Genomic DNA, 72,089 nt, shown 5'->3' with positions numbered 1-72,089 from the left:
AAGCAGGACGCATCTTTTAAGTTTCATTTGCATTGTTAACATTTTCTCCGTCATTTTCTTAAGTCTAGACAATCAACAACATCATAAATCGAGTGCTGACTTGTGTTATTGGCTGATTTCTGAGGTGTGAATGCTCACACTGAAAATTTAACAATTGGCTCCAGCTGGTGAAGCCAGCTGGTAGCATAGTAGCATGGGAGCTGATAGTAAGCCTCTGATAACACGCTTCATTATCAAGTGACCAAGTGATTGCAAGAAGGGAAGACACAAAGCAACTAGATGAACTGGAGAGAATGTGAGAATAAGTAAGGCAGTTAGGTGGTGCAGTAGATAGAGCACCAGGCCTGGAGTCAGGAAGACCTGAATTCAAATGTGGCCTCAGACACTTACTAGCTGTGTGACCCTAGGCAAGTCACTTAACCCTGTTTGCCTCAGTTTCCTCATCTGTAAAATGAGCTGGAGAAGGAAATGGCAAACCACTCTGGTATCTCTGCCAAGAAAACCCCAAATGGGGTCATGAAGAGTCAGACATGACTGAAAACAGCTGAACATCAACAACAGTAACTTAGACAAGATCACCTCTAAGGAGCAATGAGAAGCGATGTGGTACAGTGGAAAAAATACTGGCTTTAGACTCAAAAGACCTGGATTTGACTTCTGCCATTGTCATTTACTACTTGTATGACCTTGGGCAGATCACTTAACCTCTAGTGGTCTCAGTTTCCTCAGCTGAAAAATGAGGGGGGCTCAGAGTAGGTGGCATCTAACCACTCTTTTAGCTCTAATGCATCTCTGGTCTGTTGTTGTGAGATTTTCTTACCAAAGGTTGCCTCGCCTTCTTCTTCTGCTCCTCAACTTAGGTCAATGACAACAACTTGATTCTTTCTGTGGTCTCACAGAGGCAAAGACAATAGCACTTGAAAAAGACTCAGGAGTTCTGGTTGGGCCACAAGCTCAAGTAGTGATCTTAGGCTACCTCAAGGGAAAGAAGTCTAGGGTCCAGAGGGAGGGAGGTGACAGTCTCCCTATGAAGCAATGGAAAGAGCACTGAACTAGAAATCAGAAGACCTGAGTTTGAACCCTAGCTCTGCCACTTACTACATGGCAAATTCTCTAAGCCAGCCTTAGTAGTAAGCCAAGTTCTCTGAGCCTCAGTTTCCTCATCTGTAAAATAGGGATCACATAATATAATTACTACCTACCTGTTGTGAGAATCAAATGAGGAAAATATACTAGGACTGGTTGAAAGAATTGTGGATACTTACATTAAAGAAGGTGGAGGAGGGGGAGAACTTGATGGTCCTTCCCGTCCCCCCTCTTCCCTTCCCTTCCCTAGGAGAAACAACATGTACACAGATAAATAAATTAGCAATTTATGCAAAAGTAAGTACAAAATAATTTCAGCATGGGGGTGGAAGCACTAATAACTGAGGGGATTGAGAAAAGCTAGCACTTAAGCTGAGCTTTGAAGGAACTAAGGATTCTAAAATGTGGAAAAGGAGGGAGGAGAGCATTTTGGGCATAGCAGGGAGGGGGCACAGCCTATGCAAAGGCCTAGAAGCAAGAGATGGAAAGTCACATACAAACAGAATCGAATAGGCCATTTAGGGGAGATATAGAGTATATCAGGAGTAACATGAAATCAATCTGGAAGGATAAGTTGGAGCTGATTGTGAAGAAGTACAAACAGAGAAGGTTCTATTTTATCCCCAAAGCATCCAGGAGCTATTGAAGCTTCTTCAGCAGGGGAGTGACATGGTCAAATCTGCCCTTTAGCAGCACTGGCTCGGCAGCTGTTTAGCAGATGGATTGGAGAAGGGAGACACTGGATTCAGAAAGACTGACTGGGAGGCTATTTCAATAGTCTGAGAGATGGCGGGCTTTGATTTTCTTTTGTGTATCCTCAGTGCTTAGCCCAGTGCCTTAATAGGTTCTTCATCCATGCTAGTTGACTGGCTGAACCAGGGTAGTGGTGTTATGAGTGGAGAGAATGGGACAGATGGGAGAGATGTTGCAAAGACAGAATAGCCCAGACTGCAGCTGTGGAAAGAGAGTGAAGTATTAAGGAATGATGTCAATGTTTTGAACCTATGAGACCTAGAGGGCGGGGATGCCCATGAGAGAGAAGTGAAGTTAGGAAGATGAGCAGGCTTAGGGGGAAAGACAATGAATTCTGTTTTGGACTTGTTGAGTTTAAGGGACATCCAGTTGGAGATTTCCAATAGGCAGCTGGTAATGTGGGACTAGCTGCAGCCTGCAGAAATGAAGAATGATTGGGCCGTTGAACTGAGTGTTCTGTACAAGGAAGATGGTAATCCCACTGCTTGCTGCCCTGATTGGGCCATTTTGGGAGGCTGTGGTCAGTTTTAGTAGGGACATTGGCAAACCAGAGCATATCCAAAGAGGGGCAGCCAGGATAGTGAAGGTAATGGAAGCCATGTCCTATAAGAACTGGATGAAGGAGTTTGAGGTGTTGTTTTCCTGGAAAGAGAAGATTGAGTAGAAGAAGAGACATGACTGCTGCCTTCAAGTATTTGAAGGGCTATCTGGTGGAAGCAAGATTAGATTTGTTCTGCCTGGTCTCAGAGGGCAAAACATGGAGCAATAAGAAAGAGTTATTAAGAGGAAGATTTTAGTGGATGTAAGGAAAAATCTTGGGGCAGCTAGGTGGCACAGTGAATAGAGCACCAGCCCTGAAGTCAGGAGGACCTGAGTTCAAATCCAACCTCAGACCAAACACTTGTCACTAGCTGTGTGACCCTGGGCAAGTCGCTTAACCCCAATTGCCTAACCAAAAAAAAAAAAAGTAAGGAAAAACCTTTTAACCATTAGAGCTAACAAAACTTGGAATGGAGATAAGTAAGCATCCCATATCACTAGAGGTTATCAATGAAGCTTGGTTTTTTTTTCCAATTTATTTATTTTTAGTTTTCAACATTCGCTTTTATAAGATTTTGAGTTCCACTCCCCATTCCTCAAGGCAGCATGCAATCTGATATAGGCTATACATGTATGATCATATTAAACATATCAAATGAAGCTTGTTGAGAATAAGTATTGTAGAGGGGATTACTATTCAGGTTCGGTGGTCCCAATTCCCTCTAAAGTCCCATCTAGTTCTGGAAATCTGTGATTCTATGATTTAAAAAAAATTATTTTATTGATATGTAATAGAGTTGACTCTGGGCCATGGTTGTTACATCCCTTACTTCCTCCGTCCCCTCAGTGTTTTCAGGCCCTGAGAGGGTGGAGGTTGTCTCTTTCTCTGACATTGGCCCAAGCCCCAACTGGCCATGCTAACTTCCACTTTTAGCTGCCCAATGACTAGCATCCAGTTCTATTTAACTACTTGATATAAGATTAGCTTTTACAAAATGATATTTACTTCAAAAATATAGTAAGAACATACAAATATTTTCCCCAACACCTTCTCAAGGAGCCATAGTCTGTCCCTTTGGCCATCTCAGTCTACAGAGGAAGGATTAGCTAGGGGTGGGGAACCTGGGGCCTCAAGGCCACATGTGGCCTTCTAGGTCCTTGGGTGCGGCCTTTTGACTGAGTCCAAGTTTTGTAAAACAAATCCTTTTATCAAGGGATTAGTTCTGTGAAGTTTGGATTCAGTCAAAGGGCTGCACCTGAGGACCTAGAGGGCCACATGTGGCCTCCAGGCTGCAGGTTCCCCACCCCTGGATTAGGCTAACAGTTTAGCTCCTTTTCTACATTACACTAGTCCCACCATGTTCGGCATTGCTGCCAGTTTCTGCTGGTCCAGAGTCCCAGCACTCTTGTTCTCAGATGCGCTGGCTACAGTACGTCACATTTTTGGATTCTTGGATCCCTATGGCTCTAACTCTTGGGCCAGATTGAAGACTCCACTTCCTGCACCTAGAATGGAAAAGAATAAATGAAAAGACCAAAGCCCCTAGGGCTACATGGCCTGGAGGGGAAGGAGAAGGAAGCCTTAGGGTCCTCCCCCTTACCCTGTGATCTCACTGGCAGAAATCAGAAAAGTTCTGCAAATGAAAATATACGAGACAGTGTAACAGCGTGAATGAGCTCTCCAAGTGGAAACAAGATATCTCAGCTTATCTGAGAGAGATACTCTAATCTTACACAAAGGTGAATTCACCAAAGTCTGTAGGAAGGCAATCTGGAAATCAGGGGCGTGTTCAGCAGCCAGCTTTTCCCTATGTGTTTGCCTTCCAAAGTCGAGCAGACTCTTATCTCTTCAGTTCTCTCCAATGTCTAGAACCGTATGTCCTCTTCCAAAGCAATAAGGAAGAAGTCTCTCTTGGAGGTAGATGGGTAATATTCCCAAGCTATCTGTCAAAGCCTCTCTAAAGTCTCTTTTGGATAGCTCAAAGATATTCACACGATCGACATGGTAAAAACAGACACCTTAAAAATAAATCTATATCATACGTCTGTATCTATAGATATGAGGCAGCTAGGTGGCTCAGTGGCTGGAGGGATGGATCTGGAGTCAGGAAGACCTGAATTCAAGTCTGGATTCAGAGACTTACTAGCTGTGTGACCCTGGGCAAATCACTTAACCTCTGTTTACCTTAATCCACTGGAGAAGGAAATGGCAAACCACTTCAGTATCTTTGCCAAGAAAACCTCATGAGGGCAGCTAGGTAGCACAGTGGATAGAGCTCTGGCCTTGGAGTCAGGAGAACCTGAGTTTAAATCCAGCCTCAGACACTTGATACTTACTAGTTGTGTGACCTTGGGCAAATCACTTAAGCCCTATTGCCTCACCAAAAAAACAAAAAAAAACCAAAAAAAATCTCACGGACAGTATTGGCTATGATCCATAAGGTTACGAAGAGTAGGACACAACCAAATGGCTGAACAACAGCAAAAATTTAAAAAATATGTGTATGTGTGTGTGTGTATATATATATGTATATATATATATATATACACATACATATTTATTAAAACAACAAGGTAGTTATTATATATATAAAACAACAAAATAGCAAAATACACACATACATATATAGTAGTTGGGGAAGGAGGACTCTATGATACCGTGATTTCATTTGCAGCCAGAAGGGCCAAGTTTTCAAATTCAGATGTAAAATCATCAGGTACGTTGACTGTGGCATTGGGGGATCTCAATGCCCTCCCTGATTTGACTATACTGTTATGACATGCATCAAACAATAGTAATGCAACACTTAACCCATTCTCCCTAGCACTTTCTATTCACTAAGACACATAGCTAGGGATTAACAAATGATTGTTGAATTGAGTTCATTTCCACAAAAAGTTCAAGAATAATCCAGCAGAATGTTAGGACTGAAGAGAATCCTAGAACCATGAATATTATGTCAGACATCAGAAGGTCAGAGCTGAGAACAACCTTAGAACATAAAATGTCAAAGCTGGAAGGGACCTTAGGACATAAAATACCAGATGACCTAAATGTAAAAGGTCATGCCATAAAGAAATTGAGGAAAATGGAAAGTACCTTGCACAATGATGTCTAGGGATAGAATTCTTAACTGAATAAGAGATCAAGATGATCATAGAAGATAAAATGGACAATTTTGATTACATAAAATAAAAAGCTTTTGCAAGAATAAAATTAATGCATCTATAGTTGAAAGAGAAGCAGTTAATTGGGAAAAATCTTTGCAATAAACACCTGGGAAAATCTGATGTCTTAACTGTACAAGGAATTGATATAAATATATAAGAAGAGTCATTCCTCAACAAATAAGTGGTCAGAGGATGTGAATAGGCAGTTTTCAAAAGAAAAATGAAATCTATCAACTTCCATATGAAAAAAATATTTCAAATTGGTGATAAAATAGATGCAAGTTAAAACAATTCTGAGGTTTTACCTCATATCCATCAGATTGGTGAAGGTGACAAAAGATACAAGTAACCAGTGTTGGAGAGTCTATGGAAAGCCAGGTACACTAATACCCTGTTGGTAGACCTGTGAATTAGTCCACCCTTCTGGAAAGCAGTTTGGAATTATGAAATGAAAATGGCTAAAATATCTGTACCCTTTGAGCCAGAGATTACATTGCTAGGTGTAAACTCCCAACAGTCTAAAAACAGAGGGAAAGGTCTCACTTATCCAAAAATATTTATAGCAGAAATTGTAGCAGCAAAGAACTGGAAGGAAAGTGAGTGCACACTGAATGGGGAATGGTTGAACAAACTATGGTATACAAGTACAATGGAATGTTATTACATCCTAAAAAATGATGATGATGAAGAATTCAGAGAAATTGGGGGAAACTTGTATGAATTATAAAATGAAAGGACTGGACTAGATGGCCTTTAAGTTCTCTTCCAACTTTAAATCTATAATCAGTCCTAAAAATTGAGCCAGATTAAACATGGACATGATGATTAAAATAATAGAAAGACAAACATCTTGGGAAGACTTCAGAACTGTAATCAATATGGTGAACCATTATAACATCAGAAGATTGATGGTGAAGCATGACAGAGGGGTAAAATGAAACCTACATTTCCAGGCATGTCCAATGTATTGATTAGTTTTGCTTGACTATATTTATTTGTTACAAAGGAGGGTTTTCTTTCGAGAGGTGCATCAATGAGATGTGGCAGTGATGTTAAAAACAGAAAAGAGTATCAAGAAAACAGTTTTTAAAATAGGCCTTAAGAGCTAGACACAATCTTGGATCTTAGGACACAAAACATCAGAGATCTAGAAAAAGTCTAGAGTTTTTATCTAGTATAACCCCATTATTTTATAGATAAGGAAACTGAGGCCCAAAGAGGTCAAATGAATCACCAAAGGTCATGCAGCTAATTAGCAGCAAAGTTGAGGCTCAAATCCAGTGTTTCTTGCCTGTGCATTTCATTGTATTTCTCTAAATCTCCCCCCTTGAAACAAGGTAATTTTAGCTCTTGCTTTTGGGCCCTCAAGGTTATAGGCTTTTGGAGCATGATGCCAGCTGATGGTAGGTCCAATCTTTATTTGGCCTCCCCACTGATGTTTGTTATTCCCTTTGGCCTATTCTGTTTTGAAATGACTTCATCCTACTCACAATTAAAGAAAAGGTCCGAGAGTCAAGAAGGAACAGAATCTATTTATCTCCATTACACCATCATTGAAAGCCATAATGCATGATTTTGTTGCTCTGGTTTCAATTATGCTCCAAGGTTAATTTGCTTTCAAGCATCCCTTACTACGAAGGCAAGCTCTTGAGATAGATGCATATTTGGACTCAGCAGCTGTGGTTTAAATAGGCCCTGTGGCCTTCCTGAGATTGAAAAAGTGACCATACTTGAGAAAATAGCATAGATGAATCTGAAAGATCTTGGTTCCTGTTGACATAGAATAGTCAAATTCATTAGTTCACCAATCTCCTTAGTGGACGTTTGAATGTCTAACTCTTTGTTCTAAATCATAACACAAGGTATCCATGAACTTATTCCCTTCTCTCCCCATCTCTACCACACCCAACCTGAATTCTCTGATTTGCATTATACAGTGTAGTTCTGTTTATTCTTCCCCCACATATCTCTTCCATCCATTCCTTCCTGTCCAAGGCTACCTCTTTCCTAGACTGTAGCAATAGCTTTCTGATGAGGCCCCCCATCACCAATCTCTGTGCTCTCTACTCCTAATGCAAAAGATTGCACTGTGTTACCCTGAAAAACTTTCAATGACTCTTTAGTGTCTGTAAGAAGGAGTCCAAACTCCTCAACCAGGCCATTTTCCTCATTGCAATTGGGAATATGCCACCCTCATTGCTGACTCTATCCAACCTTACACTCATATGCTTTCCCTCTGCCTGGAATACTCTAACCTCTCTCCATCTTCTCCTACCCAAATTCTACCAGTCCTTCAAGGCTCATGTCAACTCCCATCTCCTTTAAGACTTCCCCAACTACCTCCATCCTACCCTGAGTTCTTAAGGTACTTACTGTCTGTGTTAATTGTTCCAGAAGCCCATTCTCTACTCTTGTGCATTATTCTTTAATTGTTTCAATTTCAGTATTAATCTCTTTTCTAACCAGACCTTAAGCTCCCTGAGAGCCAGGGACAAACCTTCTTTTATATCCCTTGTACAAGAGATATGGGTTGGGAACAGAGTTAATATTGGAATTAGCCTTGTGGTTGGCTTTTGATTGATAGCCATGACTGGTAAGACATAGTTTCAGAGGATGAACCATTGGTCATATCATTCTATGGATCATAGATACTCCCTGATCTTACTGCTAGATTAGTCATCTGAGGTAAGGGAACAGGAGATGGAGAAGGAAAAATGTAACTCTTTCTTTGCAGTTTCCCAAATACTAAAATGGCCATTGTTAGAGCATTTTAAATGTCAGAGGGGATCGAAAAAAATCTTAGAGTTGGAAGAGAAAAAAGAAACTGAAATGATTCTATTTCTACTGTATAGTTGAGACAGTAAGATATAAATGATATAGAACAATAGCTAGCATTTACAGTGTGCTTTAAGGATTTGCAAAGTACTTTATATATGCTATCTCGTTTGCTACTCACACAACAATTCTGTGAGATAGATGCTATTATTATCCCTATTTTTAACAATTGAAGCACAAGGAGGTTAAGTGATTTACCCAGGGTCACACAGCTAGAAAATGTCTGAGGCAGAATTTGATCTTCCTGATTCCAAGTTCCATCCTCTATCTACTATGCTACCTAGCTGCATAGGTGTTACATGTGCTGGGACCTAGGTTCAAATCTTACCTCTGATATTTTCTAGTTATATGACTGTGGACAGGTCAATTATCTTCTTTCACTCCCAATTTCCTCATCTGTAAAACGAGGACAAGTGTACCTGTACTTCCCTCACAGAGTCTCTATGAGGATCAAATGAGGTTATTTATCTAGAGTTTCATGGATAATTATGGAACACTAGAGCTGGAAAGGACCCTAAAGATTAGCTAGCTCAATTCCATCATTTGCAAATGAGGAAGCAAAGACTCAGAGAAAGGGAAGGGACTTATCCAAGGTCACATGGCCACCTCTGGTTCCCATTCTACAGCATTTTCCCATTAGACTATTTTCTCAGCAGTACCACGCTGCTCTAATATCTGCTACATACTAAACCTGTTCTAGGTTTTGAAGGGTTATATAAAGAAGGCACATTCATTCCCTTCTCCTCCCTCATCCAATTTAGCTAGGGAAATAAGCCAAAACAAAACAGGTAACAGTAAGAAGCTGCGTATACTAAGTGTTTAGTGAGTGGTTCTGGCCATAAGTCATGGATGATTTCTGAAGGTGAACACCACATTTTAGGAGAGAGTAGTAATGAAAAGCTTGGTGCGTGTGTATGAGGCAAGGAAGAGGACCTGAGCTGGGCCTCCAAAGCAGAGAGGCAGAAGGGTCGATTCAAAGCTCCTCATTTCTTCAGTCCTCTTAAACATTACACCCCCAATGTATTCTATTTTTATTTTTTATTTATTTTTATTTCCCCCCTCGACATATTCTTGTTCCATTTCCCAACTCCCAGTGAACTGGCTGTCTTCCCCCAATGCCTGGAACCCTCTCCTCTCATCTCTGCCTCCTGGCTTCCCTGGCTCCCTCCAAGTCGCAGCTAAACTCCCACCTCAGGCAAGAAGCTTCTACCAGTGCCCCTTAATACTGATGCCTTCCCTGTGTTAATTAACTCCAATTTATCTTGTACATATCTTGTTAGTACATAAGTTGTTTGCATTCTCTGCAGTCTCACATTAGACTGTGAGCCCCTTGACAGAAGGGACTGTCTTTTCCCTTTCTCTGTAAACTTAGCACAGTGCCTGGCACTCCCTAGTCAGTTAATGAATGCTAGTTGACTTCCATATGTATGGTCATCAAATTCTGGTGCTAGAATTCCATTTGGCCTGCCGTTGGCTTGGGTAGAATAAGGGTTATCCTCTCTACCTTCATCTACCCGGTCTTCTGTGTGGGCAGAGTGGAGCTGGGGAGGAAGGGCAGGGCTAACCTTTAAGGAAGGGCCAGGAAGTGGTCAGGTGCAGCTGGATCCCTAAGGATCTACCTGTCTTTCTTTGTACTGAGGATCTGTTGCTTATATTTTACTTCTTTGCTTCTCCCATTCCTTTGTTGAGTAAAAAAAATCTGTGTTTAATAGAGTTGACATTTACATATATGCAGCAAAAGAGAAAATTTTTCCATAAAACTGCAGGTCTCTTTTACGGACAGTTTGCTTTTCTTACTCCCAATTTTTGTGTTTTTAGTGTTGATTCTTATACTGAACTTGATACATGTTTATTTCCTCTGCTCTGTATTTGGTCTTTGAATCCTGTGTCCCTGATTTGGGATGTCACTCTGATCCAGGAGAAATTAAGCTCGTGAGTACAGGGACTCTTTCCTTTTTGTCTATATTTCTGGCACCCAGTAAAGTCCCTGGCACATAGTAGGTACTTAATAAATGCTTGTTGCATTGAATTGAATAGAGAGTAGGCCCTCTTCAGCTGCTTTGTGAGAAGGATCTTCCCTTATTCTCCCCCACACAAATTTCGTGAGTCAGGGAGGGCTCTGAGGCTACCAGAAAGAATGGCCCTTTGGAGTCACATTAGTTTAGGCAGCATTTCGAATGCTAGGCTAGGCTGTATGACTGTGGGCAAACGTCTTTCCCTCTCTGAGCCGCAGTTTCTCCTATGAAATATGGGGGTTTGACTAGATCATCTCTACTGTGGTTCTATGCCTCTATGATTCTCTCCTCTCCTACTAACTTCTCCCTAGGCTTTCTGACTGACACCCCCTAGTTCCCGTCCCTTGAATCATAATAAAGCAGCCAGTGTGTTCTGGCCTGTGTGGTTCTACTTAGAAACGCATGTTGGAGAGATGCTGGCACAGCAGCCACGCAGACCCCAGTGGCACCCTTTGTGGTAATAAAGGGATAAGAAAATGACCCCCCAAAGCCCCATCACTGGCTTCTTGAATAGAAACAGACAGAAAAACGAAGCCCCTGGTGAGAGTTACTGAGCTCTCGAACCCGAGCCCAAGGTAATGAGGCAGTGCAGCTGTGTGGGGGAGTATGCTGGCAGAAATGCTCCCTGATGCTTGTTAATTTCGAGTGGCATCAACAAAGTGTTACCAGGCCTGCCTGGCGTAGGAGCTGAGCCAGGGGAAACGAAGACTGCACTTCAAGTAAATGCTAAGAGTGGTAAATTCTGCTGCGGAAATGGGACTAGTGTGTAATTTTTGCATTTCAGAGCAAACCCAGAACAATACAAGAGTTTGGGATGCACAGAGGATAGGGATGGGGAGTGCTGCATTAAGTAGGGAGAGGGCCCCATTACAGAAATCTAATTGGGCAGGGAAGAAGAAGTTTCAAGGCTCCAGTTCGACACAGCAACGCTTAGAGACTTGCAGCCCTTGGAGCAGGTAAGATAAAGGGGAAAACAAAATATGACAGAGTATGTGTTCACACTCCAGGTGTGAAACCAGACAAAGATTTTTCCATTTTAAGAAGACCAAAAAAAAAGGTTTGGTTTAAGGGTTGGGTTGGGGGGGGATGGATTTTGATGGGGGTTTTTTGTTTGTTTTTTGGGTTTTTTTGAGCTGAGGTAGGTTTTCAAAAAGGTGACTAAGGAAGCCAGTTGTTAGACAAAAAGCATGTGTAGGACTGTGTCTTTGACACCAAAGTGAATAAGCTAACAATGGAAAAATATACATGTTAGTTCCATGCTGTATCACCATCTCCAAAACTCAGTATGTCTGTGAATGCCAAGGACAGCCGAATGAGACTGGGAGAAAAGTGTAGGGATGGGCAACCCCAAAGAGCCCTCCCTAACATGAAAACAGAGTAACTCAAACAGAATCTCTCTCTCTCTCTCTCTCTCTCTCTCTCTCTCTCTCTCTGTCTGTCTCTCTCTCTCATCTCTCTATTTTCTTTCTTTCTCTCTTCTCTTCCTCTCTATTCTCTTTTTCTCTCATCTCTCTCTTTTTCTCTCTTTTTCTCTTTCTTTCTCTCTTCTCCCTTTCTCTTTCTCTCTATTCTCTCTTGTCTCTTTTTCTCATCTCTTTCTTTTTCTCTTTTCTTTCTCATTTTTTCTTTTTCTCTCTCCTCTCTCTTCTCTCTCATTTTATCTCTTTCTTTCTCTTTCTCTCTTGCTTTATCTTTCTCCTACCCTCTTTCCCCATCTTCCCTCCAATCTTCCTCCTATCTTTCCTGTTCTCTCTTTCCTTTACTCCCTTATCCCATAGCAAAAGTTACATTTATAGATGATGGTCCCACAGAGAGATAATTAAGAGAATATGAAGTTGTTGAGGGGAACACCCCTGACCTTTAAAAATTATTTGTGGGAAAATAATGGTTGCTCTTACTGACCTATTCCTAAGGGTCTCTGTGAGAGACAGGCTTCTAGGCCTAAGTAGCCATGAAGTAGACTTTCCAGTGCATGGTAAAGGAGGGTTCCTAAGATCTCTTCAAAGACATAATCCCTTTTTATTCCTGAATGATAAAGGAATGCTGCAAGAAATATCTGACTACAAACCTTAGTAAGATTTCTCTCATACCCTAGGTGAACAGCTTTAATTGTTGTTGGTTCAAACGCTCTCAAGTGATATATGATATAGTAATGCAACTATTTGGGAATAAGAGAAACCCATTGACCCTACTCTAAGGAGATAATGTGCTTCTTAAAAACAAGCACCCAATGTAGGCTAAGAATACCACTACTGAGTCTTCTGAAATTTCATAGCACCTTGTGCCCCTCTCATGTACCTCTATGTTTATATTCTACTGTATAGTTGTTGGTGTGTTTTTCTTACCTTCTTACTTGGACTGTAAACTCCCTAAGGGCAAGAACTGTATCTCGTTCATCTATCTCTCTCTCTGAGGTTGGTGTTCAATAGGTATTTGTTGAATGGAATAGGACAGAGATGAGGAACCTGTGGCCTTGAGACCATATGATCCTCTAGGTCCTCAAGCGTGGCCCCTTGATTTAATCCAAACAGATTTGTTCTGTGAAGTTTGGATTCAGTCAAAGGGCCTCACTTGAGGACCTAGAGGGCCACACATGGGCTTCGAGACCCGTAGGTTCCCCACCCCTGGAATTGGAGAATGATACACTACTGACAGCTGAGACTCCCACCAAAAAGCACAAGGTGGGGTAAGGTTGGGAGGGGAGAGGGGGGAAGGGAAGGGAATAAGCATTTATTAAGTACCTTTTGTGTGCCAGGCACTGTGCTAAGCACTTTTCATTCAATCTGATGAATCACATCACTCCCTTTTCCCAGTTGCTCTGACCTATGGAGAAGGGAGCGATAATTGCCCATGAGAGAAGCCGGGGTGTGTTAACGCTTCTCCTTTGGTTTTATGCTATCTAGATAACTGGGACCCTCTGTCTTTCTAAAGCAGTTGATGCCATGGGAGTCTTAGGATCATCAATTCAGAGCTGTAATGGGCTTCAGAGGTCATTTAATCCAATCCCCTCGGTTTATGGATGGGGAGACTGAGGCCCGGGCGGGGGGTGGGGAACAAATGATTCATGTAAGGTTACTAAGGTGTTCGGGTCTACTGACTCAGTGCCCCATTCCTCCATGAGGCTTTCGCTGATCACCATAGCCCACAGGGATCTTACCCTTCTCTGAACTCCTCCATCATGGATTATGTGATCCTTCTGTTTGGTTGACAAGTGCTCATACGCTTATCTGGGAATATTATTTACCTGTCTGGTAGTGAGAGTTTGGTTTCCCCAGCTAGACTGTAAACTCCATGAGGATAGGAATGTAGCTTCTATTTTTATAGCTCCCCCAAATTGACATAGAACCTCCAACAGCCATAATAAGTTGAATAAATGCATAACTTTTCAGAAAAAAACAAAACAAAATAAAAAAGAAAACCTGGAGATAGAGAGAAATCTGGTCTTCTGGACCTAGCTTCAGAGCAGAAGGCAGAAGAGAGGTTCATTCCCACTTACCTCCCTCCCCTTCCTTACACCATATCATGGGGACCAGGCTCCTACTTTTTTCCCTCCAGTTCCTTTTCTCTTCCTTCTTCTCTTTCTTTCTCACATCTTCTCCCTTCACCTCTGTCTAGGAAATTCACCTTCAAGAGAAGAATCAATAGGTATCTTCAGGAATATGCCCAGGACAGGGCATCATCACTAATGACCATCCCCAGAGTACTTCACAGCGATTTTTTAAAATAACGGCTCAGATATACTTACTTTATAGTATTGTTGCAATACTTACCTATGTTTTTATCATCCTCTTATAGATTGCCTTCCTCATGAGGGCAAGGATTGGGTCTTACCTAAACTTTGTGTGACTGCAGGCCTAACACAGTACTCTGCATACAGTAGTTATTTAGTGTTTATTAGGCAGGCAGTTTTCAAGGAAAGAAATTCAAGGTGTTGATAGTTATATTAAAAAATGCTATGAATCACTATTAGAGAAATGCAAATTAAGGCAAATGAGAGGTTCTATCTCATAGCTATCATATTGTCAAAGTTGGCAAAAAGGGAAGATGGCAAATGCTGGAGAGGCTATGGAAAATGGTATATTGATGCACTATTGATGGAGCGATAAAATACCGTAGGGCTAGGCATACTGTAAAGCAATTTGGAACTATGCCCCCGAAGTTGCACTTTGACCTAGCCTGTAACTCAAGAAGGTCAAAGAAAGAAGAAAAGGTCCTTTATATACAAACATAATTATGGTAGTTCTTTTTTGTGGTGGCAAAGAAGTAGAAAATAAGGGTGAGGTGGAGGGGTGCCTATCAATTGAGAATTGGCTAAACAAATTAAGATATTTTAATATAATGGAATACCGTTGTGTTACTTGTTGTTAAGTCGTTTTTTCAGATGACTGCATTTGGGGTTTTCTTGGCAAAGATACTGGAGTGGTTTGCCATTTCCTTCTCCGACTCATTTTGCAGATGAGGACACTGAGGCAAACAGGGTTAAATAACATGCCCAGAGCTAGTAAGTGTCTGAGGCCAGATTTGAACTCAGGAAGAGGGGTCTTCCTAACTCCAGGCCCAGCACCTATCCACGGTGCCAACTCACTGCCCCTATTGTGTTATAAGAAATGATAAAGGGAGCAACTTCAGGGAAACTTGAGAAGACTTAAAAATAACATAACTGGCATTTACATAGCACTTTAAAGTTTGCAAAGCACTTTACAAATATCTCATTTTATCCTCACAACCACCCTGGGAAGTAGTTGCTATTATTATCTCCATTTTATAGATGAGGAAATTGAAGCAGCTAGAGGTTAAAACACTTGCTCCAGAATCAGACAGCTAGTAGATGTCTGAGACTGGATTCGAACTAAGGTCCCCTTGACTTCAAATCTAGGATTCTATTCACCTAGCTACTAGTATGAACTGAAGCCAGATGAAGTAAGTGGAACCAGGAGAACAATTTATACAATAACAACATCGTGGTAAAGACAATTTTGAAAGACTTAAATACTCTGATTAATGAATGCATCAATCTATCTTAAATCCAAGGAACAATGATGAGGAATGCTATCCACTTCCTGTCAGAGAGGAGATAGACTAATGCGAAATGAGACACATTTTTGAACATGGCCAATGTGGGAATTAGTTTTGCTTGACTACACTTGTTTGTTTATAAGGGTTTTAATTTATTTTTCACCTGAGGTGAGGTGGAGGAGGATGCATATCTAGTTAACAAGCATTTATTAAGCAATTATTATGTGTCAGGTACTGTCCTAACTACTGGGGAAACAGAGAAGGAAAAAGGAAGACAATTCCTGCTTTTGAGGAACTTACATTCTTTTTTTATTTTATTTTTTTTGTATTTATACATTAGTCATATTGCAAAGAAGAATTAGAACCAAAGGGAAAAGCCAGGAGAAAGAAGAAACAACAACAAAAAAAGAGAGTGAGAAAATAGTACGCTTTGATCTACATTCAGACTCCATAGTGCTTTCTCTGGATGTGGATAGCATTTTCCAACATGAGTCTTTTGGAGATGTCGTAGATCCTTGAATTGCTGAGAAGAGCTAAGTCTATCAAAGTTGGTCATAGCACAATGCGGCTGTTACTGTGCACAATGTTCTCCTGGTTCTGCTCACTTCACTCAGCATCAGTTCATGTGAATCTTTCCAGGTTTTTCTAAAGTCCATCTGCTCATCATTTCTTATGGAATAATAGTATTCCATTACATTCATATACCATAACTTGTTCAGCCATCCGCCGGTTGATGGGCATCCCCTCAATTTCCAATTCTTTGCCACCACAAAAAGAACTACTATAAATATTTTTGTACATGTGGGCCCTTTTTTCCCATTTTTATGATCTCTTTGGGATACAGACCTAGGAATGGTGTTGCTGGGTCAAAGGATATGCACAGTTTTATAGCCCTTTGGGCATAGTTCCAAATTGCTCTCTAGAATGGCTGGATCAGTTCACAATTCCACCAACAATGAATTAGTATTCTGATTTTCCCACATCTTATTTTTCTGTTTTGTCATGTTAGCCAATCTGACAGGTGTGATGTGGTACCTCAGAGTTGTTTTAATTTGCATTTCTCTAATCAATAGTGATTTAGTACCTTTTTTCATATGACTTTAGACAGCTTTAATTTCTTTATCTGAAAACTGGCTGTTCATTTATCTGTTGGGGAATGACTTGTATTCTTATAAATTTGACTCAGTTCTCTATATATTTGAGAAATGAGGCCTTTATCGAAGACACTGGCTATAAAAATTGTTTCCCAGCTTTCTGCTTCTCTTCTAATGTTGGTTGCATTGGTTTTGTTTGTGCAAAACTTTTAAATTTAATATAATCAAAATATCTATTTTGCATTTCATAATGTTTTCTATCTCTTGTTTTGTCACAAATTTTTCCATTTGAGGAGCTTACATTCTAATGGAGGAAGACACCACATAAAAGGAAGCCGAAAAGGGGAGGGAGATGAAGGAATATGAGAAAGTCAAGAGTAGGACCCAGAAAGGAATGAAGATGTGAAGATGGCTGCCATGGGCCCTGCCTTAAAATGAAATTTCCTGGAAAAAAAATCAATCAGAGGACAGGTCCACAGGGGCAGAGAGATCTTCCCATGTGAGAAGGCTTCAGGGATGGAAAGATCATCGAGGATGAGAGGGCTGCTGGAGCATGGTGAAGAAAGAAGTCCAGAGAGTTAGGACTGAGGCCCAGAGAGGAATGAAAGAATGAACAAGGAGAGAGGGAAGAAAAAAAATGCTGGATAATTGGGAAAAAAATTAAAAAGTAATATTTGTTGGGGTTAGAATAGTCAAGATGGGATTGGGGATTATAGTTGTATTCAGAATCAGAGTCAATAGTCTGAGTAATAGTTTGAGGTCAAGGATCCTAGTTAAGCTTCTTTTTAAATAAAATTTTAAGAAGTTTTATGTTTTTATATCTGTATTTTCTACTATATCCTTCACCCCATCTATTCCCAGACAGCAAAATCAAGAAATACGCAGAAAACTCTGATGTTATAGCAATGTTCTGGGTCCATGGTTCCCTACTTCTACAGAGAAATGGAGAAAATATCTTCTCAAAGTTCTCCTTTGATCCTGGCTTAATGATTATACTTTTTCAGTATTCAATCCTTTGATTTTTTTTGGTTAGTTATTCTTTAAATTTATGCTGTTGTAGTCACTATGCATATTGTTTTCCTGGTTCTGCCTGTCTCACTTTGCATAGTTTATATATTTTTCCATGCTCCTCTGTATTTATCATATTTATCATTTCTTACAGCACAGTGATATTCTATTACATTAATATACCACAATTTGTTTGGCCATCCTCCAATTGATGGGCACTTACTTCGTTTCCAGTTCTTTGTTACTACAAAAAGTGCTACTATTAATATTTTAGTATATGCAGGCCTTTTCTTTTTATCGTAGACCTCCTCAGGATATGTTCTTAACAGAGATCTTTGGGTCAAAGAGTATACCTATTTTAGTTATTTTCTTCACATAATTCTATATTGGGGACAGCTAGGTGGCTCCAGGCTTGGAATCAGGAAAACCCAAATGGAAGTCTAGCTTCAGTCACTTACTAGCTGTATGACCCTGGGCAAGTCACTTAACCCTATTTGTCTTAGTTTCTTCATCCGAAAAATGAGCTAGAGAAAGAAATGGCCAACCACTTCAGTATCTTTGCTAAGAAAATCCCAAATGGAGTCATGAAGAGTCAGACACGACTGAAAAATAATTGCACAATTCTAAATTGCTTTCCAAAATGACTGGACCGCTTTACGGCTTTACCAACAATGCACCAATGTGCTCATCTTCCTACAATTCCTCCAACATCGTAGTCATGATGTGAGGTGTAGTCGACATTGAAGAGTTAAAAAAATTCTGTCGCACACTTGTAACAGAATGGATGAATTAAAGACAGTAGCATCTATGCCAGGCTTTCTGCAGAAGGAATCATGTGCCTCTCCACAACTCCCTGACACACACAGCCCACTGACTTGCTTCACTCTTGAGCTCCGGCTTTACTTAGCTTATTTCAAGGGTCCACGTCCCTGGGGATTGTTGGTCTCTAATAATAAGCTAACTGCTGGAGAGATGAACTGCCCTCATCTGCTGAGAGCTCAGTTTGCCAGAAGGGGGATCTGGGAAGACCACCCAGGCTGTGGCATCTTTCTTGTTCAAGACTCGGAGAGTACAGCAATTGGATGTAGTCAGTCTTCTTGCTCCTTCCCAGGGGCTGTGTTTAGAGCTGGGTCCCCAGCTTACAGAACTGTTGCCATTAGTGATGCAGATGATTTCTCTAATTCATAACTCCCCTGAATGGAACATCTACAACACAGATGAGATTTCAGGGAAAGTCTTCCTGTTGTCAGTTTTCACCTTTGAAGAGAGATTTTCAGAGTGATTAGAATCATAGGATTTTAGAGCTGAAAGGGAGACTTTGGAGGTCCTCTGTCCCAGCTCGCTCATTAGGCGACAGCAAGGTACAACAGGAAGGACACTATTTTTAGAGGAGAAATTCTGATCCTTCCCTTAGCTATTGTTGTCCTTTGTTCTCGAAGAAGACCATGACATCAGGAAGATGATGCCATGGCTTGCAAGTGAATTGGATTTAAGTGAGGGAGGGCTGTGCAAAGACACCAGCCTCACTTTCTCCTCTGGAGCCGTCTGAATCCCATGGCCAGATATCAGTCAGGATGACTAGAGATGCTCCTACCCCCGACCCCTTCCCTCAGCAGGCTACAGAGGAAAGCACTGGATTTGGAGTCAGGGGCTTTGTTATTCAGTTGTTCCAGACCCTTTGTGACCCATTTAGTGTTTTTCATGGTAAAGATACTGGAATGGTTTGCCATTTCCTTCTCCAACTCATTGGATAGGTGAGAAAACTGAGGCAAACGGGGTTAAGTGACTCAGCCAGGGTCACCCAGCTAGTGTCTGAAGCCAGATTTGAACTCTGGTCTTCCTGACTGTGGGTCTGGCACGCCATTGACTATGCCACCTAGCTGCCCTGGGTCTGGATTCCAGCTTTGCCCCTTAGTTCTTGTGTGACGTTGGGTGAGTCATTTCATATCATTTTTTAAAATGAGGGGGGTTGAACTAGATACCTTCTGGGGTTCCCTTCCATTCTAAGTTTATGATCCTATGATCCTCACGAGCAAACTGAGAAGTAGGAAGATAAGGATTTGGCCAAGGTCACACACCAAGTCAGTGGCAGAAGACAGATTTTCTGATTTCAAACCGGGAGTTCTTCACCCCATGCCATGCTGCCTCCTATCATTATCCATCAGATCAAAAGTGATTTTATCAAGATAGACAGTAAAAACCCTAATAACCAACAAAGAAAACTCTTTAGTTATCGAGATGCTGCCCTAGCTTGGAGCAAAAAAGATAGACTTTAGCCTATGGGATTTATTTTTCCCATTTATATTCTGTTTGTGTTTTGCCCTCAGTTCAGTAAGCAATGAGTGAACATTGGTTTCTCTTATTCTCTCTCTTTTGTGGGCTGGCAAAATTCCTGCTTTGGCTTCCTAAGGCAGGGAAGTTTTCCATTCCCTAATAAATCCTGGTCCTACAGCTTTTGACCATATGCAATCATTTGCATTGTAAACTTTTATACTCCTCCAGCCCCCACCTTAAAGGGAAAGAAAAGCGAGCTCAAATTCAGATTTGATGTTGCCAAGAGTGTCTTTTTAAGAGGTTCAGACTGGTTTACTGTTTAAAGACCTTCTGGATTTATGGAATGTTGGAAACATCTCTGTTAATAAAGGCAAAGTGAACGTTTGATTTTCAAAGTCCAGAAACTATGGGGGAAAGAATATTCTTCAGCTTCAGCTTCCTTCTCCAGACAGATAAGAAAACACCATTCAAAACCACTGGGCTCTGCCTTCTTTAGCAGTTTAATTCTACTCAGTTTGGTCTGACCAACATTTATTGATCACCCACTATGTGTAAGACCCTACTTGTCAGAGAAATCAGACAACTAATGACTGCAATGGCTCTGGATCTTTCAAAAGAATCAGGTTCCATGAAGGCAACACTTCATAGTTATTAGTATACCAGGCTCTGGGAACTCTGCCTCATACAATAGGTACTTGCCTATTACTGAGGTAGGGAAATCAGGGGCCAGAATGGCAGGATGATGGCAAAACTATGCTGTCCTATGCTGTCATCTGTCTGTACACATGTAAAAAGTCAGTTTCTTCACTGGGTGGGAGGTGGGGAACAGGGGAGACAGGGGGAAAGAAAGTCATATGTTTAAAGCCATTCTCTTTACCTTGAACCGCTGAGCCCAGCAGACACATTATTTAGGGACTGGAATAAAAAGCCATTCACTTTACTTCAATTGACCATTTAGTTCAATTTGTGTGTTACTGCAGGTAATTACTACGGTAATAACGCCCTGTAATCTGTGTTGATTGGGAACTGGCCCCGTTTCTGTATTAATAACAAATGCCGTCTATACTAATTACCAGTTTGTTACCATGGTTATTTGCATGGACGCCATGTTAATGATACCCTGGAAACAGAAAGCAATAGCGGGTTTTTGAATTAAATCTTTGTGTTCTCTCAGTGCTAAAAGCACATTTCACATAAAATAATCATGAATAAAATGAGATCATCTTAACTGAGTTGCCAGGAAGCTGATTAACTGAACTGCATAAATGTGATTTTGCCACACTCAAAAATTAGAACCTCCAAAACATTTTCCATGGTTGCTAGGCAACGCCCCGAAGATTACATCACTTACACAAATATGCTCTGCCAGCAATGTCATATATACATATTTATAGTGCAGACGTGGAACGTATATGCATTGTAGAAACGACATGATTTTTCTCTGGAATGATGGGGATAAATTGCTGGCTGCCCTCCAAGGGATACAGAAAAGAAAACTAGAGAACACCTGTATGGCACTTTCTCGGGTGCTGATCTATGATTTATTTCCATCAGGTTACTCTAAGGAGTCCAAATAAAAGTTGTGTGCCATGACTGACATATTTTATTAGAACTTGTCTGGTGGAGGCTGTCAAACACACTCACATGTGGGTGGCTAGAGTGTGCTTCAGCTTAGTACCAACACCATGGAGGAAAGGCAAAATCAGAAGAGTCTTGAAGGTAGGGGATGGTATGTATTCCTCAACCCCTAAAAAGGCCCCCATCTCTCTACTCCAGGCTACAACCAGGTCCAGTGAGTTGAACTAGATCCAGGGAGGCAGTTCAATGCAAGGAAGTATAAGAAATGTCTTTCTAAAGATGAGAGTGGACCAACTATGGCATAGTCTACCTTGGAATGTAGTGAGTTCCTTGTCACTGAATGAGTTCCAGATAATGAATGACCCCATTTGTCATGGGTACTGAACAGAGTAGGGAGTAGTACTCGATAACTTCTGATTTCTCAAATTCTGGGATTCTGCCTGATTTCACCACAGTCTAGGACGCTTAGACTGGTTTGAACATTTCCATTGGTACAATGCCAACTGCCACATACAGGGCAAGCAAGCCAATGTAGCTGAGGAGGCAAGGGAGCCTGAAGGAGAGATGGAAGTGGGCAAGTTCCAGGCAAGTCAAACCACCGCCATCACCTTGACCACCATCTCCCCTCAGACACTGAAGAAGACAACCCAGGATCCTGAGCCGAAGAGCCTTGGGAATTGCAGTGCCTTACAAACCACTAGACCTACCTCTAGCCCAGCCCCTACAGCCACAATTGAGGGGAGAAATTATGACGGAGACAAGGCCCACCTTCTTCATTACCACTGGCAGCAACTGTTGACCAACTTCCATCAACAGACAAGCACAGGAGTGCTAGAAGTGGCAGCATTCCCCATCCCCCAACCCACACCATAAGTCCCACTTCCATTCCAACCCTCAAACCCATCATCCAAGAGGTAACTCCTATGCCACATTCAGGACATGCAAGCCAACTGAAATGAGGCAGCAACACACTTTGAGGGAGAGACAGGAGGCAGTATGTGCCTGGCAAGTCAAACCACCACTGTCTCCCCTAAGAACTTCATGGAGACAGTCTAGAACCATGAGCTCAAGAGCCTTGGGAATGGAATTGCTTCCACCTCAATGCACAGACATCATACTAGGAAGTAACACCTGTAAAGATGCAACCTGACAACTGCTCCTGCAGGTGCTGCAGCCACAGTTATTGAAACCAGGCCAGAGAACTATATAGGGCACTGGGAAAGTGGAGTTACTGGGAAAGTGGAGCTACCAGAAGAGAGGGTAGCTTGACTCTAGCAAGCCTGAGTGTTTTCCTTTTCTGAGAGATTTTAACCCTTGGTTAGAACTAGAAGTCCAGAGGACTACACAGGTTCCTTGAAAGGAGGGCTCACCTTCAAGAGAGGGAAGGAGAATTTTCTTCTCTGTTTATGGAGTTAGGTGAGAGTCTTTTGTGCTCTGCTTTTTTCTGTCTGATGAAATAAAGTCTATCCTTTAATGCATACTTATCTGAAAGCAGGGGGTGCTTTTAGCTTTTCTGTAGAGCTCTAGACTGAGCCAAATGATGATGTCCTCAAGGAAATTCAAGGTGTATTGGGAGGCAGAGGGAGATGAGTCCAAAAGAGTAATTTGTAAGTATTCCCTAATATTGAACCTAGTTCCTGTGAACTCAAAGCCTTTGGTTCTGGGATATGGGCTTAATGGAAAATGCAGCAGTTGAATGAGATGATCTCTAAAGTCTCTTTTGGCTCTAAAGTCTGTGACTTTATCTATCTGAAAATAATATAAATTTAATATTAATATAGTATAAATATACTAAAACAAATTAATATATTAATATAGTATAAATATAGTTAACATTAATAATTCCAGGCTAAGGAGTTTGAATTTTATCAAGTAAGCAATAGATGCATAAGCAAGGAAATAACATAAAAGTCTTGTTTTAGGAAGAGTATTTTGATGGTAGTTCAATTCAATAGGTATTTATTAGGTATCTATTATGTGGTAGGCACAGAGCAAGGTCCCTTCTGGCCTAAATCTACGACTCTATAAAAATAATCCCTGCTTTCAAGGAGTTCATATTCACTAAGAAGACAATGTGTACATATGTTCAGTCGTGTCCAACTCTTTATGATCACATTTTGAGTTTTCTTGGCAAAGATACTGCTGTGTTTTGCTATTTCCTTCTCCAACTCATTTTACAGATGAGGAAACTGAGGCAAACAGGGTTAAGTGACTTACCCAGGGTCACACAGCTAGTAAGTGTCTGAGGCCAAAACTGAATTCAGGTCTTCCTAACTCTAAGCCCAGCACTCTATCCACTGCACCATCTAGCTGCACATATATGTGCACATATAAATAAATGAAAAATAAATAGAAAGTTAATACAAGGTAATCCGAAGGACAGGGAGTGGTACCGGCTGCTGGAGGGACAGGAAAAGCTTCATATAGGAGTGATGTTTCACCTTTGAAAGAAGCTGGGGATGTCAAGAGATGGAAGAGAGAGTGGACTGTGTTCCATGGTTGGGCAACAAAGTGGCAGATGAAATGTTGTATATGAGGAACAGGAAGCGGGACCATTTAAAGGGGACACAGAGTGTAGGAAGAAGAGTAAATAAGTCTAGAGTGGCAGGCTGGAGTCAAATTACTCAGGACTTTAACACCAAACAGAGGGGTTTCTATTTGACCCTTGAGGCAATAAAGGAGCCAGTGAAGGTTTTAAGGTAATGGAGTGACATGATCAGCCTTTTGCCTTAGGAATATCTCTTTGGCAGCTGTGTGAAGGGTGGATTGAAGAAGGGAGAGATCTGAAGCAAGGAGACCAATAAAGAAGCTATTTTGATAATCCAGGAGAGAGGTGATGAAGACCAGAACTAGGATAGGGACCCATCGGACAAAGAGAAGGGAATGGATGTGAGAGATGTCATGGAAGTAGAGATGGAGATGGAAAAGTAGAAATGGAGCAAGGTCATGGAAGTAGAAAACTCAAAGAGGAGATTTGGCAAGTGCTGGAATGTATAAGGTAAGGGAAGAACCGAGGAAAACTCTGAGGATGAGAACCTGGATGCCTAGAAAGATGGCAGTGCTCTTCTAAAGAAACAGGTAGGTTTGGAGAAGAGCTGAATATCAGGGTGGGGTGGGAGGGAAGATAATGAATTTCCTCTTGGACATGTTCAGTTTCAGATGACATCAAGGTGATGTTCAACAGACAGTTTGTGAAGTGGGACAGGAGCTTAGGAGAGAATTGGGACTGGATATATACATCTAAGAGTCATATGTATGCATGGTGACTGAAGTGATGAGAGTTGATTAAGTCACTGAAAGCGAAGGTGTAAAACAGAAGAGGGCTCAGGACAGAGCCTCTATGATTAGAAGTACAGCGCGGATGATGATCTAGCAAAAGGGCATGAGGAGCTGGCAGATAGAAAAGAGGAAAACCGGAGGAGAGCGGTGTCATGAAGACAAGAGGAGAGCGCATCTAAGATAAGTCAGTGGTTAACAATGTCAATTGCTATGGAGAAATCGAGCAGGGTAAGGACTGAGTAAAAGCCATCATATTTATCCAATTAGATACTATGGGTAACTCGGGAGAGGGAAGTTCTGTTGAGTGCCTAAATCAGAAGCCAGATTGGAGCTGGTTTTGAATTGAGTGAACTATTTTGGGAGGGGGAGAGATTTGAGATAGGCAAGCCAGGTAGGAATAGTACAGGACTGAAATTTCTGAGGGTCTGAAATATAATGAGAGCAGTAGGAATAGAAAGGATGGGATGGATCTAAGATAAATGGCAGGGGAAGACTTGATAGGACTTGGTAAATGATTGGATATGGAAGTATAGGAGATGGAGAAGTCAGCAGTGACTCTGACATTTCAAACCTGGGGGTCTGGGACAACCGTAGTGCTTTTAATGAAATGGGGAATTCAGGAGGAATAAATACTCTTGAGGTTGGGCAGTGGAGTTTATTGTTATATTATTCATGTGGAACTTGAGGGAAGAACGCAATAGCCACATGTCTCTAGCAGGCAGCCCTAAATCACACACATAGAAGCCCACCACAAAAATATTCTTTTGTCCTGGAGAACATCGTCATTGCCATATGTCATTTAAAATGTGTTTGACCAAAAGGTGACTCTGTGGAGATAGCCTGTGAGGTTCAGGATAAGCTCAGCGGAGAACTGAAAACTACTTTGTAAGGATAAGGGATACTCTCTTGTTATGCGGAACATGTCTATAATCACATTGATCAATTTCTCCACAAGTGTGTTTCTGTAGGGACAAGGTCTTCTCTATTTTTCTTTGGCAAGTAAAATCAACATTCCCATAGGTATTAGAAATTTTGCTATGAGACCCTCCCTGATTTCATCATACCACAACTGATAGATGCAACTCTCTAAACAGACCATATTAACCAAGTAATTGCCAGTTCTCCAGTTCATCTTATATAAATACAGCTCAACTCAACTCAACAAACATTTCAATGCCTGTTCTGTGAAAGAAACTGTGCTATACATTGAGGATAAAACAGACAAATATGGAACAATCTGTGATCTCAAGGAGCTTGCTTCTTACCAGGACATGTATACAGATGAGTAAATACAAGGCAATTTGAGTTGGGGAATGACCACTAACAGGAAGGACTTCCCAGAGGATGTGGCACCAGAGCTGAACCTTAAAAGAAGCAAAGGATTCAAAAAGGAGAGTACATTGAGGAGAGAGTACATTGCCGATATGGGGAATTGTGCCTGCAATAGCACAGAGACAGGGGATTAGATATTGAGTCTGGAGGATGGCATGTACCAGTAAGATATATGAAGAGGAATAATGAGCCATAGCTGGAAATTTTGGCATCTGGGACAAATTCATTTGAACAGAAGTGACTCAAGGGTGTATGTGTGTGTGTGTGTGTGTGTGTGTGTGTGCGCGTGTGTGCGTGTGTGTGTAGTTCATGTCGGGTACTGGAAGGTCTTGGGATCCTAACTTGACCACTGTTGATATAGGGCATCCCCCTTGAGGGGTATGGTGAAGATCCCCAGATCCAACTGGATGTGAGCCCAGTTGGATGCAGTCATACAGGAAGCAGAGGGTGGCTCTCCACGGGAGAATCTGGCCCGAACTCATGCTGAACAGCCAAAGGTTCCCCAGTCTTTAACCATTTAACACCAAAGAAGGGGAAGGAGAGGGACATGCAGGTAGACTCTGGGAAAAGGGGTACTGAGTCCTGGGGGTAGTAACTAGGCTGAATGGGAGGCGAGAGGGGAGGGCAGCGCAGTTGCATGGGTTCGGTTCAGAGGAAGTAGGCCAAGGAGAAAGTGAACCCTCACCATCACCCAGGATATTGATGTCCAAATCTCACTTGCGCTGCCCTCTTTATAGTTCTGAATAGAAAACAAGGCTGGAAAGGGTGGACCTCACATATTCTTTTGTAACCTTCTCTCTGAACCTATTGGGAATCACAGGTATAAACAGAGCATGGAAGAAATAATTATTCTACCTGCTCTGTTTCTGAGCCCAATTTCTCAGCCTATTTGAGAGATTCCAAGTTCCCCCTTTGGGGCTTACACTTGGCTTATTAGTCCACACAGGATTTTTAAAGCTAATTCAGACATAGTGATACATTTGACTGTTTACAGGCTCTCCCTCAGCAGACTCAGGGGCCCTTCTGCCTCAGTCTCTGAGAGTGGTGTGTCTCCCCTGCGGAAAGGTACTCAAATAAGTTAACCCTTTGAAGCAGCCTTGTTAATCACAAGTTTCAAAGAGAACAGCCATGTCTTGAGTCATACTCACAAACACTACACTAATTCTGCACACTACATTATCTGCTGTTGATGGCAAATTTTTACTGTCTGTTCCTAGTTTAAGCATTCTTCCTAAGGCTTAACTATGCCTGCTTCTCAACTCAGACCCTTACTAAAGCAGCCTGGCCTGGGGAATCACTAACGTTCTTATGAACCTCAAGAATTCTGAAGAATCTAGGGTTTGGGCTTTGTTTTGATTTTTACTAATTACCCTGTTGTCTAAAGCTTAGAGATGCTATGTCTTTGAAGGGATTGCCCAGTTGAAGAGGACACAGTGCATATTGCTCTCTGTAGAACAAGGGGAAAGACAAAGTCTTTGATGGTTGATTTTGGCATGGGATAGTAAAACATTCACAGGCAATTCATTCTGGACTAAATATATGGCCCCTGTGGATGTTGCCAAAGTTGTATGTCAATCTGAGTGGAGGCAAAGATATACAAGAGTCACTTTATAAAACAGTCCTGAGCTCAGTGTGGGGAATGATTTAAAAATCAAGCCAGAATTTGCATGGCCAGAATAGAGAAGAGGCCTTGCCATTCTCTCAATGCCTCTCTCAGTGTTAGAAGAATGAGGGGAAGCAGCATGAGACAATGATACAAGTCAAAGGACTTGGGTTTCAGTTCTAGCTCTGCCACTTGTCCTGCGTATGACTTTGGGTAGATGACTTAACCTCTCCTCTCTTCACTTTCTTTATCTGTAAAATGAAAGGTTTGGACTTCACGACCTCTAAAGCATCCTCCTATTTTCAATCTGTGAGTGTAAGGCTTTCTTGTTTGGGTACAGGATTAGAAATAGGTAGAGTCCATGCACTGTGTCCAAGGTTGTAGGTTTGATCCTTGGGGCTACAGAGGATGCTCCCGAGTTGTTTTGTAAATATATAGCATTAGGGTGGAGGGAGAAGAAGACCAGAAGGACTGAGTGGGAGAACGTGTATTGTTCAGCGCATACCTTTTCTACCAGTAGGAACAGAGCTTGGAGTCCATGCAGTGATGTTCTGGTAAATGTTTAACAAGTGTATCTCCAAAAAAACCCCAAAAGAATGTTAAGAAGATAAACTTTTAATTTTAATCTGAAGGATTAATATTTTCTCCATCATTTTCTCACATCTAGAAAATCAAGCAATAAATCAAACTTTGATTTGTAGCTTTTGCGTATTTCCAAGGTATAAATGTATATATTGAAAATTTTAAAACTGGCTCTCCAGACAGTTACAGGCTGGTTTCAGCATGTCCCTGAGTCTACATCTTTCTGCTGGTAGATCACTAGATTTACCTTTCTTAAAAATGAAATTTCTTTTTTTTAAATTAACAAACATGAATTTTTGCCTCCCATTAGAAAAAAAAAGAAAACCTTTGTAACAAATATTCATCATCAGGCCAAACTAATTCACATGTTGGTCATGACCAAAATAATACATGTCTCAGTCTGCACCTTGAATCCATCACCTCTCTGTCAGCAGGTGGATAGCATGTTTCACCATGCGTCGTCTGGAATGGGGGTTAGTCATTACATCAGAGTTCTTAGGTCTTTCAAAGTTGTTTGTTTTTACAATATTTTTTTTAATAGAGTTGTTCTCCTGGTTCTGCTCATTTCACTCTGCATCAGTTCATCCAAATCTTCCTAGGTTCCTATGAAATGGAATTCTTCATCATTTCTCACAGCACCATAGCATTCCCTTATATTAATATATCTTCATTATTCAGTCATCCCCAACTGATGGGCACCCATGTAGTTTCCAGTTCTTTAATGCCCCAAAAAGTTGCCATAAATATTTTTGTACATATAGATCATTTTTCTCTTTCTTTGATCTTTTTGGTACTATGGTATCAAAAGGTATGTACAGTTTAGTAACTTTTGGGCCACATTTACAAATTGCTTTCCAGAATGGCTGGATCATTCACAGCTCCACCAAAAAGTTCATTAATGTACCTGTTTTCCCACAGTCTCTCCAACATTTTCCTTTTTTGTTAACTTTGCCAAACTGATGGACATAAGATGGAATCTCACAATTTCTTTAATTTACACTTCTATAGTTATTAGTAATTTGGAGCATTTTTTTTCTTATAGTCATATAGATTGGATTCTTTAGTTATATTTTTAAAGGAAAAGATGGCAAATTATTAACAAAAAGAGGAAAGAAAGAACAGGATACACTGAGATTATGAAGCAAGTCTGGCTGTTGGACAGTAAGAAAGATAAAATTCAAGGGTTAACAATGAAAAAGAATTGGGGAAATCTAGTTCCACATTGAAAAGAGATTTGGTACCTTATGAAAAGCATGTGTCCTATGAATATACATATTTTTGCTAAGACTTATTCATTCAACTTGTAGTTTTAGAAGTTACTTAAGAATTTATTAAGCTAGCTGTATAATGAAGACTTGACTCCAAATCCTTTTATTTCATCCTCATTCTCCTCATCTGTAAAATGGGGATAATAACAGTACCTACCTCCCAGGGTTGTGAGAATCAAATGGGGATAATATATGTAAAGTACTTTGCAAACCTTTAAGAACTGTACAAATACTATTTATTATCATTACCTACTATAGGTACAGTATTGTACTAAGTGCAGTGCAGAGAGGAGGTGACAGAGTAGAATGAGAAAAATGTGACTTAAGGAATTTATAACCCAGCTGAAGGAGATAAAACTTAGAAGCATTTAAGAATAACTATAACCAAAATGCAAACTGAAGAGTATTTACTTAGCAGAGTTGAAGGAAGTGTCATTAATTTAGAAAAACTCCTTGAATGAGATGAGAATGATTTATACACTTCAGGCCTCAATACTCCAATCTGAAAAATGGGTATTCTCTGAGACTCTCTCAGGAAGGGGCGGGAAAATTTAGAAAGGGATTAAGTAGAGGAGAATTGTTTATCTGCCCTGTTATCCCTCATAGCTCTGGTTATAGTGTATTGTTCTCTCCGTCCTCAGGTGCATTTCAGCTCTGAGAAGGAGTAGGGGAAGATGGAGGGGGCACGGGCTCACGGGCATTTAAATGGGGAATTCGCACTGAACCCTTTATTGTCGGTTCAAATTCCACTGCAGTCTGAGATACGCCGGGAGTAAATCAGCAGAGAAAGGGGCCCTTTTGAGCTGTCATTCGGAGCAGGTAAAGATAATAAAAGGATTTTCATTAGGGGCAGAGAAAGGGAACGAGAAGACAAAAGAAAGAAAAATACCACTCGTTTTGGACCCAGTCAATGTTTTTTAAAGCTAAATTTTCCACATGACTCACACCCAAAGCGCCAGGTTTGATTATTAATCACGGACAGACCATCCATCCAGCCCTCTGGGCCCGTTGGCCGGGAAGCCCGACAGACGCGCTAATTCCACATTTGTCTTGTTCAGATCAAGTCGATTCGATCTGGGAGACTTAAAGTGGTTGCGAGGAAGCGGGCGGGGGCTGGGCGGGAAAGGAGGCCGACAGACAAACCCCCAGCGTTCAAAGAGGTTGCCCAGTGTTCCTAGTCTCCGGATCAGAATAAGAGGGTGTAGTAGCTCTAGGCTTCCCTTGCCCAAAAGACCGGCTTCGGACGGGCCCGGGACATCTGGTTAATGACCTCTACTGTGAGAAGCTCCTGGGGAAAGAGCCAGTGAGGGCACGTTTTGCCTCCCTTGGGCTGCCTGGGGGAGCCACTAATTATAAAGGGGAAACCAATGCCCTCCCGGGAGAATCAGCTATCCCGGCGGGGAAAGAGAAAGAGAGAAGGGAGAGGTTTCTACTCCAGACCCAGCCTCTACCCCTAGGATCCATGCCCTCATCTCCCTTCGTGATGATGCTGGTTGGTTAGGAGTGTGCGTTTTCTGCAGAGAGCGTTCCTCCTCTCTTCCCTCTTTCCCAAGCCATGCCTGAAAAAAAGAAAAGAGAAAAAAAACCCAACCCTGCCAAGGCCGCCTGAGCTGGGGGAAAGACTGATGGGCTCGGCTGAAAAGGAATTGGAGAGGCACAGCTGATTTCCAGCAAATCTTTATTCTTTCCTGGCATGGGGAGCCCCCGGATTCATAAATTCATCAAGGCTTCCCAGGATGTCAGTTTTGGCAAATGAGCGGGAGGCGCCTCTCGTTAATAGCTGGGTGGGGGCTGCCTGACCCGAGGAAACCATGGGGCCAAAGGCAGAATCACCAAGCTAGGTTCAAGGCGGGGGCTGTGAACCCCATATTCGAGGGTGAGGTCAGGGAGGGGTCAAGAAAGCATTGTGTGTGTGTGTGTAAAGAGAAGCGGTGGTTTCCATTCCAGGTCTTTCATGCAGCTCAGAGACTTTGGGGGCCCTTTGAGCTCCTATTGTGTGCTGTTGGGAACTGTCCTGGGAGAGGCCTGCCTGGAGGAAAGAAAAAATTGGAAACAGTCACACTTAAGCATTACCAGCCAGGACTCAGGCAGTCCACTTGAAGGAAAAAACCAAAGCCAAAGGGAGATAAGCTAGGCAGCTTGCATTGAGCAAGGCAGAGGGACTATTTATCTATCTATCTATCTATCTATCTATCTATCTATCTATCTATCTATCCATCATTTATTTATTTATTTATTTGCGGGTCCATTTATTTTTATATTTATCTATCTATTTATTCACTCATATATTTATTTATTCATTTATTCATCTATTCATTCATTTATTTGTCCATTTATGGCATTTTAATATGAAGTTATTCATTTGGTTGAAATGCCCAATGTGGTGCTTTTCATTAGGCATGATTTGTTAAAGTGGGTTTTGTGTCCTGCTCCATCAGGAGGCGTTGGCTCTGCTGTATCCCAGTGATTGGTGCACTTAATCATTTTCAAGGATCAGAAAGCATTGAGCAGCCTTGGAAGGAAAGACTGTCTCACCCTCTCTGGGTGATGGGAGCACAGAAAAAAACAAACTGAAATATTGGATGTCTCTGTGGGACCTTTTCCAGAAACTCTCATGGGGGCTTTTGAGACATCTTCAGAATGGACCGGTATTGGAAGGAGGGAGGGAACAATTAAGGTTGGAATCTGGGATCTAAGTTTGAATCTGATATTTTCTCCCTTTCTCTGAATGATGGAATCTGAGTGCTCTGAGCATGAAGAAGCAAGAAAACTTTGAGATCATCTAGTCTAACCCCATCTTCTTGAAGATGGGAAAACTAAAACCCAGACAGGAACTCATGGTCACACAGTAAGTTAATGGCAGAGTTGAGACTAGAATCCAGAGCTTTTTTATTTTATTTTTTGGGGATATGAATTTTGAGAAAAATTTTATTTTGAACTTAACACACACAAAACAAAATGAACATTTCCATATGTATAGTGGAACAGAAAAAGCAGATTATACATGAAACCGTGAGTTTCTATTTAGATGTACTGCTTTTTTTTTTTAAGTATAAAATAAATTCAACACATAACTTGCAAACTGCTTGTCTAGGATTCCTTCTAGCCTTTCTTCTAGAATCCAGGACTTTTGATTCTTACCACCACTGTGCTGTTGGGCAAATCATTTAACCTCTAGTAGGCCTCAGTTTCAAAAAAAAAAAATGGACTCAAAGCTTTCTGAGGTCCCTTCCAGCTCTAGATGTTGGATCCCACAACTCCCAGTCTAGGACTCTTCACCATATCATACTGCCTCTTCTTATTTCCTTGTAGATGGCTTTTACTAAGTCTGGAGACTAACCAATTCATCTGGCATGGGAAGATGAGCCCCAAATGATCTGTCCTTTCTCCATCATTCCCCTACCCTTCACCATTCCTTAACACTAGCTAAAGGCCTATTTACCAAATTCCCTGAGTCTCACCTCATGTTTGGCTTAAATTTTTCATCTCCATTCACTTCTACCCAGCTAAATCCCAGAATTATGTGGGCGTCTCAGAGTGGTGGAGGAACATCTGCAAGGAGAAAACAAAGAAAGAGAAAACAAACTGATTTGGTTTTCTTTGTCTTTGGCTGCCATTCCAATAGGCCCTGGTGGCAGGAGGTGAAATAAAGGCTGAAACGAAGTCAATATGGATAGATTACTTCTGTGGTTGTGCTGATTGCCCCCTCTCCTCTTCCCCAGCTTCTGGAGAAGGGACCTAGGGAGCCCAGGGTTAGTTCTCTTCAGATGGGTGGTCATTTACTTAACTCTTGATTTTTCATTAAAATGGCAAATATAGCTATCTAGTATCACAAGGTCACTGGGCTGCAGTATCTCCACTTAATATGATGCTATTAAGGCCTCCCTCTAATGTCTTAGATACAGCAACTTCAAAAGGGCGCAATCACAGTCTGGGTGAGACTGCAATTTCCTCCTGTCCCAATGCTCCGATCTTATCAAAGGCTGAGTGATCTCTGTGTGAGGAGACTAACTGGGAAACATTAAATATTGTATAAGGCTGGGCTTCCAATCAGAAGCCAACAGCTTGATCGGGCCATGCTCTCCCTGTAAGGAATCCATCAGGGTTCCTGTCTCCCTTTAAAATAAAAAAAAAAAAATTAAGCCTATTGGCTTAATAGGTGGAGCCAGTCAAAGCAGAGAAACGATCAGGACTTTTGCATTCTATCTTCTCCCCACCATTGTGCCTTCCCTTCCTATCCCATCCAGTTCAATCTTAGTTCAATCCTCCCCTCCCCAGCCATTTTTAATTCTATTCTTTTGGGGAATTACAGAATGTTAGAGCTTAGAGACCATCTGGTTCAACCCCCTAATTTTACAAAGGAGAAAACGGGCTCAGAGAGATTAGAATCATAGAACACATAGAATGTCCGAATATTAGAATCACAGAACAGTAGAATGTTAAAGCTGAGAGGGACCCCATCGATCGTTTGGTCCAATCTTCTTATTTTACAGAGGACACTGGAGCCCAAGGAGGTGAAATCACCCCAAATCCACACAGCAAATGAGTGAAAGAGCCAGGGAGACCCTGATCTCTTGACTACTAGTATGTAGTAGGTGCTTGACAGATTTATACAAAGCCCAGCTCTTTCTTTTTTAATTTTTATTTTAAAATAACACAACCCCAATTCCCCATGGAAGAAACCAGATACCAAGCGCTGAGTTTGGGTAGTCATACATTCTCTGCTTTTGGCTCAGAAACTGAAAGAGCTGGTTGACCAGTTGCTTATGGCTTTATTTAAACAGGCTAATGTTTACAGGGAAGCAGTAAGGTGTTGGTGTGAAGAACCTTGTACTGTATCAGGAAGTATAGGTTCTAATGCCAGCTCACACAAAACTATCTATGTCTTTGGGCAAATTACTTAGGATTATAGAATTTAGAGATACAAGGGACAGTAGAGATCATCTAGTTCAACACTTTTCTTTTATAGCTAAAGAAACTAAGGACTAGATAGGTAAGTAAAATGGTTTGTCCGTGGGTCTACAGTTAATAAGCAGCAGAAATGAGTTTAAATACCAAGTCTGCTGCTTACTTTCTGTGTTTACCTCTTAGGTCCTCAGTTTTCTCATCTATAAAATAGATAAATTGGAAATGATCTCTAAAGTCCCTTAGAGCTCAAAAATTCCATGATTCACATTTCCAAAATTTGCCTTCTGAAAGCTGGGCCTTATAGCAGTTCTCTATAATCACGAATCATCTCTCCTGCCAATTTCTACTCTATATAGAAAGCACAGTCCATTTAGCATGGCAAGGATTAGCTTTCTTTCTCAACGACGAATAAGCATTTTGGAGCTGGTGGCAATTTTTCTTAAACCAGATGAGTTTAATTTCTAAAAGAGTATGTTGTGCTCTGGGTCCATTTTGTAGGGACTTTGTTTTTCAGCATGACAGGTGTTTTGGCAGAAGGTACTTCAAGGATATAACAGATATAGCAAAAATAATTTTTGAAAATGCCACAGGGAAAGGATCTCTCCCCTTGCACTGGCAAAAGCCAAGGTCCTCCAAAGTCTTCCAGAACAAGTACGGTGATTGAGAAACAAGATGTGTTTATTTTAATTGACTCTTTGGGTTCCAAGGGCACCCAGAAGAACACCTAGATCATTCCTGCTGCTCATCAATCCTTGAGACACCTTTGATTTAAACCCTAAGATGAAAGAATGGTAAGGTTTAAAGGGTGTTTAAACCCTGCCATCCAAACCCTCTAACATGGCCAAAAGTGCTTCATTTGGTTTTTCCTTTTGGCGGAGGAGAGGTCAGGGAAGGAAAAATAATTCTTCCCCCTCCCTGGAGCATCTTCCTCAGCATATATGATGATAATTGTTTAGACATAAGATTTAGGTAGAATGGACCTTAGAGAGACAGTACCTATGCCACCTATGCCACTTGAGGCCCAGAGAGTAGAGATAAGTTGCCCAAGATTACACACAAATAAGGAACAGAGCCGAGATCTGAACCAGAGCCTTTGACTCCAAAAAAACGGCTCTCTAGCTTCCATCAAACCCAAGCATCCCCCTTTCCTTATCCTCTGCAACAATGCCCTCAGTGAAGAAAGAACCTTTTAGCAAGAGAGGTAACCTGGCAGGTAGATGGCCAGTGCAGCCTGGGTAGAGTTAGATGGCACAGTAAGGCTGGATGGGTGGGGAAGTCAGGGTTTCTTTGAAGGGGTTGGCTTTTCTCAGACTAAAATAGCAGAAAAGATGTTGGGACCTGGGCAGTACATACATTGGAGTACCCAGGGGAGTTATGCCTGAACAAACAAACAAACACCAAAAAGAGAGAAATGGGAGGGGGGGGATGTTGAGAGAGAAACAGAATTAAAAAAAAAAAAAACAACCAAAGCATCTTCACCATTACTTCCCATTTGAGTCAGAATGGCTTAAAATATAATTAGTTAATTGAGCTATGGGAGTCATCTCCCTATAGCAATGTGTCAGCTCCTATTAGCTACTCAGTAACATTAACTGAGATTACACAGAGACTCCCTGGAGATATTGATCATTCATTTACCAGGTCCTGAGCTGTTTTTCCTTCTTCCCTCTTCACTCTCCCCCTCCCCTTCTGTCTGAGGCGCTGTTTGCAAGGGCCAGCTACTCCATCACTCCTGGTCTGTTCTGCCGACAGCCCTTAGCTGCGATTGTTTTCTAGTGCAAATAGATGTTGGGATTGATCTCTCTTCTTCCACTAGGGTCCTGGGGCCTTCTTAGTTACTCTAATAAAACACAACTAATTAAATTTGTGTCCTGCATTTTCAATATTGCATTATTCTAATTACTAATTAGGCTGACCACCTGTAACCAATAAGTGTTTTCCCACAAAGGATTTTACAATACCCTAAATGTTGCTTCTTCACAATAGGAGTTCACTTATGGACTGTGAGCTAGGCATGCCAGCACACCCTGAAAGAAACATCCTTTGAGAGAAGGGAACGTTTTTCCTCCTTAGATGCAAAGGACCCAAGCTTAGGCTTCTCCATAACCTAGAAATATCTGAATCAATGAGTAACGATCATCAGACAAGCCTAGGAATACGTTTCTCCCCTTCCCCTCTCCAATCTGTCTAGCAAATACTAATCATCCTAACTCACCCCAATGATTTGGTCACTCTGTTTCAAAAATCTATTGTGGGTCTCCACTGACTAGCCAATACAGTGTAAATTCCTTATCCTGACATTCAGTGCTCCACATAACTTGCTTCCAACCTACTTTTCCAACCCCATTGAGTTTCATGTAGTCTCCATTCCTGACAAACTGAGCTTCCCTCCTTTTTCTTGTTCTCATTCTACTCTGTCCCAACTCCTCGTGTGGCTCATACCATCCCCATACCTAAAATGAAATCCTCTCCCTCTATCTCCCAGTGTGATCTCCATTGCAGCTGGCATTTCTTCTCTGGCCGTCCAAGAGGAGAGAGTAATACAGCCTATTCTCTAAAATTTTTTTTTTGAAAATGTTTTATTGATTTTTTTTCAAAACCTTGATGACTCTGGCACCTCTCTCCCCTCTCCCAAGAGAATGCTCCCTAGTAACACAGGACAGTTAAGCAAAATAAATCAGCACAATGACCCTATCTGAAAAGGGATGCTTCATTCTATACCCATAATCCATGACCTCCCTACCCAAAGTTAGAAGGCACATTTCACCACCAGTCCTCTGGAGTCATGATTGGATCCAACATTGATCGTAGTTCTGATATTTTTTGATGTTGTCTTCCTTTGCATTATTGTGGTCATAGTGTAAATTGTTGTTCTGGTTCTGCTTACTTCAATCTGCATCAATTAATGCAAGTCTTCCTTAGTCTCTCTGAATCCTTCATATTTGTTATTTCTTATAGCACAATAATATCCATTACATCCATATATTCAACCATTCCTAATCCATTGAAAGGCACCCGCTTTCCTTCTATTTCTTTGCTACTATGAAATACCTCCTCAAATTTCTCATAGTGCCTTCCTTACCTAGACTTCTTTGCATTTCCTTTACTTCCCCTTGTATAAAAATTATTTTTATGCATTTCCTTCCCACAATTACCTATTCAACTGCAAACTTCTTGAAAGTAGATTGGTTCATTTCTATTATTTATATTCCCATCACTAAGCACATGGCCTTACACATAGTTGCTTAATAAATGGTGAATGAAATGGTTTCATTGAATACAGAGACTGTCAGAACTAGAAAGGTCTTTAAAACATATAATGCTAGAGTTGGAAGGGAACTTTAGATTATAGAATGTAATTGCTTTGGGGCTAAGATCAAATATAAAATGTAGGAGCTGGAAAGGGTCTTAGAACATAGAATATCAGAGCTGAGAGGGATATTTGAACAACAAAGTCCGAGCCGGCAAGAACCTTGTAGACCACATAATCTGAAATGGATGATAGCGAGGGTAAGACACAACTAGTCAGTGGCAGTCAGGACTAGTATACAAGTTTCCTAGTTCTCATTACTGTGCTGTTTCATCCCCATCCTACTGGTCTATGCACCAGGAATGGTTAGGAGATAAGGAAGCATAAGCAAAAGTGATGTTTAATTCATTAGCCTCCAGCAACTCACCCCAGTAAGTTGTTTCAGTCTGTCTGTTTATTGAAGATACTAGAAATAGGAACTAGAGATATGTAGTCACAGCTTTAATGGAATGGTGTCCTATTGGTTACTCTAATACATACTTAGCTCCCAGTTGGTCAGATGCAGATTGTACTTGACCATCATCTTTGGCTTACCATCCTGTGTCTGTGTTTCCTGACCAGTGTATCTTGGATGCTTATAGACACTGAAAGATAAGTTTAGGTTCCCTTGATGATATCGGAGTCAGGCTGCAACAGTAGAAGTGGCAGTGACAGGGCCAAGAGGGAACAGAGGATGTCTTGGGGAATGTGTCTGTAGTATATCTTAGGGAGAGGTAGGTAGTGTGGTATATTAGAAGGTGCATTAGATTTAGCATTGGGGGAAAAATAGGTTCAAATTCCTTCTGAAGCACTTAGTAGTTGGACAATTCACTCAAGTTTTCTGAGCCTCAATTTTGTCATCAGTAATTCTACTGATGGGGGTGGGGATAATATTTCCAGTACTTTCTTCAGAGAGTTTCTATAAGGATAGCATTTTTGTTTTTGAACTTCAAGATACTGTTGAAATGTGAATTACTCTTTCAGCATAGTGTCTGGCATATAGTAACATAGTAAGCACTTAATAAATGCTCTATCTATCTACCTATCTACACTGATCACATTGAAGCAGCACAACTAGGTTTACAAAGCACTTTAATATCCATTCTCTCTTTTGATGCTCACAGTTTCCTCAGGAGGAAGGTAGTGCAGGGATTATAATCCTCTTTTAATAGATGGGTAAACTGAGGAGCAGAGTAGTGAAATGATTTCACTTCAAAAGGTAGAGGAAGTAAGGAAAGGAATGGTTCTGGCGGCTGAAGGAGGAACAGCAAGACCACTGGGAGGAAAAGTGATCATTCCTATTAGAACTAGGGACAGAGGAGGAAAAGCGAATGGAGCACATACAATTGGGACAGATGTATTTTAATGGGTTAAGAGAAAGATTAGGTAGGATACCTTAGCTTTAAATTCTACACAGTAAATAAATTCAAGAGGAATGGGAAATACCGGAAAATGAAACCCAGAGGACACAATTCATGGGAGAAAAGGGAGAAATGTATACAGAAACCACACTGATGTTCAGGGAACTTACCAACCAACTGATTTTAAATAGGCATGGACAGAAGATGGAAGCAAACAATGCAAGATTAACATAAAAGCATGGTACAGTCCTGTAAGAATATTAATCAATCAATAAACATTTATTAAGTGCCTACTATGTGCCAGGCACTGTGCTAAGTGTTGAGGATGCAAAAAGAGGCAAAAGACAGCCCCTGTTCTTGAGGAGCTTACAATCTAAATGGGAGGACAATATGCAAACAAATATATACAAACAAGCTTTATGTAGGTTAAATAGGAAATAATTAACATTGGGCAACTAGGGGGCACAGTGGATAGAGTGCCAGACTTAGCGTCAGAAAGACTCACCTTCTGAGTTCAAATCTGGCCTCAGACTTTTACAAACTGTGTGACCCTGGGCAAGTCACTCAACCCTGTTTGCCTCAATTTTCTCATCTGTAAAATAAGCTGGAGAAGGAAATGACCAACCACAGACACAACAAAAAAATCCCAAGCGAGGTCTCAAAGAGTCCGACACACCTGAAAATGACTGAATGACAGTAACAAAGCCAAGGGAAGGCACTAGAATTAAGAGAGTTTGGGAAAGGTTGCTTGTAAAAAAGATGGGGTTTTAGTCGAGACTTAAAGGAAGCCAAGGACATCAACAGGCAGAGGTGAGGAAGGAGGGCATTCCAGGCTTGGGGAGCAGCCAGAGAAAATGCCTGGAGCTGAGAGATGGAGAGTCTTGTGAATGGAACAGCCAGGCCAGTGCCACTGAATCAGAGGTAGGTGGCAGGGAGTAAGGTATAAGAAGACAGAAAAGATAGGACGGGGCTAGGTTAGGAAGAGGATTTTGTAATTGATCCTGGAGGTGATAGGAAGACACCGGAGTTTATTAAGTGGGGCAGGGGTAAGGAGGATGACATGCCAGACCTGCATTTTAGGGAAATCACTGGTGGCTGAATGGAGGATGTTTTGGAGTGGGAGAAGACTTGAGGAAGGAAGACCCAGCAGCAGGCTAGTTCGATAGACCAGGCATGAGGCGATGAGGGTCTGCATTGGAGTGATGTCAGAGAGAGAGGTGTCAGAGGAGAGAAGAGAGTGAATTCAAGAGATATCACAAAGGTTTAGTCAATAAGTCTCAACAACAGAGTGGATGTGGGGTATAAGAGATGGTGAGGAGTCAAAGGACAGTTCCTAAGCTGGGAGCCTGAGGGACTGGGAGGACGGTGCTGCCCTCTACTGTAACAGAGAAGGTAAGAGTAGGTGGGGTTCAGAGCGAAAGATGATGAATTAGGTTTTGGACATACTTAGTTTAAGATGTCTACTGGATATCTAGTTTGTGATATCTGAAAGGCAGTGAGATTGGAGGCTAGCAGAGGGCTTGGGGCAGGACGGGTAAATTTGAGAATCAGCAACATACAGACAGAAATGAAATCCATGGGACCTGGTGAGATCACTAAGTGAAGCGGTTTAGAGGGAGAAGAGGACCAAGGACGGAACTCTGAGGAGCACGTACAATGGAAGGGCATGACCTAGTGAGAATACAGCAAAGGAGATGGAGAGTAGTTGGATAGACAGGAGGAGGACTAGGAGGGAGGGGTATCCTGAAAACCGAGAGAGGAGAGTATCAGGGAGCACTGCTTAACGATATCAAAGGCTGCAGGAAAGTGAAGGAGAATAAGTACTGAGAAAATGCCATTGGGTTTGGCAAATAAGAGATTTGTAATAAGCGGGGAGAGTAGTTTTGGTGGAATGATAAGAACAAAAGCTGGATTGTGAGGGGTTAACAAGAAAGAAGGAGGAGAGAAAGTGGAGGCCCCTATTGCACATGACCCTTTTGGAGGAGTTTAGCTACAAAGAGCAGAAGAAATATAGGATGATAGTAGGGGGATAGTTAGCAGAGATGTTATCAGGAGTATTAGAGCTCAGAGTGAGCTAACATTAGCAACACATGATAAGGAAAAGAAAGGAGTTTGGTTTCCTTTTTTTGTGAGGCAATTAGAGTTAAGTAACTTGCCCAGAGTCACACAGCTAGTAAGTGTTATATGTCTGAGGCCAAATTTGAACTCAGATCCTCCTGACGCCAGGGCCGATGCTCTATCCACTGTGCCACCTAGGTGCTCCAGTTTGGCTTCTTTTTAAAAAGCCTACATTGGGGAAAAGAAGAGGACAAAAGAAGGGATAGGACAACTACTCAAGGTGGACGAGATAATGGTACTACATGATAAGGAGAAGACAGAGCTAGGCAACTCATTTTACTTCTTTTTCTTCTCTCAAGGAGAATGATCTTTGGACTAGGAAGAACAAAACAAAAATGATTAATGGGAAATAAAACCCAAGATAAGTAAGAAGATAATTAGAAAGCACATAGTTTACCTTAATGAGTTAAAGTCATGAACTATATGCAGTCCTGGGGTACTAACTGGTGAATGTGATTGCCAAGCCACTACTAATGATTGTTTACAAGTTTGTGGAGAATGAGAGAGATACTGTAGGACTGGAGAAGGGCAAAATGGGAGAAAATGGACTATCCAAGCTAAAGACCAGGTGATTCCTGGAAATATTATAGAATGTGTCATTAAAGGGATGGTTTGCGAACATTTAAAAAAGGAAGCGGTGATCACAAAGAGTCAGCACAACATCATCAAGAACAGGTCATACAACCCTAGACATTTAAAGGCTGTCTCATGAAAGAGATTGTCCTTCTTCTGCTTGGTCCTAGAGAATACAACTAGAATGATTGGTGTAAGTTACAGAGAGGCACATTTAGCCTTGAGATAAAGAAAAATTCTGATAATGAAAACTATCCAAAAATATAATGGACTTCCCTGGGAGGTAGTTGGGACCTCACTTGAAGCCTTAAGTGAATCAGGCTTAGTGAGGTTTAGGTTGGACTGAATGGCCACCAAAGTCCCTTCCAACTCCATGATTCCAAGCTGCTCTATGTTACAAAGTCTGCAAGTTGGCCAATGATGTACAAGTAAGCCATGGCAGAACCAATATCAGAAGTTAGTTCTCCTAGTATTCAATCCAGCTCTCGCTCTCTCTCTCTCTCTCTCTCTCTCTCTCTCTCTCTCTCTCTCTCTCTCCTTCTCTGTCCTGTCACCTCATGCTGCCAAGAACATTCCAGGACCATGAACTATTGTTTGCAAATGACATCTATTCTTAGGTTTAGAATATAAAATGTCCTTAAAATGTTCTTGAAGTTAATGTCTTCCTTGGTGTTCTCTGAAAGAGTCTCATATTCAAACTATTTTTATTTAGTTCTCTTTGTGAGAAGGGCTATCCAAGCCTACTCCACCTACTTATTCTGAGGTTCCTGCATTTGAAGGGCCCTGGGCTGAATTGTCTGTGAGTCATTTTTTTTTTCATTTTGTAAACATGATAAAGGCACTTTGAAAAGAGAAGTGATTTTTTTGCATCAAGTACCTAAGAGTAGAGAGTTGAAGCGAAAGCATTAAAATTTTTTTCAAAGCGATAGAAAAGAATTAAATTATATTCTTTTACCTCTCACATACATAATTACCCAGCATCCATTATCCCAGACGGTAGGAATTGTGACCTCTTAGAAAATGTCACTTCTATTGTGATAGAAAAAAACTTGAAGCATCCATTGTACATTCAGAAAACTTTTGAATTAACTCAAATCCTCCCTTTTGCACTGAGTTAATGTTTTAGTACCCATAAAACATTTGATTTAACATAGGACAAATCCAGAAGTTTGCCTTCAGAGAGCTTATAAATTCACAAAAGATGATGGACTATATAGACATACATAATAATAAGGCCCCCTGATGCGGGGAGCTGGGGTGCCCATTCCCACTAAGAGATTACAGCTCTGGACTCACAATCAGGGGAGTCTGGCCCCAAAGAAGGGAGTCAGGCTCTTCTCTTATACTCTGGCTTCTTATTCCCCTATCCCAGAGGCCCATGGTAAATCACTTAAATCTTAGGTTTAACTCTAGTCTAGGCTTTCAACATAAGAGGTTAATAGAAACCCTTCCAAAAGGGTATTCAATGTACAAAATGAATCAGGTATAGGACAGCTATTTATTTCTTCCACTACAAAAGAGGCACTTAAGACACAAAAGACTCATAAGCTTGCCTGGATAAAGACTTATGGTATGTACCTGTAAGTCACATCCAGAGGTAGTCTAGAGCCAGCTGAATGCTCAAGAGAGCTGATTGTTAAATTTTTAGCGTGAGTATTTATACCACAGAAATCAGAAATGCAACACATCAGGGACTGATTTATTGTTTTGTTAATGAGGAAAGTAAGGTATACTAAAGATAAAAGTGTGTCTTGTGTACATTTGATTTTTGGAGAGCTGGTTGTTAAATATTTACCAGTATACCTCTGCCATATCCCTATTATGCTTTCAAGAGGGTTGATTGTTAAAACATTAAAACATGTAACACTTTGTAAGACTGCATATGGGAACCATGTACATTCTCTTTAACAAAAATCTAAGCTCACATCTTGTCAGAAGGAACTAGGGCACAGGCCTGTTCCTGTTCAATCTCCATAGAGTTAGCTCCTGTATAACCTCCTGCTATATGCACTCTTCTTTGGGGGGAGGTAGGGCGAAATAGAGAGTGAGGGCTGTTGTTATCGTTGCTTAATCTTGGGCTTCAAAGGAAACCAGAGATATGGAGGGAGAAGGGAAGAGGTTTTAGCTAGGATTGAGAATCTATCTAATAATCAGTAAGCATTTATTAAACACCTACTAAGTGCCAGGTACTGTTCTAGGGACTGGGGATACAAAGATAAAAAAGAAACAGTCTCTCCCCTCAAGGAGCTTACAGTCTATTGAGGGAGACAATATGTACACATATAATCATAATCAAAATGTGCAAAAAATAAATACAAGTAAAAATCTTTTTTGTAGGGAGGACATTAGCAGTTGGGGGATCAGGAGAGGCTTCGTGGAAAAGGTACCACTTGTGCAAAGTCAAAGGATTGAGAATGTTTCGCAACGGCACACCACAAAAAAATTCTACAGTTGAGACCATTTTGGAGAAGCTCAAAGTGACCTTTTGATGGAATCTGATCTTTCTATCAGCGCTAAATTTGAAACCAGGGGATCTGGGATTAAATATTGGTTCTGTTATTTACTATGTCTGACCTCAGTCAAGCCACTTTGCCTCCCTGGTATTCAGTTTCCTAGTGTCATTTGTAAAATAAAGTCATTGGGATGACTTCTGGGAGACAAGATGGCGGAGTAAGTGGCAAGTTGCCTTAACTCTCCCATATTCACCTCCAAACAACCACAAAATAGTGCCCCCAAACAAATCCTGGAACAACAGAAACAGCAAAAAAGATGGGATGACACAACCTTTTGGCCCAAGAAACCTGAAAGATTGGCAAAGAAAGGTCCATCTCACCCTGGTGAAAGGGGAGCAGTCCAGGACAGGAAGCATCCCAGCAAACCAGCAGGAGATCCTGAACCTCAGTATGGTGGAGGAGGCAAATGTCAACACCAGGAAACCCGCCACCCCCCCCCCAGCCCCTACCATGTGCCTTAGTAAATCCAGGGAAACGGGCAGACTCCAGCTCTGAGAACCACTGAGTGCTTCAGTGCAGCCCCAGGCAAGCAGGCATCTTCTAGTGGCCAGACCTCCACATGCTTCAGCACAACCCCTGGGAAACACAGAAACACTCCACTGGGCCTCAGCACATGCCAGACACAGCCCAGCTAGAAGCCCAGCTCAGCACCAGGTAAGCTGTCAGACTGCCACCCAACCCCACTCCCTCAGTGCAGCAGCAGACATGAGGGTACCCTGGGGACCTCAGAGAAATATCAGTGCAGTACCAGGTAAATGGCCAACGCATAACTGAAATTTGAAAGAAAGGAAAAAGCCCCCCCCCTCAATGAGCCAAACAACAACAACAACAACGACAACAAAAGAATCTGACCATAGAAAGTTATTATGGTGACAAGGAAGACCAAGACACAAACTCAGAAGAGGACAACAATGTCAAAACACCTATGGGCAAAACCCCAAAGGAAAACAAGAAGTGGTCTCAAGCCCAGAAAAAGCTCATGGAAGAGCTCCAAAAGGAGCTAAAAATCATATAAGAGAAGTAGAAGAAAAATGGGGAAAAGAAATGAGAGCGATGCAAGAGAATTATAAAAAAAGAGTCAACAGCTTGGAAAACTGCTTAAAAAAATAGAATTGGTCAAATGGAAAAGGGGATACAAAAATCCCCCAAAGAAAGCAATTCTTTAAAGAGTACAATTGGCCAAATGGAAAAGAAAGTGCAAAGGCTAATTGAGGAAAACAATATCTTAAAAGTTAGAATTGAGCAAGTGGAAGCTAATGACTCTGGGACATCAAGAATTAATCAAACAAATTCAAAAGAACGCACAAATGGAAGAAAATATAAACCACCTCTTTGGAAAAACAACTGATCTGGAAAACAGATCCAGGAGAGACAATGCTAGAATCATAGGACTACCTGAAAGCCATAATCAAAAGGAGGACCTGGACAGCATCTCTCAAGAAATTATCAAGGAAAACTGCCTTGATGTCCTGGAATGAGAGGTTAAAATAGGCTTTGAAAGAATCCAATGATCACCTCAGGAAAGAGATCCCAAAATAAGAACTCCAAGGAACATTGTAGCCAAATTATAGAACTATCAGATCAAGGAAAAAATACTGCAAGTGGCCAGGAAGAAACAATTCAAATACGGGCTAGCCACAATCAGGATTACACAGGACTTAGCAGCTGCAACGTCAAAGGATTGGAGGTCATGGAACATGATATTCTGGAAGGCAAAGGAGCTAGGAATACAACCAAGAATCACCTATCCAGTGAAATTAAGCATAATACTTCAAGGGGGAAATGGTCATTCAATGAAATAGAAGGATTTCAAGCTTTCATAAGGAGAAGACCAGAACTAAACCAAAAATTTGACCTCCAATAATCAAGACTCAAGAGAAGTATGAAGAGATAAAAAGGGAAAAGAAAACATAAGAGATTCAATAAAGCTGAACTGTTTACATCCCTTCATGGGAAGATGATACTTGTAATTCTTAAAAATTGTAACACTAATAGTACAGCTACAAGGAAAGTACATAAACAGAAGGTATGGGTATAAGGTGAATTTGAGAGAATGGCATTAAAAATTTTAAGGGATGAGAAAGAAGAGTACAATGGGTGCAGAAGGAAGGGAGAGGTAGAATGGGGTAAATCATTTCACATGAACAGGAGCAAAAGACCTATTACAGTGGAGGGGAAGATGGGAGGGTGGGAGATGGGTATCTCTTGAACCTTACTCTCATCAGTATTGGCTCAAAGAGGGAATAATGTACACAATTAGTTGAATATAGAAATGTATCTTAACTGACCGAGAAGTAGGAGGGGAGGAGATTAAGTAAAGGGATTGGTGGAGGGGAATTGACAGAAGAGAGGGCAGAGCAGGAGAGGTTGTAGACAGAAACAAAACACTGGTGAGGAGGGAAAGAGTGAAAGGAGAGAAAGGATAAACAGGAGGAAAAATAGGATGGAGGGAAATACGCAGGTAGTAATCATAACTGTAATGTGAATGGGATGAACTCTTCCATAAAATGGAAGCAGATAGCAGAGTGGATCAAAAACCAGAATCCTACAATGTGTTGTTTACAAGAACACACTTGAAGCAGGGAGACACACACTGAGTAAAGATAAGGGGCTGGAGCAGTATCTATTTATGCTTCAGCTGAAGCAAAACAAACAAACAAACAAACCAGGATTAACAGTCCTGATCTCAGACAAAGCAAAAGCAAAAATAAACCTAATTAAAAGAGAAGGAAACTACATCTTGCTAAAAGGTACCATAGACAAAGAAGTAATATCAATACTAGACATATATGCACCAAGTGGTATAGCATCCACATTCTTAAAGGAGAAGTTAAGTGAGTTACAGGAAGAAATAGACACAAAACTACAATAGAGGAAGGCCTCAACTGTCCCCTCTCAGAACTGAATAAATCTAACAAAAAATCAACAAGAAAGAAACTAAGGAGGTAAATGGAATATTAGAAAAGTTAGATATGGCAGATCTTTGGCATGATTTAAATATAAAGGGTGACACCATAAGCAAGTTAGAAGAGCAAAGAATAGTTTACCTGTCAGATCTATGGGGAGGGGAAAAATTATGATCAAATAAGAGAGAGAGAGCATTACGAAATGTAAAATAGATAATTTTGATTATGTTAAATTAAAAAGCTTTTGCACAAACAGAACCAATGTAACCAAGATTAGAAGGAAAGCAGAAAGATGAGAAACAATCTTTACAGCAAATGTCTCTGATAAAGGCCTCGTGTCTCAAATATATAAAGAACTGAGTCAAATTTATAAGAATACAAGCCATTCCCCAATTGATAAATGATCAAAGAATATGAACAGGCAGTTTTCAGATGAAGAAATGAAAGTTATCTGTAGGCATATGAAGAAACGCTCCAAACCACTTTTGATTAGGGAAATGCAAATTAAAACAACTCTGAGGTACCACCTTGCACCTATCAGATTGGTTAACATGACAGAAAAGGAAAATGATAAATGCTGCAGAAGATGTGGCAAAATTGGGACACTGATGCTATTAGTTAGAGTTGTGAACTAATCCAACCATTCTGGAGAACAATTTGGAACTATGCCTGAAGGGCAACTAAACTGTGCATACCCTTTGATCCAGCAATACCACTTCTAGGTCTATATCCCAAAGATGCCATAAAAAAGGGAAAAGGACCTACATGTGCAAAAATATTTAGAGCAGCACTTTTTGTGGTAGCAAAATATTGGACATTGAGGGGATGCCCATCAATTGGGGAGTGGCTGAACAAGCTGTGGTATATGAATGTAATGGAATATTATTGTGCAATAAGAAATGATGTAGGCAGATTTCAGAAAAAAACTGGAAAGACTTGTACAAACTGATGCAAAGTAAAATGAACAGAACCAGGAAAACATTGTATGCAGTATCAGTAACACTGTGTGATGTTCAACTATGAATGACTCAGCTCTTCTCAGCAACAAAGTGATCCAAGACAAGTACAAAGGACTCATGAAGGGAAACGCTATCCACGTCCAGATAAAGAACTGATGGACTCAGAATGCAGATCAAAGCATATTTTTTCACTCACTTCATTCTTTCTCATGTTTTTTTTTCCTTTTGATCTATTTCTTCTTTCACAACTGTGACTAATATGGAAATATTTTTATATGATAGCACATGTATAAACTACATCAAACCGCCTACCATTTTTAGAAGAGGGGAGGGGAGGGAAGGAAGGAGAAAATTTTGGAACCCAAAATATTGTAAAAATGAATGCTAAAAATTTTCTTGACATGTAATGGAGGAAAAAATAAAATAACATTTTGAAAAATGAGGGTGTTGGTATGGTACAGTGGAGATAGTGCTAAATTTGGAAGCAGATCTGGATTCAAATCCCAGCTCTCTGGCCAGCTCTGTTTGACCTTAGGCAATTCATTTAATCTCTGTGGGACTCAGTCTCCTCATCTGTGAAATGAAGATGTTGGACCAGATGATCTCTCTTAGTTCTGAAACTATGGTCCTACTACCGTATGAACTTTTCTCTTTCTGTTGTAGTTGCCACTGTGCTTTTAGTCATCCCTGCTTCCTCACTTTCCCTTGCCCCACATATCTAATCCATTGACAAGTTTTACTCTCTCTCCACATTATCTCTCACATGTATCTGCTTCTCTCGGTTCACACAGCCTCGGTCGGGTCCTTATCACCACCGAGGTGCGCTATTGCAATCACCTCCTAATTGCCTCTCCTCTCTCCCAAACCTTTCCCCACTTAGGTGCTAAGGGCCACTTCTAAAGCACAGTTCTAACCATATCACTCCTCTGCTCAGTAAACTCCACTGGCTCCCTAGTGCCTCTAGGACCAAATACAAACGCCACTGTTCAGCATTCAAAGACCTTCACAACCGGCTTCCAAGCTACTTTTCCTGGTGTACTACCACTGCTCCCCTTCACTCACCCTATGGTCCAACTAAACCGGTCTTCTTGCTTAGACCTCTCACTAAACATTCCCTCCCTAGTCATCATGACTTCGCATTGGCTGCCCTCCATGCTTCCCTGGAGCTCCCTCCTCACCTTCTTCTCTTAGAATCCCTCATTTCCTTCAGACCTCTACTCAAGTGCCCCCTCCTTCATGAAGCCTTTCTTGATCCACACTTGGTAGTAACTTACCTCTCTCCCCCAATTACTTTGTACATATTTTGCTTACAATTATATGTGTACACGTTGTCTATAGAAGGTTTCTTTTTTGCTTGCTATCCCCAGCTGCTAGAATAATGCCTGGCACATAGTAGGTGCTTAATCAGCGCTAGTTGATTGATCATTTATAGTCTAGATGATTCATAAAGTCCATTGAAGCTCTAAATCAGAGGTGGGGACCTGTGGCCTCGAGGCCACGGGTAGCCTTCTAGGTCCTTGTGTGCAGCCTTTTGACCGAGTCTAAATTTTACAGAACAAATCCTTTTATTAATGGGATTTGTTCGGCAAAGTTTGGAGTCAGTCAAAGGGGTGCACTTGAGGACCTAGAAGACCATATGTAGCCTCAAGGCCACAGGTTTCCCACCCACCCCTGCTCTAAATCCTATGATTTCTGATCCCCCATGTCTTTTTAGAGTATAAGAAGTTTCACAGACTTAGTGTCTCCATTCTTTGAACAATTCTTTCTTAGAGGAAAGATTAGGGGTCCTTCTGATAACGGGCTGACATCCTCATTCATTCAGGGCAAAATGTGCTTAATTTAAATAATAATACAGAAGCAGATTTCCTTCTGGATAGTTTGGTCCTTATGAGGTGGGCCTTCTACCTGAGAATTCAGTTGAAATCCCCAACTTCCATTTTGTCATTTGTGAAAAGGGGGATTGAAAGGCAGGAGAAACACTTGCTTCTTGGCACCTTTCTTTAGATGAGTACGTACAGTGCAAATTTGCAGGCTGATCATATTAATCAGTGGTCAAAACCCTACCAGCCCCAAGATATTTCTTCCTCCAGCTTGTCTGACATTCCCTTCCTTGTAATCCTTCCCTGAGGTTATGGCATTTATCTCCAGGCTGTTAAATACACAATAAAGGAACAGCTAGGTGGTGCAATGGATAGAGAACTGGCTCTGGAGTCAGGAGGACCTGTGTTAGAATACAGCCTCAGACACGCCACACTCACTAGGTGTGCGACCCTGGGCAAGTCACTTAACCCCATTGCCTAGCAAAAAACAACCAAATAAATATACAGTAAGATGCCTCGGCGTACGTTAATCTATCAGCATGAATTGATTTTCAGGGTGGTTTATAGGAAAGAAAGTCTCAGAGTGAACAGACTTGGACAGTGTGTGATTATCACCTCGCAAAGAGCAGGGACCCCTGTAAAGAGACTAAGGACAGGAAAATTTCAGGGGAAGAGGAGAGAGGAACAGGCCAGCAATACAGGGCAGTCTCAGGAGTGGCTTCTATACTTTGGAAAAGAGAGTGAGATCTGTAGGAGAGGGGAAAAGGTGGTGGCACCAATGAGCATAAAACTTTGCCTTCTTCTTGCCTTATCTTGTTGGGGCCCAGAGGCCTCCATGCCCCTTTCCACAGTCTCCTTACCGTGGCCCTACTGTCATCCCACTAGAAAGTCACCCTCTACCCTTGGCTCTGAGAGGTTAACTTTTTGCTTTATCTTATTGGGACTCAGGCCTCCGTACAATCTCCCAGAGGCTCTTCGCTGTGTTCTGACTCAGGTGTCCTCTTTGCCTTTCCAGCCCCCTTCCTTTATTAAAATATAGTATTCTTGAGCTCAGGGATTATCTTACTTGCTTTCATTCCCATCCCTGGCACTTAGCATAGTGCTTGACATGTAGTGAGTGCCCAGTAAATGCTCTCTCTGTGTGTCTCTGTCTCCCCTCCCCCAGGCCCCCCCTTACTCATTGCCCCATTAAGTTTACCTCAGGCCTGTCCTGCTGCAGCCCATCCAGAATATTTGTCTGGGTTTTGTCTCTGCATCAAAGGGCAGAGAGGCTAACCCCTTGTCTGTCTGTTGCCAGGAACCGAGGGATTCAGCCCACACAGCAGGATATCTCAGTTTTATGTGTGAACTAGAGATGAGTAGGCCTATATGAAACCAGAAAAAATACAGAGGAAATGTGATATTTTTTCTTCCAAATTCTCCTGGGGGAAAGGAGGAAAAGAGGGAAGAAAGCCTCAGGATAAAAACGAAGTTGCTCACAGGTGGGGGAGTATTTTTTTCTTGACATTTTCCATTTTCCCCAAGCCTTCATTCATATCTCTAACGGGAGCTCTCCAGAATGAGGCGGTTTCCTGTACCCTGCCTGCACCTTCTGCCTTCCTCCCTGTACAGCAGCTGGGAAGAGCCTCCTACCTCCTTTGCACTTAGCCACGTCCCTCCTAGCTCACCTCCTCCTGGGAGCCTTCTTCTTCCACCCCCAGCCCAAAGAATCAAAGGATCTCAGACTCAGAGCTGGAAGGGCCTCAAAGGCCATCTGGCCCAACCCCCTCATTTCACGGAGGAGGAAACTGAGGCAAAATGGTTTGCCCCAGGCCACATATCCAGTGTCAGAGGCTAGATGTAACTCTAAGTCCTTTGATTCTTGTGTTTTTGTTGTTTTTTTGGCTAGGTAATGGGTTTAAGTGACTTGCCCAGGGTCACACAGCTAGTAAGTGTCAAGTGTTTGGTCTGAGGCCAGATTTGAACTTAGGTTCCTGACTCCAGGGCCAGTGCTCTATCCACTACACCACCTAGCTGCCCCAAAGTCCTTTGATTCTTGAGCCTTTGTTCTTTCCACTGGACCACGGAATTTCTCCCTTCTTTAGACCCTTATAATACTTATATTTGACACGCACTACTCTGAATCTTGTCCTGTACTGTCTTAGACTTTTAAAATTTTCGCATGACTATATCTTATCTTCCCTACTCTAAGCTTGTATTGGTCCAATCAGTCACAGTCAGATACACCGAAACTTGACTCTAGCCTAGTGATGTCATTTTGGTCCTCTTCAAGAACGAAGGACAACGACTAGCCATAAGCCCCTTGAAGGCAGGGACCACGTCTTGATGTCTTTATATCACCCATAGAATCTAGCATATGGCCAGCTAGGTGAGTATTTGTTGATTGTTTACATCTGGATCCAGCCAGGTCCCAGTCAGTCAGTCAGTCAACAAGCATTTATTAAATGCCTAGGAGAAGGAAATGGCAAACCAGTCTGATGTCTTTGCCAAGAAAACCCTAAATGGAGTCACGAAGAGCCAGACGTGACTGAACCACAACCACAACAAAGTGCCAGTGGTAAGCACTGGGGAGCCGAAGAAAGGCAGACAGTCCTTGCTCTCAAAGAGCTCACATTCTAATGGAGGAGATATTATGCAAATAACTAGACACATATACGATAAATATGAAGATAGGAAGCCACCCTTTATAGTTACCGTACCTAATTACTTAGAAGCAACCAGAGGGGCTTTGTTGCTGTTGTTTTTCAGTCATATCTGACTCTTCATGACCCCATTTGGGGTTTTCTTGGCAAAGATACCGGAGTGATTTGTCATTTCCTTCTCCAGCTCATTTTACAAATAAGGAAACTGAGGCAAACAAGGAAAAGTGACTTACCCAAGGTCACACAGCTAGTAAGTGTCTGAGGCTGGATTTGATTTCATAAAGATGAGTCTTTCTGGTTCCAACCTAATGCTTTAGCCACTGTGCCACCTAGCTCCCCCCATCTAGCAGGGCTAGGGAGACCCTGATTCCTGCTGCCAATTTTTAGTGGAATTGCATGTCAGCACCCACTTACCTAACCTTTTTTTTTTCTGACTTAAAGGAAAACTGTCCTAGTTCTGAAAAAAATGACAGGGTAAAAAGTTGACGTGATAAACATGTAAACATGAGCACAAAAGCCCAAACCTCTTACCTCTCTGCTGTGAAAATAGATCATTTCTTTTCCCCCCATTGCAGAGCAGATGTTAAGTTTCCAATAAAAAGACGAAAAAAAAAACAGATGAGAGACATTTAGCAAACTATAGCTTTGCAGGCCAGAGTTATCACTCTGATTTCAACTGGGACTATAAAATTTTATGAGCTATTAAATTGTCCTAAACCTCCTTTAACATACAAACTCCAGCGTCTGCAATTACCCATTAAGAAAAAGTGGGCTACATTAGTACAACTTTTACTACTTGCACTCAATTGTGTTCAATCAATAAAACTTTTAACTAGTCGCATTGCTTTTTTCTAATTCTGAATCTTGGGCAATGAAGGGTGCTGCAAAGTTATCTGTTGGAGTTTGATGACAAGTGAGTCAAGAGGAGCCTCAAAAGCAGTCCATTTAAATGCTTTCTGCAGGGGTCAGGGTGACTGGGACCGGATGGACCAGAAGAGGCCAGGAGCGGGGCTCCAGCTAGCCAGGTGAGCTCCAACAGTAGGCAAAAGGTTCAGCCCAGAGAAGTGAACAAAGGGAGAAGGAATCAGGCAGGCATTATTGACAGGACGCATAATCCCTGGAGTCTGAGATAATCAGATAGCATGAATAGTCTGCTTGCTTTTCTTTTCTTTCAGGGTGTGGACAGGTCTTTCTGCCTCCGGTCTCACCTCTTCTCCAGCCCATCCTGTGCACTACTGGCTAAGTAATCTTTCTAGCAGGGTGCATGAAGATGCCACTCTGTACTCAAAAGCCTTCAGGGGCTCTCCATTGCCCACCTAATCAAGCACCAAGCCCTGGTACGTTTTCTGACTGCAACCTTCCTTAGCCAGTATCATCCCACTACCTTTTCATTCTTGTGTTATCGTCGTTCAGTTGTTTCAGTCGTGTGTGGCTCTTTGTGACCCCATTGGGGGTTTTCTCGGCAAAGATACTGGAGTGGTTTGCCGTTTTCTTCTCCAGCTCATTTTATAGGTGAAGAAACTGAGGCAAACAGGGTTAAGTGACTTGTCCAGGGTCACACAGCTAGGAAGTATCTGAGGTCAGATTTGAACTTGGAGAGATGAGTCTAACTGACTTCAGGCCTGGTGCTCTATCCACTACACCACCTAGCTGCCCTCCTTTCATTCTACATTCCAGCTAAAATGGATTCTTCTCCATTTTCTATTCTCTCTTGTTCTTTTCCATCCTTATGCTTTACTAGAATGAATTCCCTATCCTCCCATCTCTGTCTAGTCCCTCCCTTTGTTCAGAGTCCAACTCTGAAGCTAACTCCTTTATGAAAGCTTCCCTGCCTACACCCTGACTCCCAAGTTAGAACGGTCTCTCTCTCTCTTTCTTTCTCTCTGTCTGTCTGTCTGTCTGTCTGTGTCTCTGTCTTTCTCTGTCTCTCTGTCTGTGTCTGTGTCTGTTTCTGTCTGTGTCTGTGTCTGTGTCTGTGTCTGTGTCTGTGTCTGTCTCTCTCTCTCTCTCTCTCTCTCTCTCTCTCTCTCTCTCTCTCTCTGTCTCTCTCTTTCCCTAGATTTCCAATCATATTTTGACTAGGTCTCCCCTTGCACTTCTCTTACTCCTTCATGTCATAGTGATTTGTGTACTTGTCTTCTCCCCCTGTTAGACCATAGGTTTCTTTAGAGCAGGTCCTGTGTACCTCTCTCTGTATTCCCAGTGTCATGCATATATTAAGGGATTAATAAATGTTGAATTTGAATTTGCAGGTATTGATCATACCCTGAAAGAGGTAAGAAGCCTGAAGATGGATACTTCCCATAAGGAAAGGAGTGATGGAATCACTGGAAAGGCTTCAGGGATGCCTCCCTGTTTTGTAATGCTGGAAGACTGGCAAGGGTTATCACTAACAGAAATACTTTTTTAAAGATCCAGCAATTTTGTTTAAGAAGGTGCAATGGCTCCAAGAAGAGGGTCAGTGCCCCTGGAAGCTTCACCTAGCTTTTTGTTCTTGTCCTGGACTTACATGACAACCAAGAACATTATTGGGACTGAGGAGCACTTCATTGTCACAGTCCCACATAGCTCCCTTGCAGTTTTGTTAGATACAGTTCCCCCAGAATGGTTTGGGGGGACACAAATTGGCAATCAGGGACGAACAGGTGCTAAAATGAGTTTTCTAACCTCAGTCTGGGGTTCAATAAAACTGGGAAACTGAAGAAACACATGATATAAGTGATGGTAGTGACATAGTAGAATATCAGATCTGGAGTCAAGAAGACCTGAGTTCAAGTCCAACCTCAGATATTTACTAGCTGTGTGACCCTGGGCAAGTCTTGTTTTCTCATCTGTAAAATGAGCTGGAGAAGGAAATGACAAACCACTCCAGTATCTTTTGCCAAGAAAACCCCAAATGGAGTCATCAAGAGTCAGACACAAGTGAAAAACAACTAAATAGCAGCGAAAGCAGGGAAAAGCTCTGCTGAACTGATACCCTATCTACAGCCCAGTAGAAACATCCAGTGATGTGATGCCCAGCAATTCGATGCTCAGAAGAGAAAGCACCACCAACAAAAAAGAAGGCAGAAATACAACGGTCAACAAAGATGTAGCACCTCACAGAGAGCAGCGTGATGACATCACCAGAGGATATCAGCAGTTCTCTAGCATCAGAGCTGTGAATTGCTTGGTCACTCATGTGCCCTGACCACGTCTCCCTACGTATGTGCTCTTTCTGCATGTGTCTGGGCCATGTTCTGTACCCCTTTTCACATGTTTCCTGACCATAAATAGTCCCTGTATATGTTCCCCTTCACACATGTCCCTTTGTCATAGGTGTTCTTTCCATACCTGCAATCTCCCATTGGCAGTATGGTAACCTATGGGAGAGTGTGATTCTATGGGGACAGGAGGGAATCTTTTCCTCTCATTTAATTTGCTATATTGTTTAAATGCCTTTTGCTTTAAACTCATATATTCTTTCTGGTTAATTTAATAAAAGCTACACATCAGTGGGGGCTTATGAACCATGCTTTTTAAATAGGTGCTGCTTCACAAAGTGTCTCAAATCTGGGTTAACTTTCTGGGGTCCCACATATGAGGGGACCCAGATGCTACAGTAAAATAATTGCTTTCCTTTGACTAAAGAGAACAGAACTAGAAAGATATTTGGCACCATGGTTCATCAGAATGTGTGTGGGAAGGAAGGAGGAATTGGAATGAATTAGAAAGCTACAATCCTAAAGGAATTAGGATGGCTTTCCCCAAAGAAAAGATAGTTAAAAGGTGATTTAATAGCAGTCTTCCTGCATATAGCACATTATTATGAGGAATCTGGTGCTTAGATAATTGGAGAACAGATCAAGAAGAAATGACTGATATAACAAAACATAATAGATTATATTCATATAGAGCTTAACAATTTGTGAAGCTTTTCTCCCTATGAATCTCTGAAAGCAAGCTAATACTCTTGCTTTACAGATGAGGAAACTTGAGCTTGGAAAGGGTAAATGATTTGCCTATAGCCACATACCTAGTAAGTGTCAAAGTCAGGATTAGAATATTGGTCTTCTATCTTCCAGTATAGCACTATTTCCACTATAGAACACTGCCTTTTAATATAAAACAACTTATATTAGACTGAGTATGGAGAAAATCTGGTGTATCCCTTCAGAAACAGATTTTTTTGGATGGGTTTAAATGTAGTTCTTCCTGAGGCAGACATCAGGCCCAGGCTACCTTTTGAGATCCCTTCCAGATCTTACAAGCTTGTAAAAAAGAAGAAGAAAGAAAAAGAAAAGAAAAGAAACTGATGAGAATCATCAGTAAATAACTAGAGTAGATTGGATTTACTCTAGAATTGACAACAAGAATAACTTTGGTTCTTTTGGAATTTGAGGGCTATGCAATGCTGGTTCTCTATTATAGCCTATGGTGTGCCTGGCTGGTTAGTCTCGATTACCTGATCTTTAGGAGAGTGAGTCGTCTCCTGGATCTATGTCAGTTTTGGAAAATCATTGAATTAGTGGAAGGGGGGTCATTGTAGACTGAGAGTTGGAAGAAGCTGAGGGGGCCATCTTGTACAAACCACTCACTTTACAGATGATGAAACTGAAGCCAGGATCTGACTAGGGTCAAAAAGCTAGTAAGAACTAGGGGTGGGACGTCAGACTGTCGTGACAATGTTTGCACAATCTGCCCAAGGATGGTCCCAATGCCCTTATCTGTCTAGTATGATCTGTTTTGGTTTCCTTCTCTGGAAGTTGTTTTTTTATTTTAATTTTTTTAAACATTCATTTTTTAATTTTGAGTTCCAAGTTCTCTTCCTCTCTTCAGCCCTCCACCACCTACTGAGAAAGCAAGCAACATGATACCCATTATACATGTGAAGTCATGAAAACACATTTCTATTTCAAGTTGCAAAAAAAAAAAAGCCAGAAAAAAAGTAGAAAAAAACATGCTTCAGTCTGCACTCAGAGTTCAACAGTTCTCTTTCTGGAGGTGGACAGCGTTTTTCATCCTGAGCCTTTTGGGTTGTCTTGGATCATTGTATTGATCAAAGTTAGCTAAGTCTTTCACAATTGATCACCATCCAAAATTGCTGTTACTGTGTACGATGTTCTCCTGATTCTGTTCACTTCACTTTGCATCAGTTCATGTAAGTCTACCCAGGTTTTTCTGAAGACATCCTGCTCGCCATTTCTCATAGCAAAGTAGTACTCCATCATATACCAGAACTTGTCCAGCCATTCCCCAACTGACAGGCATCCAGCCAGTCTCCAATTCTTTGATAACACAAGAAGAGCTAATATAAATATTTTTGTACATATGATTCTTTTCCTTTTTCTCTAATCTCTTTGGGATACAGACCTAGTAGTGGTATTGCTGGGTCAAAGGGTATGCATAGATTTCTAGCCCTTTGGGCCTGTCTCCAGATTGTTATCCAGAATGGTTGGACCAGTTCATAATGGAAGTTATCTTTTAAGGGCAGGTCTTCTGCCTGCTGGCTCAGGCATAGAAACAGTGCCAGGGGTGAGATGTCTTCCTCAAAGGAATCCATCCCTTCCTCTTTATATCATGGGGCACAGTATCCAGGTAACAGCAGGTAACCGTCACTCTTCCACCACGGGAACTTTTCTCAACCCACTCCTCTTCTCCCACACACATCTGCTTTGTCTGAAGTGACATGAGGTCAGAAAAAGAAGGGAAGGGAAAGGAATACGCATTTATATAGCACCTACTACATACCAGGCAATGTGCTAAGTGCTTTACACATATTATCTCATTTAACCTTCGCCACAACCTCCTGAGATAGATGCTGTTATATCTCCATCTTGCAGTTGGGGAAACTGAGACAAACAGAGGTTAAATGAGTTGCCCAAGTTACACAGTTAGTGAGTGTCTAAGGCCAAAGAGACATTTGTAAATTAGCAATTATCTCTTCCTAACTAAATCCAGAAAGCAGAATTGGCCCAGGAGAGACTAAACTATAGGGCTGAAACTATCATGATGAAAGAACACTAGGGGATCAGAAGGACTGGGTTCTAGTCTGTTTCTGACAGCTTTCTCATTCTGTGACCTTAAGCAAGTCATTTCCCTTGCCTGGGCCTCAATTTTCCCATCTGTAAAATGAAAGGGTTGGAGTAAATGATTTTCAAGGCTCCTGGCTGACTTAACATTTTATCATCCTAACAATAGCTCATGTTTCTATAAGACTTTTGTAAACTGAAGTTTACAAAATGCTTTTTATCAAAACAGTGCTATGAGCTTGGTAGTATAAGAATTAGCCTCAACTCCATTTTACAGGTAAAAAAAAGCGAGGCTCAGTAAGATGGGGTGACTAGCCCAGCTGAGAACCAAAGGCTAACTTTGGACTCAGGCCTTCTGATGGCTAGTCCTAAACTCTCCCCACTGGGCCATGCTGCCTCCCAAATTTAATTACCAGGACGTGGAAGGTACCTTCTTTCTAGCCGACGTTTTACATTAAATATTGACACATTTGGAATCCGTGCAGTAATTATGGAGCTAGGAAACCTGGTTAATTAGGCCGTAAAAAGGAACAGCTCCGTAGACTGCACAAGGTACCAATTCAGAGAGTGGTCCCCGGGCGGCCAGACTGGATTGTGCGTTCCCTGGCATCCCATCTGGAGAGGTGACTGTGAAAGTTGTAACAGTTGCAAAAGAGTTGTTGGGCAATTTTGGAGAATGGAAATGGTTCTCTGTTGGAAGCTTGATTTCCATTTTCCAGTGTTTGGATTATTCAAGGCTCCGTTTTCCTATCATTGTTTATGTTTGGCTCACTAATCTTCTATTAGTGCCTCCCGGAGAATTCGTGGCTCCTTGGTTCTGGCTTCATGCAAGGCTAATTGCCTGTAGAGGTCAAGGAGAGATTTCTTCAGGCCTGCCTGTCTGTCTGGAGCTCCAGTGTTCATCTTTCCCTCACTGTTTGGGGAAACGGAGGGAGGGTCTTATAAACTTGAAGAGAGGATGGCTAGGAGGAAGATATGACTTCAGGCCAGCCTAAAGGTGGAGGTGGGGGCGCAGTAGTTCAGCCAACAGAGCTATAAAGAATGACCTGAAGGAGTCAGTCTGTTGGAAACCCAGACCTTCCAATTTAGACTGGGAATCATTCGGACTCTAATTAGGATCTTATTTAGAGTATTCTGGCCAGCAGTGCATTTTAATACACCCACGCTTCTAGTGTATACTGCCTTGACAAACCCCTGCAACCATCCCCCCGACTTCCTCCTCAGTCTTCCAAGACTTTCCTTTTCTCTTGCTCTGACAGCTCCAGACATCATACCTCTTACCCAGAGCCTTACAAGGTTGATCAAAGAGCCGGTGGCTTCCCTTACCCTGTTTCAAAAAAAAGTGACAGGATGGAAAGAACATTGGACCACGATCGAGAAGACTTGGTCTCAACTCTTATGCTGACTTCATGTAAAATCTTGGGCAAGTCACACTACCTCAAGGCCTCAGTTTCCTCAAGTGGAAAATGAGGAAACTGGAAGGTTCATTCTCTGAGGTTCATAGATCTAGAGTTGAAAATGAGCTTAGGGGGTCAACTAGTCCAATCTCCTGAGAATAGAGATGAATAGGCTCGTACAAGTGAAGTGACCTGCCCAAGACCACAGAAATAGTTAGGGGCAAATGTGAAACTTGATCCCAGGTCCTGTGAGTTCAAATCCACAATGCCATACTGCCTTCTGTATTACTGTTTAGTTGTTTCGATCATGTCCAACTCTTAGCGACCCCATTTGAAGTTTTCTTGGCAAAGATATTGGAGGGGTTTGCCATTTCCTTCTCCAGCTCATTTTACATATGAGGAAACTGAGGCAAATGGGTTTAAGTGACTTGCCTAGGGTCACATAGCCAATAAATGTCGGAGGCCAGATTTGAACTCGGGAAGACTCATCTTCCTGAATCCAGGCCCGGCGCTCTATCCACCACACCCCCTAGCTGTCCTATATATGATCTTTAGAGCTATAAAATTCTATGACTCTGTGACCAAGTAAATTGAATAATGTCATATAGTGGTGGATCTGGGACTAAAAGCCAAGCCTACTGCTTTCTTTGTCCTTATAATTCCACCACCTGGCACATTGCCTGGCACATAGCAGGTGTAAATAAATACTTGTTCAGATTGAATGTACTTGCCACTGTGTACTGCATGCTTATTCAGCATCTTTGGATAAGAGTGTGGTTTTTGTTAAAATGCAGATATGTTCAGTGGGAAAGATTATACAGCAGCCTCATTATCAGCCACTAAAACCTTAGTATGAATTAGTTCATTTCATTAGGTCACTATCACCTTGGAAAGCAGAAAACACGACTCCCAAGGGGCTAGAACAGGATAAATATGTTTGAATTGAGAAAGGGGAGAGGGATAATGCTATAGGTCCTGAGGTGGGGTGATACCCCACAGGGTCCTGAGCAGGCTAAGGTCCCTGAGTACCAAGAAAAGGGCAAAGGAAGGGAAGAAGAGAATCCCAGGCCACAACTGACAAACTCAGTTGTTACTGAAATATGTTTGGTTCCTCCATGTCCCTTTGGCCCGGAGCCACCTTCTCAAGCTCAGAGGATGTGGTCGATCACATAGACATTCCGTGAGCTCTGACTGTAAGAATAGACTGATGTTGGATGGAAGTTGGTAAGGAGGTGATAGGAGGCAGTAGGGCGAACTCAAGAGAATTCAGAGATTCAAGAGTGGCACTAGAACGTGGTGAGCTCTCACGGTTTTCGTGGTAAGGCAGAGGAGAAGTAGGGGCAGTGGTGAGTAGCTGAGGTAGACCTTGGAGCAGTGTCTTGCTTATGAGTTTCACCCCGGGGACTTTTCCTGTGTCCTGTGGTGAAGTTTGACATCCTGGGCCCTCCAGAAAGAGGGCTCTGGGGGATACCATACTACTGCAGACCTCTCTCCACTTCGCATCTATTCCCTTGCCTGATTTTAACTCCATAGAACAAGATGCCCCTCCCAGGATAAGCCATCACTTCTAAACTCACCACCACACTGCTGACTCAAGACTTGTTTGACGCTTCTTCTCCCCTCTGACTGGACGGCTAGAGAGCAGAGTGCCAAACTCCTCCCAATGCCTTCCTTTATAGAGGGCACAAACTGGACTCAGCTCTGTCCACTTTGTGTCTACTGCCCTGCCTTGTTTCAATTCCAGGGAACAAGATACTTCTGGGCTGGATATCCCCTGGTGTTCTGCCCCCACCCACTCACGTCCTCTGCTTTTCTGCCTCCTTTTGTGCCTTGTTTCACTCTTTAGATTGTAAGCTCCTTGAGGGGAGAGACTGTCTTCATCAATTGTATCTCCAGTACTTAGAACATTGCCTGGCACAAAGTAGGTGCTTAATACATGTTTATTGGGTTGGGTGGGATAGAATCTCTAAAGTTATGAATGAACCTCAGACGTATGATGCCATCCCTGCCAGCTTTAGAAGACTTGGCTTCAAGGGGAAGGGCTGATACAGACAGATGCAATATTTCCTGGAGTTTCAAAAGGCAGAGGATATTAGCTCCCTCAGGGCCGCGTACTAACTCTGTAGTAAGAGGACAGGAGTTCAAATCCTGCTTCTGATGCTTACTCTCTGTGTGACCTTGGCAAATCACTTCCCTCCCAATCCCTCCAGGCTTCAGCTTCCTGGAAAATGAGAGACTATATTCCCATTTAGTTTTAACTCTGTGACCTTATGTTGTTAGTAGCCTTTGGGGGACAAATAGTGAAAAGAATCCTCTGGAAGCATGCTGATTTGGTTTACAATGTTTTAATTAAAACAAGTTTGATTCCCCCCTTTTCTTCTTTCTTGTCACCTCCCTTTCCCTCTCTTTCTCCTTGTTATTTTCTCTCTTCTTTCTGCTCTCCTCCTTTTCCTGCCCTTCTTCCTTCTCTGCGTCCTAGTTGGCATTCTTATAGTAGATTAGTAGAGGGGGCTTGTGGCTGGGACCCCTTTCTGCTTAGAAGTTGCTTGGCTCTGCAGACATTGCTTGCGTGGTACATCTGTCAGTACCTTTGACCCCTCGTCACTTTTTTTGAGCTGACCTCCTTTTAGCTGTAGGGGGTCAATAGCAGTTTTCTGGGGATGGATTTCCTGCCTTCTGAACTAGATTATCCTTGGACAGTTGAAGCGTATTCTGTCCTTAATATCACTTAGGAGCTGAACTAATTCTGAGTCCTCCATGGTATTTATGGTTCAATAGCCTTATGTAGTTGAATACTTTCTGAACTATGTCTACAACGCCAGACTTCTGGATGACAGCTAAAGAATTCAGTCAAGCATCTATACTGGTTAAAATGTGTAATGATACCACACATCTAGATATCTAGGGACAGAGGTATTATTTTTATTTATTTATTTATTTAGGTTAGGCAGTTGGGACTAAGTGACTTGCCCAGGTTACACAGCTAGTAACTGTCAAGTTTTTGAGGCCGGATTTGACAGATGCATTATTGACTGAAATTTCCAGTTTTCTCAAGACAGTGACCACCAAGATTCCAAAGTACCAGTGATGAGGAATGCTAGCCACCTCCTGACAGAGAAGTAATGGAACCAAGATAAAGAATGAGTTATGCATTTTTTTGACCTGGTCAGTGTGGAAATCTGTTTTGCTTTGACTGTAAATATTTGTTACAAGAGTTTTGTTTTGTTTTGTTTCAGTAGGGAGGGAAGGATTGAGGGACAGAAAATAAATGACTGTTATTAATTAAGAAACAATTTCCAGTATTCTATCCAGGTTTTTTTAGAGATACAATCTGGGTCTCTAAAGGAATACCTGCAAATGGGATCATTGATTCTTCCATGGATAGGTCTAAGCTTTTTCATTTTCCCTTTTGCTGAGCCAAGATTCCTCAGCTTTCCTTCATTCTATCTCTAAATGCATCTCTCTGGAAAGGAGACAAGCAGAGAGGGTTAATAAGACAATGGAAGTGTGTTCAATCCTAATGCGACCCTCTGCTTGGCCTCCCTTGGGGCCAACTGAAGCTTAAAGTACTTATCTTGACTTGTGTCACTATTTCTTCTTCCATCTTTATTCTGTGCTGTCTATGCAGAGGACTGTCCACAAAGCAGGGCATTTCTCCCTTCATCTGCACTTGTTGAAATCCTCCTTCTTTAAAGGTTTAGCTCTGGTGCTCTCTCCACCATGAAGACTCTCCTGGTCACTCCACCTGAAAGTGATAATATCCTCCTCATATTTTCCTAGAGTGCTTTGTCTGGACTCCTCATTTGCCCTTCTCACATTCTACCTTGGGTTGTACTTCCTTTTTTCCTTGTGATATTTCCAGTAGACTGTAAGTTCCTTGAAGGCAAGGGCTTACATAATTTTTCTTCTTTGAATTTCTGACAAGCACAGGACCTCAGACACAGTAGGCCATTTATAAATGTCAACTTAATTGAGTTTAATTGAATTATCTTTCATGAATGGGACACATTCTAGATGAAAAACTGTATAAAATATGTAATCAAAGAGATACGTGATTGGAAAAAAGGTGAGTTGGTCATTAGGAAGCAACAGATAACAGATGGACAGCCCACACACTCTGTGGGCACTCCCATCACAATGTCAAGAGATCTGGAGGAAGATACCCCGGTTCAGTGAATGAACCCTCTGGGGAGACTGCAAGCTTCAGGATGAGAAGGCTGGCAATCTGTTGCACTGGAGGGCATAGTCCCATCAATGAAGTTCAATTTGGCAGAAATTCGATTAAGTTCAGCCAACATTTAATAAGTGCCTTCTATGTGAAAGGCACTGCTAAGTGCTGGGATTATAAAGACAGAAAATAAAAAGATGTCTAAAGAATGATCACTCGCCCATTTGCATATTGGAGAAGGGACCATCTCTCTCAGACCTGCAGCTGGGGTCCTTCCTCAAGATCCCCGGCATTCATATTGATTGGATGGTTTCCAGCAGCCTCTCTGGTTCCCATTGAGTGATTCCATTAGCCTCTCTTCATTTCTTCTGCTCCCCCTCAGTCTTTCCCCCTTCTCTCTCCTCTTTCTTTATTACCTCCAAGATTGGCTTCACTCTTTGGATTTCCGTAGGGACCCACGTGCCCTGGTGTGTTCATCTTCATGAGGTGCTCTACTTTTCAAACTTCCCTCCCTTCTGCCCACCCTTCTTGATTGTCTTGATGTCTGCCCTCAGGATGAATGGGTTTCTATCTGTTTTTCAGGTGACAGCCTCTATTGCACAGATTCAAGCTTCTCTGCTCTGGTATGATGGTTGTGTTCATGAAAGCCTGAGCCTGGTCTTATTTCTTTGGGGTCTGGTGATATAATAATAATAATTAATATTTATAATAATAATAATAATGAACAACAATGCGCAGCTATATGGCATAACAGATAGAGTGCTGGGCCTCCAGTCAGGAAGACTCCTCTTCCTGAGTTTTAGTCTCAGATACTTCCTAGCTATGTGACCCTGACCAAGTCACTTACCCTGTTTGCCTCAGTTTCCTCATCTGTAAAATAAGCTGGAGAAGGAAATGGCAAACCACTCCAGTATCTTTGCCAAGAAAACTCCAAATGAGGTCACAGATTCAGATACAACTGTAAACAATTAAAAACAACAAACAACAACAATTTATGTATATAGTGCTTCAACATTTACAAAAGGAGCTCCTCTAATGATACAAAGGGGAGAACCCTATCTCTAACCACTCTCCCATCCCCATATCCAATAGTGACCAATCATCCTTGATTTCAATTTCCACTCTGGTATGCCTGATGTGCACAGAAAAAAAAAATACTCTTCACTGTGACTGGTTTCTTTTCTTAGGATCATAGAACTAGCGAGACCATGAAATCATAGGATTTAGAACTAGAAATTACCTAGTCCAGTCTTTCACTTTACAGATGAGGAAAGTGAAGTCCAGAGAAACAAAGTGACTTGCCCAAGGTTGTACAGCTAGTTATTGGTAGTACTTGAATTTGAACTCAGGTCACCTGACTCCACATCCAGAGCTTTTTTTCATGGCAGCAGGGACCTCAAGTGTCTTCTAGTCTAATATAATAAACATTAATGAAGTGCCTACTATGTGCCTGGCACTATGCTATGTGCTGAAGACACAAAGGGAGGCCAAAGTTAGTCCCTGCCCTTGTGGAGCTTATAATCTAATAGTCTAACCTCCTCATTTCACTAATGAGGAAACTGAAGTCCCCCCAAAAAAGAGAAACAACTTGTCTCCCGGCTATTAGCAGCAGAGCTAGACTAGAACCAAGATCTCCTGTCTCCCAGTTTGGCGTTCTTTGTCTGATTTCATTCTGTTGCCATTCCTTTTTCTCCTTATTCCTCTTTCTCTTTTCCTCTTTCCTTGTTCAGTAAGAGTTCTATTTTCTTTATGGACCACAAGCCTTCTATTTCTTCTATTTCCCTTTTCCAGAGGAATTTTTATGAATTGTCCTGCCCAACTCTCCTAACTGACCCTCTCTCCCCAGTCCTATCTATCTCCTTTCAGGATCCTCCCCTGGATCCTGCCTTTGAATCTAAGTTTGGGGCAAGACTTCCGAGAAGTATTCCTTATGTTCTGTGTTGGTATCTCTGAAATCTCCTCTTTTTAATTACTATAGAAATATACAAGGACAGAAAATGTGAGTCCATGTAATAGCTCTGCCAATGCTACCATGTGACCATGGACAAGCCTCTTCCCCTCCCTGGGCCTCAGTTTACCTATTTATAAAGTGAGAGGAAATCACACACTTGATAAATGATCTCTAAGGTCCCTTTCAACTCTGACATTCTAAGGTACTTTGAGCTCTGGATTCTAAGGCAATTTCTAGCTTCAACATAATATATTCACACCATGTAGCAGCACGATAGCCTTCCTTCTGTGGGTTTTCACCTCAGTTCCTCAGGCCTAAGAGTTCGTCATGAAAACATTTGGGAATTTTTTTTTAATTTCAAGGACTCCCACAGAGATGACTACATTATTTACATTAGCAGATGCGTCCCAGTAACAGTGAGTCCAAAGAATCATTTACTCTGTTCATTTAATGTACCAGCAATATTCTGTCCTTACACTTATGATAAATCTAGAATTGAGATGTTTGGGACTGTCTATCCAAAGAATTAATCAAACTATCTCAATATCTTTAAAAAGTAGATGGGGGAGGGGAGGGAAGTCTTGAAAAGATGCCTCATTATTTCTCTCTCTCTCTCTCTCTCTCTCTCTCTCTCTCTCTCTCTCTCTCTCTCTCTCTCTCTCTCTCTCTCTCTCTCTCCTTCTCCCCCCTCCACTTTGGGGAGTGAATTAATTTAGCCTTGTGGTTTTGAATGTTTTTGGCTTCTGGTTATTGAGTCATTCAGCACATCACGGTGACTTCCCCCCATAGGGCGTTTAGAAGCAGACAGAGAGGGGTGGATGTCTTGGACAGCTCCCCATTGGTTGGCGGGGGAGGCTGGCTCCTCGAGACAGACTTTCGTGTCAGATTCCCCAAAGTCGGACAGCAGTAGTCTGGCAGGACGCTTCCTGAGGGCAGACTGAAGAGGGCTTTTTTTTTTTCTGGGTCCTGTGAGAAGGCCAGGATACAAAAGATGAGCATTTTATTTATGATTTCCCCCTGCCCCCCCACTCCACCTTTCAATTTATGCTGGAAATTCTGGAAAGGACCATTTGCAACCTCCCAGGTTAAATAGCTGCACAGAACTCAGTGTCTATTCCAAGATCTCAGCTTCTGGCTCCTGGTAGATATTTTTAACAGGGAGGGTGGAGCAAGTCTACTTAGAGTGGCCAAAGGTATATGGCCACTGCTTCCCATCTTGGTCAAAGAAGCTGATGGTTCAGACACCAGGCTCTCACTCTCATTGAAAAGCCATTTATACAGAGCATTTGTAACTAGCAATTCTGGTGTCCCATGGCAGTCTCTCAGGAGCCTCCTGGTTTAGAGCATGGGACCAAGCAATGTATCTGGGAAAGGCAGCAAAGAACACTAGGCTGGGAGCTAGAAAACCTGGGTTTGTTTAATAGTTATGTCATTGATTGATTAGCTACATGATCTTGGCCAAGTCCCTTCCCCTTTCTGGGCCTCAGTTTACCCATCTATAAATTGAGAGGGGACTAGACAAAATGATCTCCAAGGTTTTTCCAAGTTTTTAGTCTATGTTCTAAGGTCTCTTTAAACATGCTGGATTCTAATATTCCTTTCAGCTCTGACATTGTATGTTCTAAGGCTCCTTTCAACTAGGTTCTAAGTCTCCTCCCAGCTCTGACAGTCAATCTTCTATGTTTGTACTATACAGCAGCATGGAACATATTGAAGCCACTTATGTTTTCGCCCTTCATGTGGCTAAGTAGATGATGAGAATAAAGATCTGGAATGATCCTCTTGCCAAATCTCAAATCAAGTCCTTTCATTAGACAACAGATTCTGCACCAGACCACTGTTATGCCAGTCCATGGCAGGTGTTTTGGGGTACTTAGAGATTTCCAAGGAAGGAAATAAGAAAAGAAACAAACATTTATTAAGCACCTACTATGGGCTAGTGCTCTACAAATACTATGTCATTTGATCTTCACAACAATTCTGGGAGGTAGATTTTATTATCGCCCTCATTTTACAGATGAGGAAACTGAGGCAGACAGAGATGAAGTAATTTGCCCAGGGTCATACAGTTAGTAAGTGTGTAAGACTGGATTTGAATTCAGGTATTCCTGATTCCAGGCCCAGGGCTCTATCCACTATGCTACCTAGTTACTTCTTCCAAAGAAGAGGAAAACCAGCCAACAATGTGAAAAGCAACAGGCCTTCATCTGCTATGTTTTAACTTACACGAAGGATAGCACTTAATTTAAGATTCCCATGAGTACGGGGAAATAGAAAGGAGAAAGGAAAGTATACGCTTGAATCAGTCAGCAGAAAGATAGAAATACAACTGAACCTCTGGAGAGGTAGAATATATTTGTGATTTAGTCAACACAAGGGGGCATCCAGGCCTGGACAAGATGATCCTGGGCCAGGACAGGAAAGGCATCAGTGACCAGCAACGAAGTTATGCCAGATTCTCGGTACTCTCCCTGCTTTGGGGCAGGCAGACCCAGGTCATCATGTCTCATAACAAGGCAGCTGAGCAACATGGAAGAAGGTCAGGAGTTTTATGGGGAAGGTCAGGGTCTTATTCAGAGGACAAGAAATGGGTTTTCCCATGTCACAGGCAAGTAAACACCAATTAAGCAAGTATCTGGCAGATTCCATCAATTCAGATTCCAGATATTGGGAATTCTAGAGAGGGGGAGTATTGAGAGCAGAGACAACCTGCCACAAGAAAGGGCTGCTCAGAAAAATTTATTGGCCTGCCATAAATTTGCATTTGATTCCAGAGAGATCACAGGATCTGGATCTAGCTGAGCTCTAGAAAAATCATCGAAGATGCCACCAGTTTAAAAAGGAGGAAAATAAAGCCTGATGAAGCTAAGACACTTGTTTAAAGTCATAAGGGACTAAAGCAGCAGATTGGATTAGAACCCAAGTCTTCTGACTCCTAATCCAGTACTAAAAATTGCTAAGATGTTATAACATAACAAAAGCGCTCCTACTGGAATCTTGATTTTGGAGTTGAAGGTATAACTAGGATTCCTGTCCTCTGCAAACCCTCTCCCTACTGAAAGTGTGCATAAATATGGCACAGTATTTTCTAGACCTGAAGAGGTCAACAATAACTCCCTCTAATAATTTTTTTTTGATTAATAGCACTATGGGGGCTAATCCATAACAGCTACTGAGACTTCCTGGTCTGTCTTTTGGGAGTATTTCTTGGGCATAGCTATAGCTCTGAGTACTGGACTCCTTTCTCAAACTTCATGAAGCATTAGCTTTGCATGTAAACTCCCACACTATATTTACTTACAAACCTCCTTCCAGCTCAAGACTTGAAAGAACAGATGATACTTCTAAGGTAGAGCCTTAACACAGAAGTTGCAAGTTTTCTGCTAAGTCAATAATAGTGGCAGAAAGTTATCTGAGAATTCTACATATATTTATCCTGTCCAAATCAAAATGTGAGCAGAAGGATACTGATGAAGTTCTAACTATCAGACAATGATTTCTGTCATTAATGCAAAAAAAAAAAATACAGTTCATTAGGCTAGAGATAAGACCTGTGAATTTCATTGGCACAGGAAACTCTGGAATTAGGAAGCTCCTTCTACCATTGCAGGTCAGCAGCTTCTCTGTGCTGAATAGTCTTAGAGAGCTGACCAAAGCATTGAGGAGGCAAATGAGTTGCCCAGGGTCATACAACCAGAACATATCAGAGGTTCTGCCTCTGGTGATGCATTATTTTCGTGAAATTGCCACACCCTCAGAGACTGTGATTTGAATCTCTTAATCAGCAGATCCAATTAGAGGAAAACCTGTGAAAATGACTTTCCAAAATGATTCTACTTCAACTTAGAATCAGGCAGCCAATTAAATCTTTGTTGAGTGTCTGACATGTGCTTGGCTCTTAGGATATGGAAGGAAGTGGGGTCACTACCCACAAAGAACTTGCCAGCTAGATGGGAACACCCGTACAATAGTTAAAGAATATGAGTGGTTTCTCCTAGTGCTCTTCCATATAAGGCCACCAAAATGGAGGGTTGTTTTAGCAATAGCATTTGAGGGAAGGGTTAATTCAGGTGAGGGAAAGCAACTTTAGTCATTGAAATCTTCCTGGTTTTATGAAGTCTGATACTGAAACATTCTGAAGGAAGGTGAGTAGGATGGTAAGGGACCTCAAAACCATGCCATACAATCTTCTGATAAAGGAAATGGCAAAGTTTGGCCAAGAAGACAGAGATAGTTCAGGGGAATACGATAGCTATCTTCAAGCATTAGGATTGCTTATCCTTTGGAAGAAGCCTTAAATTTGTTCTGATGATCTCCCAAGAGGAGGACTGGCAACTTTAGGCAGAAAGTTGCAGAGGGGCAGATAGCGGCTACACGTAAAGGATAAATTTCCTTACAATTAACACTGTCAAAACTTTGCACTGGTTCAATTGGCTGCCCTAGAAGACAGTGAGCTACCCACCACTGGAAGTCTTCCAGCCAAAGTGAAATACGCACTTGTTCAGGATGCTATAGAGAAGAATCTTACTTTAGGTGAACTAGACAAGCCTTCAACTCTAAAATTCTGAGATTCTGTGATCTGTGACCCCCAAGCAAGTTGAGAGATTGGTCTTGATTACAAGGTTCCCCATGTTTCCTTTCCTCCCTCATTTTCCATTCAGATATTCTTTTTCCAACTCATTATTGTTGTTCTACCTTCCTCCTCACGCTCTCCATCTCAGTTCTTAATTAACTCATTGGTGTAGGATTTTTAAGTCTCTCCCTGTCCCCAGGCTCCCCAGTGACTAAGATTGGGGTGGAATGGGGGTGGGGAGAGGAGCTGAATTCCTTGCTTTTCATCAGGACTGTTATGAGCCAGCCATCAAAAGGAAACTAATTTGAACTGAATTCAAAGGGAATATGAAAGGATGAGAAAGACTAGATCATATGTGTGCACACACAGAGACTGTGGGAGGGAGAAGGAAGTTAAGAAGACCAGGGTAGGAGAGGGGAGAAGACTGAGATATGCCAAATTCCATTGAAAACTCCCAGGCAGCACAGGGCAGCGTTGGGAAAACAGCCCTTCTACAGCTGGACTATCCTTTTGCAATTCTTACATTTTATTTCGCAGTAATTTATATCGACAGAGGCTTTCAAAACACTTTAGGGTTGTTTACAATGCTGTGCAGGAACATTTTGTCTCCTCTCCAATTTGTCTTCCCAGAAGGCTCTTGTCCATCTCCTCCTCCTGGCTGGCCACCCTGCTGGGACTCCCCTTGAGGGGGTGACCTTTAACGGGTTCTTTTCTGGGAGGTATTCCCAATGTGAGAAAGATTTATCCAGGGACTGACTCCCAGGTCTACTCACTAGGGTAGGGTGTCACCCCCAACCCCACTGAAAGGCATTTAAAACCTTATAATCTGTCTCGACTCTGCCTTTTCAGCTAAATTATTCTCCTCTCTATACTCTATGCCCTAGCCAACTGTTCACCTCTTTCCCCCAAATACACCCTGCATTCTTCCACCTCTACACATTTCCCATGTCTAGAATTCCTTTCTTCTTCTTCACCTGTTGAATTCTTTTTTTTTTTTTTAGTGAAGCAATTGGGGTTAAGTGACTTGCCCAAGGTCACACAGCTGGTACGGAACAAGTGTTTGGTCTGAGGCCAGATTTGAACTCAGGTCCCCCCGACTTCAGGGCCGGTGCTCTATCCATTGTGCCACCTAGCTGCCCCCTACCTGTTGAATTCTTAACAATTAAAACTGACCCAAAGTACAATTGGTGCTTATCATAAAGCCTCATTTAAATGCTTGTTGCATAATATTATGTATTATACTTTCTCATCCTCTTACTAGATAGTAAAATCCTCTAGGGTAAAAGATTATATTTTGTCTAAATTTTATGCTAGTGCCTAGTGCAGTACTCTGTATACAGAATGAGCTTAATACATGTTTGTTGCTTGAGGTTGTTTGTTTGTGCTGCACCTCTGAGGTGCTATTTTCAACTTAAGGGAGTGAAGGAAAATAGAGAGAAAATGAGAGAATTTAAGTTGGAAGAAAT

This window comes from Phascolarctos cinereus, unplaced genomic scaffold (genome assembly GCF_003287225.1).
Source record: "Phascolarctos cinereus isolate Bilbo 61053 unplaced genomic scaffold, phaCin_HiC Scaffold_2;HRSCAF=192, whole genome shotgun sequence".
NCBI classification, from domain to species: Eukaryota; Metazoa; Chordata; class Mammalia; order Diprotodontia; family Phascolarctidae; genus Phascolarctos; species Phascolarctos cinereus.
Note: the sequence above shows the minus strand (reverse complement) of the source record.